At 46.3% G+C, this 71984-nt stretch overlaps 3 protein-coding genes and 1 long non-coding RNA gene across 4 annotated transcripts; 1 reads left to right on the top strand and 3 right to left on the bottom strand.

Annotated features, from left to right (window-relative positions):
• Nucleotides 1-35065: 35065 nt before the first annotated feature.
• LOC135390024 (uncharacterized) lies at nucleotides 35066-35574 on the bottom strand. Its single transcript, XR_010421665.1, has 3 exons — nucleotides 35453-35574; nucleotides 35183-35370; nucleotides 35066-35104 (listed from the first exon to the last, which is right to left on the bottom strand). It is a non-coding gene; the product is annotated as an uncharacterized LOC135390024 (long non-coding RNA).
• A 9091-nt stretch (nucleotides 35575-44665) lies between these two features.
• On the top strand, nucleotides 44666-58195 carry LOC135390023 (phospholipid scramblase 1-like). The gene is made up of 6 exons (XM_064620046.1): nucleotides 44666-44962; nucleotides 45462-45539; nucleotides 47184-47323; nucleotides 48080-48244; nucleotides 49535-49696; nucleotides 58088-58195. Exons 1-6 carry the CDS (start codon nucleotides 44755-44757, stop codon nucleotides 58145-58147), a joined length of 813 nt encoding a protein of 270 aa, XP_064476116.1. The 5' UTR covers nucleotides 44666-44754; the 3' UTR covers nucleotides 58148-58195.
• A 2335-nt stretch (nucleotides 58196-60530) lies between these two features.
• LOC135390022 (uncharacterized) lies at nucleotides 60531-69297 on the bottom strand. Its single transcript, XM_064620045.1, has 2 exons — nucleotides 68645-69297; nucleotides 60531-62433 (listed from the first exon to the last, which is right to left on the bottom strand). The coding sequence occupies exons 1-2, from the start codon at nucleotides 69233-69235 to the stop codon at nucleotides 62431-62433; spliced, it is 594 nt and encodes a 197-aa protein (XP_064476115.1). The 5' UTR covers nucleotides 69236-69297; the 3' UTR covers nucleotides 60531-62430.
• LOC135390021 (uncharacterized protein K02A2.6-like) lies at nucleotides 65034-66427 on the bottom strand. Its single transcript, XM_064620043.1, has one exon. The coding sequence runs from the start codon at nucleotides 66425-66427 to the stop codon at nucleotides 65183-65185; it is 1245 nt and encodes a 414-aa protein (XP_064476113.1). The 3' UTR covers nucleotides 65034-65182.
• Nucleotides 69298-71984: the final 2687 nt, after the last annotated feature.

The raw sequence follows: 71984 nt of genomic DNA, 5'->3' as shown, positions 1-71984 counted from the left end.
CGCTGGAGTGCCTTAGGATACGACGCCTATGCGAAAAGGTCCATTTCCATCCCCGCCACAGCTGCTGGCAGGCTTCCAACGCTGGACCTAGAGCGGAGAACGGGGGGGGGGGATATATTTATTAGACGAAAATAAAAAAAAACGGGGAAAGGTCAGCCAAACAGGACGTCGGCTTGCTATTCCAGAAATAAGAAATAATAATAAATAAATAAAAAGAAAAGATAAGAATTAAAGAAAGAAAGAAATAGGAAGGAATAAGAAAGAATTAAAGGTGAACTAAAGAATTAAAGAATTAAAGAAAAAGAATTTGGAAATAACGAAAGACTAACAGATGATCAAAGAAGGATGAGGTAGATTAATGACAAAGATGACAAAAAAATGATGACTAACAAACGGTGAAGGAATGATGAGATGAATCACAGAAGAAGAATGAGATTTCACGACTGAGTTCACAGGCTGTTCATCAGACCTGAATCTCTCAAGAAAGTCAAAACTGCTTTGGTCACAGACCGCTGTGTGTGATCTCGTACTGGGCCGAGCAGAGTGGCCAGAGAAAAGTCCGTGCACCGCAGCTCGAGTAGGCGTCGTCTCAACGTGGCTCGAGGGGTGTCGAATCTGTGACAGTCGAGAAGAAGGTGTGGCACATCAGCTACAACAGCGCAAGTGGGGCATTTGGGCGACTGGAGAAGACCCATTTTACAGAGGAGTAGAGGTGTCCTGGCGGCATTAAGGCGTAGTCGGTATAGAATGGGCGTTTCTTGACGCGAGCAGTGGTGTGTGGCAACGAAATCCATCGACGGGTCGATAGACCGGAGATGGTCGTTCAGTCGGACAGCGTCCTCTTGAAACTGCCGAGTGCCGTTATAACGGAGTCGCTGTGTCTGTAACCGACACGATGAGGCTGAAAGTGGTAGGAGACAGTTATTGGGGGTGCCGTCCGCATGTGCCCGACGTGCTAAGGCGTCTGCGCGGGTGTTTCCGTGCAGGCCGGTGTGACTGCGTACCCATTGGAAACACAGGCTATGACCAAAGGATAGAAGTCGGTTGTATATTGCGACTATCATGGTGTCTAGGCCGCCGATTGTTCTGGAACAATAATTTGCTAGAACTTCTAGCACCACCTTACTGTCCGTGAACACAACCCAAGCGCCAGGCGGTGATACCGCTATGTGGTTCAACGCGGTCAGTATGGCGAAGAGCTCGGACTCTGTAGATGAAGTTTCGTAGGGGAGCTTGTGCGCCACTTCAAGGTTTTCATTTGGCATATAAAAGGCTGCAGTAGATCCGCCTTGAGACACTGATCCGTCAGTGTACACAGGGAGTCGTTGAGAGTACGCTGAGTTAAGGTGCTCCAGTGTAAGTTGGTGAGCAACAACGGGAGGTACAGAGTTTTTCTTCAGAAGACCAGGAATGTGATTACATACAGGAGGCCTGCGAAGAGTCCACATCGGCGGGGCATAGGAAAGCACTCATGGCGTGGTGGGGAGGTGCACTTTCAGGCGGTCAACAGCAATACCAATGCTGGAGTCCGGACAGTCAATATCAATGAGCCGAAGATGATGGTAAGGATGCTGTGTGAGGTACCGCGCATATATCCGGAGTGTTTCCACGTCTCGTAGGACGCCTGCTGGAGTTTCGCGTGCCTCTGCCAGGACAGAATAGGTTTCTGTCGTTCTAGGAACTCCCAAACAGACGCGGAGGCTTCGGGCCTGAATATTGAGAAGCTCACGCTCTCCGGATACGCTGAGGCCGTGTAGAATATGCAGGCTGTACCGCAATGTGCCCAGAATCAACGCTGTGTGCACGTGACGGAGGTCAGCGCATGAAGGGCCCCACGACAATCCAGCAATGCAACGTAGAGCATTTACAAAACCGCTGGTCTTGGTGGCTATTGTTTTCACGTGCCGGGACCACGTCATGCCTCTGTCTAATGTCACGCCAAGGTATTTGCAATGAGTCACAAAGCCTAGCGGTGTCCCACTGACGAACAATGGATACCTTTGGAATGAGCGTCGGGTGAAAGCCATGGCAACGGTCTTAGCAGGAGAGACCGATAAGCCGCGGTCGGCAAGGTATTCTACAATAGAATCCAAGGCGCATTGTAACCGGCGTTGGACGGTGTCTCGACGGGTGGCAGAGGTCCATATGCAGATGTCGTCTGCGTACAAAGTGATGCGGGTATGATCGGGAGAGCGGGGAACGGGAAAGTGCGTGTGCTAGCCCTAGGAGACAAACACCCAAGCTGATGACGTCACTTGCTCTTGGAGAATCGGTTACATCCCATTTCGCCTATTCCCAGTTCGCCTAATCCGGATGATGATCCTAATGATCGGATTAAAGAGGCCGGAGGGGTGACAGGCGTTAGGCGAAATGGGACTACAATGGAATCTCATTAGACGAAACGGGACTGTCGGCAAGTGGGCGTTACGTACACGCCCCGCCCCGATATCTGTACAGGGAATATAAAAGGAAGAACACCACCTGACGTACACAAAGAAAGACCGCTTCCTGAGATATGAAGTACAATAAGACATTTCCGAAGTTTACCTACCCAGGGAATTTCCATTTCTTGCAGGTAGCTGTTGAAGCATACCTAGGGTTCTTCTAGGGCAGTCTTGTGGGGTATTTCAGACAGTTTCCGCTCATCTTTGTGTTCTTGCACTGTTTTAGATAACATCTGCAAAGTTACAGCAATACGCAAGAGAGGACAATACTATCTCGACGATAACGCTCTGCCAATTGCCAGGCTACAGATACTCGCATCTACAATCGGTGCACGTCGGTGAATTCTGTGACGACATGCTACAACAGTACATTTAAGCGTCGTTGGAGTGACCGTGCCTCGCAGTCTTGTGGGGCATTTCAGAGAGTTTCGACTCATCTTTGTGCCTAGCACTGCTTTAGGTGAGTCTGACGTTCCTCAGTGTATCTAGCAATTTAAGGTTTTTTTCCTCTACCACTCCCCACAAGACTGCTTGGGTGAAACATTCCAGAGTGTCTAAATATGTCTACGACAGAGAATGAACTGTGCTTCTCTTGTATGCAAAGTGTTACGGTGGATATGAATGGTATTCGTTGCTCTAGGTGCCACAGCCTGTATCACGGCGGGAAATGTTCAAATATGACCAAAACCTCCTTGAAAGCCATGAGAGATACAGAACGAAGTGAATGGGTCTGTGGTACATGTAACACATGCGATAAGCGGGGATCCAAGTCATTATCGGGAGAACCGTCCCTGTCCACCATATTACTTGAGGTTCGTCAGAATGGTGCGAAAATGAACCTGGCACTCGAGAAAATTGATGCTCTAGAAAAGAAAGTAGACGACTTAACATCAAAATACGAAGCCCTAACATCACTTGTTGTAAACAATGAAGTTCAGATAATGCACCTAAATGAACAGTTAGAAAAAAAAAACAGCTTCATTAAAAAGTACGGAAGATGAAACCAAAACGATAAGGTCTAGTTTGGGCGACCTTGAACAATACAGTCGCCGAAGCAATGTAGAAATTAGAGGACTTCCATGTGTACCAGGAGAAGATATCCTCAAAGAGATAAACAACATTGCATCGCAAATCGGCATTACACACTTGACCTTATCAGATGTTGAAGCAGCCCACCGCCTCCCAGCAAAGGCTGATATAGCACGAAACCACCAATATTGATCAAATCCAAGGAACGCCATGTGAGAGACACGTGAATAAAAAATTCCAAGAAACTTAGAAACGGTGTTGGTGCAAGCGAAGAGCCAGTGTTCATATGTGAGAACTTAACAGCTGCAAATAAACTGTTGCTCGTAGCGACAAGAACCTTTGCAAAGGAGAAAAAGTTCACTTGTGTATGGGTGAGAAATGGTCGAATCTTTGTAAGAAAACATGAAGGTGCGAAAGCATTTCGCATAACCCATGTAGATGACCTCGCATTGCTGTAGGCTTGATCACTTCCTTTAGTTTGCATGGTTTTGTTATTCCGTATAGGCTGTGCCTATAGTTTGTTGTATCTGTTATGAACTCTATAACATTGGCTGACTTGGCGGAAGTGATTAACCCTGACCTGTCAGTTGTACACTTACACGTGCGTAGTATGATAAAACACATTGATGAAGTTACTGTGTTAGTTTCACAAATCTTGAAACAAAATGCACTCTTTGTTGCGTTAACCGAAACGTGGTTAGAGACCACCAAAGGAAGCACTTTGTAAGCTTTATTGTTATGCCCACGAATTTGTTAATAGGAAAAATGATGTTCATGGAGGCGTAGCATTATATAAAGAATCGCGTTCCATATGTCTGTCGACATGACATTTCATTTAATACACCCCTTTGCGAAAGCCTGTTTATTGAGGTTCCTACTGACACCAGTCATGCGTTCAATCAATGTGGGGAACAAGCGTTATCCTTCATGTCCCGCCCTTTGCTAGTTGGAGTAGTGTACAGTGTTGCCCCAGAACTTAATTCCTCATTTTCTAGAGGAATTAGAGAGAATATTGCACTTTTGTCAATCACACAAGTACAATCTGGTTCTTCTGAGAGACTGTAACATTGATCTTTTGAGTAGCAACCCTTACTCGATAGCGTATAAGGAAATTTATTGTTCTTACGGTTTTCAGCAAGTTATAACTTCGCCGACAAGATTTAGCTCAACATCTTCCACATTGATAAACCATATTATTACCAACCTCAGGGAGGACCATTTGCTTTATGGTGTTGCTGCATATGACATCAGTGATCACGAACTCGTGTATGTGCAGCTCGAAGCATAAGGGAAATACATAGAGTAAGGCACCCGTTCGTCGATTACACCATTGCTGAAGCACAATTGTCCACACAGGTGTGGGAGTTCCCACACAACTTGAACGCTGAAGACAGGTTTAGATGTTTCCACAATGTTTTCCAAACTATTATCACAAAGTCGACTTTCTATGTTACGCGTACTAAGCGAAACAGGTCAAGGAAACCGTGGATCACGAGTGGCCTCCTGAGGTCAATCAAACATAAATACAATCTCTATAAAAAACATCGGTCTAATCCAGAAAACCATGCACTATACTTGAGGTATAAAAAATACAACAATGTTCTTTGAAAAAATACCGAGGGAGGCTAAGGTTCATTACTATTCGCGGTCCTTGAGTGAATGCCAGGGGAAACAAAACAAAAAGTGTGGAATCTGATAAAAGGTGCACTTCACAAGTCAAACGACAGCGTCGAAGTGTCTGCTGTGCGAAATTATGACGGCAACATTATAAAAAATGCGTCCGATATGTGTAACCTCTTTAACTAATACTTTTGTAGCATCACAGACCAAGTCGAGCATATACCTCAAGCGAGAAATGATTTAATTATGCTACCAGAAAGGGGGGGGGGGGGGGCGCTCACCAACGTTTTTCTTGGAACCAACGTGTGCAGAGGAAGTGGAAATTATCATGTTAAACATGAAAGTAAAAAAATCCACTGGGTACGACAACATTTCACCCAGGTTCTTGAAACATTTTCGACATTATCTTTCAGGGCCATTGTCTCGTATTATAAATGACATTTTCTTAGCAGGAGTGTTTCCGGCGGAACTGAAGGTCGCTAAAATCGTACCAGTACACAAAAAGGGGGATAGGCATCAGATTTTTAATTATAGGCCCATAGATGTGCTGAGTTCACTCAGTAAGGTGATCGAAACGCTTCTCCATCGTAGACTGTTAAAGTACCTTGACAAACATAGCTTCTTGTCGGAATGTCAGTTCGGGTTTCGTCCAGGTAAATCTACAGATTTGGCGCTGCTCAACACTGTTGAGAAAGTTAGAACAGCCATAGGTAGAAAAAGATGAATAATTTTCATATTTATAGATCTAACGAAGGCGTTTGACCTCATAGATCATGAGAGATTACTGCTGAAACTAGAACAGTACGGGATAAGAGGTACACCACTCCAACTTTTTAATAGCTACTTAACTGGCAGAACCCAGTACGTATCAATAGGCGATGATAAATCTATTAGCCTACAAAACAGAGTTGGGGTACCTCAGGGTTCAATCCTCTGCCCTCTGCTTTTTTTAATTTTTATCAAAGATCTGCCAGAGTTCTTGTCAGCAGAGTGTATCCTTTACGCGGACGACACCAGCGTGTTTGTGGATGCCGTAACCCTAGAAACACTTCACCACGAAGCTAGCCAAGCTCTTAACAGACTGTCAATCTGGCTGTCTTTAAATAAGTTAGTTCCTTATTTTTCAAAAACTATAGTTACGTAGTGTTTCGACCAGTACAGAGATCACTTGATCTTGAGAATTCAAGTGTGTATTTTAGTTGTCACAGGCTCTCTCGAGCAGAGTCGGTAAAGTTTTTGGGTATCACACTTAATGAGCACCTTAATTGGCAAGTACATGTTAGTTACATTAGAGGGAAAATGGGTTGCGGCCTACAGGCACTGTCGAAGGCCATAACCTTTTTTCCCGCACGCATACTGGTCAATATCTACAATGCTTTGATCTACTCACACTTAAACTATGCTCTCGTGGTATATGGACTAACCTATAACAGTGTACTTCAGCCTTTGCTAATAGTTCAGAAGCGTGCACTGAGAATCATACTGGCCAAGGGTCCCAGAGACTCGATCACACACGCCTTCTCCCTATTTTCGATTATGGATGTCTTTACACTTATCAAATATAAATTAATTTTACTAGTACATAGTTACATACTCCACTTGTGTACTTAGTTCTGTTTCTCTTACATATTACAACACAACTTATTCGGCGCGCAGAACATACATGCACCTTGGAATGCCCTTCTCAAGAACTAATTTTGGTATATATAGATTTAGTTATTGCGGACCAAAGGCATGGAATGAATTACCAAAAGAGCTTCGGCAATTAAATAACTTTTTCTTATTTAGACAGCGACTACGAGCACATTTAACTGGGCATTGATTTAACTGGGCTATCTTTGTCACTTTTTTTTAAATTCCGTGTTACCGCCGCGAAGCAACTGTGGCTATGGCGGCGTATAGACGTGAACAGATAAAGAGAGGACAGCAGGAAGGAGTGGGGGACGGGGGGTTCGAATGCGTCCTGGACCGACTTCAAGGGGAACTGTGCCGACATTCGTCTAGAAAGTCTTCGGAAAACCCAGGGAAAACCTCAGACAGCACAGCCGGTGACAGGAGTCGAACCCGTGTCACCTCCCAGTCTCGGCGTGGAAAGCGATCAATCTAACCACTATGCCACGGGAGCTGGTATATCTTTGTCACTGTTTTCCTGTATGATATTGTTGTCGTTAGTCATTTAGTATTACTAGGACTAGTCATTTCTCTTAAGGTGTAAGCGTTGTAGTTGAGATAACTATTGCTGATGCTGTTAATTTGTTGTACATCTGTTACATACCTATGGTTTCACTTTATTACACTTGTGGTGGCTGACCCCCAAGACATGTAACGCAATTTCCATATTGTTTGCCCACACGGGACTACATAACAGGCTGCGGCCTCGTAGTCCCACATTTCATCAGTGTACGAGCAATGTGTCAGTAAATAGAAGAAAAAAAATAAAAAAGTAAGAACACCACCTGACATACACAAAGTAAGACCGCTTCCTGAGATATGAAGTACAATAAGACATTTCCGAAGTTTACCTCCCCAGGGAATTTCCATCTCTTGCAGGTAGCTGTTGAAGCATACCTAGGGTTCTTCGTTTTCCGGTTTTATGATTTTTCAAATTTGGGGGGGGGGGGGTAAAAATCGGGTGATATTTACACACGAGAACTCGGGGAGAAATCGGGCGCGTCGATCTCTGTTTGATATGTCATCGGGGAATTTTCGTGTGAAACGAAAACAAGCCACTGCTGTGTCACTGGGACGAGAAACAATAATCTTTATATTCGCGCTCGGAGCTGACGCAGTGAATGGCCGTGGTATTCAAACACTTGTCCGAGCTCCACAAAAGTGTGTCTTTTTCCTCCTGCAGAAGGGGATTATAAAATGAGTACAAATAGGTTGACACTGATAGCTCTCTTTACTGACATTATGATTCACTTTTCCGACGGCTTACCTACGACCAGAAGTTGAAGGACCTCAAGGATTTCGGTTAGATATCGGGTTTTACTCGAATTCTTGAAAACTTGTTCGGGGAGGGAATTATTCTGAAAAATCGGGTTTAACCGAAAAACCAAGAACCCTAAGCATAAAAAAAAATCGTAGCTCCAAATTTTCACGACACGACCACAGGGATTATATGCGCTCCCAGTGCATTCGCAAAGTCAAGGTTGAAGTGTGTGGGCTAGTTTACTTAGCACTGAACCCGATATTACTCTCACATCATTTCGTAAAAGCAGCACTGATACGCATTATTTTTATTCGCTTTTGCACTTGTCAGGCACGCGAAATTTTCGCTAGTTAAATCAGTCTGTTTCACAACTGTTAAAGTTATTTTTGGAAGTAAATGAACGACCAGTAAATGCACTCGATAAACGAGCTTCCTTCATGCCTCCAGCCCCTCGACCAGCCTCTAAGGCCCCCTTTTGTCTTTGAGTGTTTTTTTTTTCCTTTCTATAGCAAGTTGGCCTACACCTAAATAACCTTTCCTACCTCTCGTCTTTCAATAAGCATATCCCCTCGATAAACACTCATTCTCCGCCTTTGCCGACATAGCGCACTGCCACGTGAGTCCTACATTCCTTGTGCACATTTATGAAATATTTTACTATTAAGGAGCTACACTAATGCGCGTGGTTGAAAACATGACGCAGAAATTTGGTGTTTCCCGGCTCCCACCAGCCATCCCGCCCCGCAAGCCACAACAAGGTATGCTCTGCTGTGACAAACATTTTTCTATTATATTGTTCCACCAAGCACGACACATAACTTACGGGGAAAAAAATGTACGTAGAAAAGCTTGGTAAGCATTTGTCCGCCTTGAGCAAATGTCTGGTGAGCAAATGTCCGGTGAGCAATTGTCCGACGAGTAAATGTCCGGTAATCAAAAGTCCTGGATCCGTATGCGATACCAATAATAATAAAATGAATAGATTATTATGGAGTAAAACGTTTTCGTTGATTCATGAATGGGTGGATGGATGGATGAATGTTTAACGTAAAAAACGGATAGGTTGCCCTACAGACTGGACACAGAAATGAACCTGCTACTATATGCAAAATCAATAGCGCGGACACAGGTCTTTCGTGCGGCTCAAGGAATTGGACTTGGAATAAAAAGGGGCAGATTTTTTCTCAGCTGAAAAAAATTAAAAAAAAAAAATAAGAAAACCCCACTCGTGAAAAGAGCGGAAGGAACACGAAGGCATGGCGAAGGGTACGCCGCAGCGTTGTATACGTAACAACAACAACAGATAAATTAATGATGATGAATGGGAAAATTCGCCGCATGAGGTGCGGCCTACTACCCCAAGGCACAATGGACAGGATGAGATATGTTCTGATGATGAGGTGATGAACGACGCTGAGTAGGGGTCGATAGGCAGTGGAGTCAGTGACAGGCATCAACAGAACGCTAGGCAAAAACGCACAAAAGCACACACACTGCACACAGGTACGCAGGCACATCATGGGGTAGAGAGGAGTCCAGTGTCCCGGAGAAAAATCAGAAAGCACCCAAGAGCTTGGCGATGGTCGATCTGGTTAGACCAAGGGCTGAAGATGGTTGTCAATGTGAATGGTGCGGCCGCGATCGATTGCAGGCGACACTGCAGAGCTGCTCTTTGGGAGGTGTAAAGATGGCAGTCGAGAAACACATGCTTGGTATCCGCCAAAACGGCACAGCGAGAGCAGAGGATATAGAGTCGGAGCGGCCGAACAGATGCTTGAAATGGGGTATGAGTGCAACCGCGAGACGAAGCCTGGGCACCAGCGATAAAAAATGGCGAGGCACACGAGGAGGCATGGTGAAGCAAAGGTCAGGGTCCACTTCACGCATAAGAACTCTTGATGGAACGTCACGGGACCACTGCGCATGTATACGTAACGCTGTTACAGTAATCGGTACTTTTTTCGGTATCGGAGTGCGGATCGCAATCTGTGTGGGGAAATGTATTTTCGTTACAAGTTAATCGTCCACGATTAGCACGAGCTTGAATAGTTGTTATGTGGATATGCGTAACTAAATTTTACTTCCCCATATGGAATAACGAATTTCTCACATTGAGTTTTAAGGAAGAACTAAAAAAATGCATCAACGCAGGGCTTGCTTGAATAAAACCAACAATGTTGTAAAGTTATGTGAAAGTGAGTTTTTGCAGTACGCCAGGGGACCACGTGCTTTCCTCACGTGGCACAGATTAGTAGGCGAAGTGGGACTGTCTGCAGCACACATTAGGCCAAATGGGACCCCCTGCAATTCGAGATCTGTGAAAATAATAAGGGATGGTGAGATAATCCGCTAAAAAGCATTAGGCGAAATGGGAAGACACGGGAGAATCAGAAACTTCCCGAGTTTTTTTCGAAAATTCCTGGAAGCGCGCGGCGTACACTGACGGCACTTAAAGGGGTTGAGACAGGTCATCCCACGTTATCCCAGATAAACATAACAGACGATTCTTTGCACCAATGTGAACCTGCATGGAAAGTTTCACGGCGAAAGGAGCAGTAGAAGCTGAGAAAATGGACACCGTGAATACCGAAACTCATGCGCTTGTGACATCACAGCGCACGCCGCTGCCAGTGAGGCAGTGCACGAGAAGTCACGTGTTTACGGCTGCCAATAGGAACGGACCTATACAGTGAATAGGAACGGACGCAACTCTGAGCTCTCTGTACGACACGTAGAAGAGTAATTCCTTTTTCTTCAGTACTCCTGCATGCAGTACAACGCGTCCATAATGTAATAAACCCCCCATCTATGAAAGTGTCCCAACCCCTTCAACCTTTGTCTACCGAATTTTTGAACTGGGTCGATTTATAATATGAAATATGAAATAAATAGCATCCTGGAAGCCCGGTATACACTTTAACGAACAAGAAGCGACTGACACGTTGAATTCGAACAATTCATCTCACACCATCGAAAAGCGCAATTCATCTAACCGACGCACTATCTCGATGCCCACCAGAATTACAGCTGAGTTACCTCCCCCTCCCCGACACAAATACGCGCAGAAGAAAAAAAATACTAAACCGAGCGCCATTTTTTAAGATATCTATCTCGACCAGAACGCTCGACTGCTGCAAAAAGGAAGAGCGACTAGGAAGGTAAATGCGGACATACCGTCCCGAGGTAGTCATTTCGCAAAAAAAAACATAATCGATGTTCGGATCAGCCTAATGAGCTCATTTATCAGATGGTGAGGTGAGGTATGGAGGACTAAATCACGTGCACTTGCGATACTATTTGCACGGTCCTATTTATTCAGCTTTTCTTTCCTTTTTTTTCTTTTTTGCTACAAAATATCACGTTTCAGCAGAAAAGAATGGAAGGCTATACGTCAGTCATGGTCACTGACGTCACTACACGTCACTAACGGGACGTGTCCAGACGTGAACAGATGTGGAGAGGACAGCAGGAAGGATTGGGGTACAGGGGGTGGGTGGGTTAGTACTTAGTATGCGTCCTGGGCCGACTTCTGGAGGACCCGTGCCGATATCCGTCTGGAAAGTCTACGTCATTAGTCTGTTTTGTGGTGGTTCACACGAATAAATAGTATTTATTTTATTTATTTATTTATTTATTTACCGCAACACCCGCAGGGCATTAGATGAGGGCACGAGAGTGTCGCAACGGCAGGACACTGCGGTATAGCTTGAAATAACAAACACAATAACAGACACGTATTTCGTCCACGACAATAAGAGAGCAAATAATGACGAAACTGCTGAAAATCAGAGATGGGCACAAGCGATGAAGGAAGATCATTTCAGTCACGTCCGCGTTTCACGAAGAATGACTATCAAAACTGTTTACCATAGTACGGCAGATAAATCAATTTCCTTTTTTTTTCGGATGAGTAGTCCAGCAAAAGTGTGAGTTACCGGAACAATACAAGAGGAACGCATTGAAGGGTTGTGGGACATCTTGTGACACAGACAAAGACGAAAAAAATTTAGGCAAGAAACAACAACAACAACTTTATTTTGGCTTTGGAGCAGGGTGTTGAACCGCAAAAAATACGGGTTCGGTTCGGGTTCGCGTTGTTTTGATTTCGTTCCGGTTCAGTTCCGGTTCGGCCAGGCCAGAAATCGAACCGGTTCGGAAACCGTTTCGCGAACCGGTTCAACGCTTCCGTTATATATGTTCCATAAAACTGCTTTTATCAGGAAATGCGTGGCTAATAGCTTACTGCTGTTGTCTGCATTGACGTCTCTAGCGGTGAGGTAGCCCTTTAGTGAGAGAAATGAGAAATGGATGAACACTTATTGCAACTAGAGTTCACGCTGTTGAAGCGGTGTAGTCCTGCTACTTTCTGTTCCCAAAATATCTTTTTTCACACGCACAGTGCCAGCAAGATACACTTAAAGGAAGCCTAATAAGATGGACAGCGTAACATAGACGACAGTACTTGCCGGCACACTGCCTTCGCAGCGTGAATCGATCTGAAACCGTACTGAAGCATGTCGAAAATAAGCCTGTAAGCCTTACTCTGTCCGAGCTCACAGCAGTGTACTTGTTAATCCACAACACAACGGCAATGTGTCACGACGACACAACTGCGCTACCAATAAGCAGAACCACATTTACTTTTCAAAGCACGACCAATCAAACAGGCACCGTTCTGTTTACGCTCCTTCTCCACTTGTCATGTTTCTGACTTGTTTAATTTGTACTGCTTACGTGTAAAGGGAAATCTTGGGCGTTTATTTGATCACATATTCGTCCTGTAGAGCTATATAACTGGCCTACTCCATTCGTGTTTCATTCGTCCGCGTGGCACCTGGTCTCTGAAGAGTAGACGCCGCACCCCGTGCGTGGGGCGCTAGCCGCGGCACTCACAAGGACAACTGCGCTTCAACATGTCAAAAGGACGCTGAAAGTATACTTACTATACGTCGTCGTCTGACTGCTAGGTGCACATTTCTGAAATTTATGATATAGGCGCGTGATGATGATACCAATGTGTCTTCGTTCGGGGATAGCGAGGAACTCCTATGCTGACTTCTTTTATGTCCGAACCGTTTTGTTGCGAACCGGTTACCGCTATTATTTTTTACGGTTCTGCTCCGGTTCGGGTTCAACAGTGTCATGAAAATTTCGGTTCGGGTTCGGGTTCGGTTCCGGCAACAATAACGGTTCGGGTACGGTTTTCGGTTCGGGTTCGGTTCGACACCCTGCTTTGGAGAGTGGGGAGGTTCTCCGCCACAGGCAATACCCTACCCCATTGCTGGTGGGAATATGGGGAATAAAATAACGAGCCGAACGTAAAGTACCGTACGTAAAGTAACAAATACGACAAAGGCTAGGAGGACTGAGAGGAGACCTTTAAATAGGCAACAGAAACGAGATTCATCGGTTGCATTGTTCGTGAGCTATGATGGATAGGAAAAAAAAAAACGCACTTTACGCTTTCCCGCTCCCTCTCCCGCCGCTCGTCCCTCTCCCGCTCCCTCTCCCACATAGCACGTTCCTAGGTGGTGGTAGTGTGGTATTTCCGAGCAGTCTGCCTGCCTGGCGGCATGTTGCTCGGGGAGATCGGGAATCCTGGGCCAACTTCACAGGGAACACTGTCGACACTTGTCTTGAAGCGTCTGAGGAAACCCAGGGAAAACACCCAGAAAGCACGGCCGGCGCCCGGATTCGAACCCGGGCACCTCCCAAGTCTCGGCGTGGCATGCCATCGCTGTATAGCCACTAAGCCACGGGTGCTGGTAGCACTCTTCTAGTCAATCACCACTGCGAATGACACCGTTCTTTCCCTCTCGATTGGTTCAAAGCGAGAGGCATACGCCCTTTAGTGACACGCGGGCAGTGACGGGAGGTACCCGTGTTCGAATCCCGGTGCCCACTGTGCTGTTTGGGGTTTTTCCTGGGTTTTCCTCAGACGCTTTCAGACATATGTCGGCACAGTTCCTTTAGAAGTCGCCCAGGACGCACATTCCCCGTGGGCGTCAGTCGTGACGTTGCCCACCTCTGTGAGGCCGACAACGGCGAGCCCTTTCACCACCACCACCACCACCTAGTGACACGCGGTTACACGAATTATCACAAAAACGCGTACGGCCCGAGCTTTCCACGAATCAGGAGTGACAGCGGTATCATTCCGTGCAACGGTTGGCCTCCAACGTGTTATGCAGTGACGTTCTCTTCGAGCCTAGGAGGTAACCCGAGTTCGAATCCGGGCTCCGACTGTGCCGTCTGGGTGTTCTCTGGATTTTCTTCAGAATCCATCCGACTTCACAGTTCCCTGTGAAGTCGACCCAGGACGCACGATCCCCCCTCCTTGCGATAGTCGTGATGTTGCCCGCATCAGCGTGGCCGACTACGGCAAGCAGTTCTACACCACAACCACCACCACCACCATTCGTCTTGAGAGTGTAACAAGGAAACAAGTAACTTGGAACCAATTACAGCGTCTATTACTCCCGCAAATCGCAACGCCACAATTTAGTCCCATCCAAATTTACTCCCTAGCTGTCCAAATAGTCCCTAAACTTCCGTGCATTCATAACTTCAATGCATCTAGTCCCTCAAAGGGCTAAACTTACTCCTCTTTTTATTCGAGCGCGTGTCGTTGAGAATATGGGTTGAAGGGCAACTGTTACGGGCTCCTTTCCACCCCGCATGCGTCAGATCTCTGGTCATTATTTCCCAAACAGACAACGCGTCCCTCAAAAACATCTTCCCCATTTTGCACTCGTTATATGCTTTTTCCAAGGAGTCCTCAACGTTACACAAGAAAACCTATCAAAACACACACACGTGCTGAATGTCAGACATGGCAGTATCTATATGATACGCCTACTTTCTGAAGCGGAACGGCTGAATACGGGTGATATCTGTGTTCAAATGGACGGCCGTGTCATTCAAAGAGACCGTGTATGTACCTTCTCTGCATTGAGATCCCCTCAGGCAGATAAGATGAGCGGAAAACCTGAAACCGGGCGCAGTGCTTTCAATGCACTCTCACACGTATGTCATTATAGAAACACGCGTTCCCGAAAGCCATGTTTTTGATGCCCCTGCCATGGGCATTAATGGATGGTGTAATTACATCCGATCCCATGGCAATACGTACGTACCCGTACATGTAAAAAAAAAAAAAGAAGAAGAAGACTAGCGCTTCATTCCGCGGTTTATGCTTTTGCAGGGTATTGGGAATCAGAAAAGCTGAATGAGTGACAGATATATACGGGCAAAATGGGAAGGAAAATGAGCGGCTTGTTCCAGGGGAAAAGGAAAACTGTGTTCGACATATTATGTGAATTTTTATTTGCTACGCGCATCAAAAGGAGAGATGAAAGAGATTGGGCGCGGGGGGGGGGGGGTGATGTACGCGGGGGGTAGATTCCGTGATTGGTGCTAGTGCGAATGTAACTGGAAAGAGCGCTGTGCCAGCAAACGTTGCGCACCAATGTAGTTCGACGCACCACGTATCTTTCGTGAGTTTCGTTGATCCGGAAGTTTTGCAAACCTCAATGTTTGGTTTAAACATGGGGGATGACAAAAACAAAACAGAAAAACATGTAACACTATGGTCGCGTATGAAAACCATGAAAACGAGTCAAGAACGACCAGATACAAGGTTGGCTTTGCCTTCAAACGTCGTTAACGCTTATCACCTTACACTGTTAAAAGAGGACTTGTCCACATTCGGTCCCCTTATTTGTTGGAAATGGCAGGAGGCGCCTACCTTGGACATGTTGAAACGATGACAGCACAAAGTTAATTTGTGGGCCGGTCATTGCTAATATTGGTAAGAAGTGCCGTGAAAAAATAAACTCTTAGTCCTAGGCTTTGGGCGAGTCCATTTTGCTGGAGGAGGCAGGCTAGGAATTTAGTGGTATCTTTACCTCACACTGTTAGCCAACCATCATCCCGAATGACAGCATGACGCATAAGCTTCTTTTGTGGCACACACGCAGTAAAGTCAGTTGTCACAAAATGGCGTAAGACGGGTGATTTCTAAAAATCAGGGTGATAACGGCATTATTCTGTGCGGTGGTTGGTCATCGGCGTGAGATGTGGTGAAGTTCGGTTTGGTGAAGTTCGGTCCTCAGATGCTTTCAGACATATGTCGGCATAGTTCCCTTAGAAGTCGGCCCAGGACGCACATTCCCCAGGGCGTTAGTCGTGACGTTGCCCACATCTGTGAGGCCGACAACGGCGAGCCCTTTCACCATCACCACCACCACCACCATCGGTTTTTAGCGTGTGATTGACCACTCACGGCTTTGAATTCCCAGGCAAATTTCCACAGCATATCTTGGAGATCTCCGTGGAACCAGAGCGGGACAAAACCAGCCCACTTAATGTTTGTTCCTTGGGCAGTACGGTAAGAGGAACTGTATGGCACACGGGTGGAGAACCGGGGTGACGTGCAACTCTACGGTCGACGGCGGGTGGAGAAATGCTTACCTGTCGGCTACAGCAGCTTGCAACCTCCCAGATGTAACAAAGCTCCTGACAAAGATGTGCAACCTCCCAGTGTGGGTAGCTGTTCACCTGATATTCCTGCTTGATGTGCTCAGGCGGTTGTGGAATCAACTGTGCCTGCCAGGAGGTAGGAGTCGCAGACAGTCCAAAGACGCAAGCATCTGGTGATCGTTCTTGCACCTTCCTTACCTCTACAGTGGAGAAGGTACTGTCAGTATAGCCCACGTTCGTGAGTATTGTAAATGCACCAAAGTGCAAAACTAACCATGTATTGGCATCGAAGCGAAAGTTCAGTCGCATGGACTGGCCCCTTTTCAACCTCCTCAACAAACTAGGACTAAAACTGGAACTAGTGCAATACCAACTCCTGCCTGCGAAATCACGTCACGTTAAGGATTACTCTTCATGCTTGTCGTCGCCATGCAACGGACCAAAACTGCGAAGAGTTAAGTACGGGATAACGGCAAGGAAAGTAATGCTTAGCAGTGGAAAACGTACCTTCCATGCTTTTCTTCGGAGAGCACAGACTAAGTTGGCCAGCGACTCCGCAGCACCAATAACTGCTCTCTCCCTGTCTAGAACTATATGCGAATACCCACTCGAACGAGGCTTAGAACGTGTGACGGCCCCGGACGCGACCGCTGTGCACCGCTATGCAACGCGCTATCCACACTTGTTTATACAGGGTGTTTGCTCTAACGTGTCCAGAAATTTTATTTAAAGCGAGCGATAAAAGAGAAACGAGCGCTACTTTTCAGCTACTTGACTAAGAAACAGGTACTGCTAGTGAAGCAGTACCTGTTTCTTACTCAAGTAGCAGAAAAGTACCACTTGCTTTTCTTTTATTGCTCGCTTTAAATATAATTTCTGGACATGTTACAGCAAGCACCCTGTATTGTTGACTGATTAGATGAGTCACATAATTAGTGAGGCCTTATTCCTTAAAGTTTTATTGCCAACGTTTTAGCCTACTACTTGTGTGTATTGTCATCAAGCAGGAGAGTTACCTAGTGGTTAGTCTGCCTTGAACAGACACTAACTTCACGTTACAATTCTACAAGCTTGACAACACTCTCTAGGAGAGTTTGCTTTTTGCGCTGACCATAGCAGGCGAACAATCCAAACATGGGAGGGTCGCTGCGGAGGGCCGTACAGTCTTAGCGAGCTGGCTAGAACATGTAGGAAGGGAGTTGCCTCAGGACAGAAGCCGCCGATATTTCGAACAGAGACTGTTCTTCTTCTGGGCACCGTCCTCATCATTGGCATGGTATTTAAAGGGTTAGGTGTGACGTGTTTAAAGGTTCATGCGAATTGTGGGTCAACAGCCCGGAGGGAAGAAAGGTCCGTACGGGTTTTTACGGCGGGAGTGAATGGCTGCTTTGTTAGAGTGTGGAGGGGATTATGTGAACGTAGTGATCTAGGCTACAGACCGGTTGCAGAAAAATGGAAGGTTCACGAACACGTGGACGAAACGGGACAACAGGCAAGAATTCGCAAGCATAGCGAAAGATAAGGAGGTTAGTGGTTACGTGGGGAAAATTCCAGAACGAGCAAAATGTTTTTTTTTTTTTTTTTTTTCTAATATATATTTGTAATACAAAGTTGTGGCATGCAATAAAGAGAGCAGAAAGCAGTGGCCATGCAGAACATAACAGATGATAATGGAGGTAGATGGGAAAAGCATATTTTATTTGTGAAGTGTTTCTAGGGTGCCTTGTGATTTGTTGATACCGGACGGGTGAAGAGCGTTGAACTTGTATATGAGATAAGACTCCCTATCACGTCTGTCACGTGTGGATCTAAACCCGGTTTCTAGAATATATAGTTTAATGTTGTCAAAATTGTGACCAGGAACGTTAAAGTGTTCGGCGACTGCTTTGGGGAGTTTGTTGGACGTGTCGGTTCTGTGTCCGGTAAGGCGGTTGTTCATTTGTTGGCCGGTTTCACCAATGTATTGCATAGAGCAGTCGCCGCATTCAATGCAGTATATAACATTGGAGCTTGTGCATGTGAATGCGTGGTTAACGGGGTGGGTGTAATTGCTCGCAGTGCTTTTGATGGAGTTAGCGTGTTGAACGTGCTTGCATGTTTTGCAGCGCGGGAGGTTGCAGGGTCGTGTTCCCGTGTACGGGGCGCTCGTTTTGCTGATTTTGGCATTGACCAAGGAGTCTGCCAGGTTTCTTGCGCGTCGGTATGTCACCTGTATGGGATTTGTGAATATGTTGTTAAGTCGGTCACTACTTTGGAGGAGGGGCTCGTGCTTCTGTAGAATGGCTTTGATGTTTGGAAGTGCGTTGGAATATCTTGTGATGAAGCTTATTTGGCACGCGTCGGGATTTTTTCGGTTTTCCAGAACCTCGTTTCGATCGAGTGTGAGTGCCTTGCGACGGAATTCGGTTAGGAGGGAGTCTGGATAGTCCCTTTGGGCAAGTGTACTGCAGAGTTCGTCAAGCTTCTCAGCGTAGTCTGTGTCGATTGAACAAATTCTGCGTAGTCTTACACTCTGCCCATTAGGAATTCCAACCTTACAGTGACGCGGGTGGTGACTCTTGAAGTGAAGGTATTGTTGTTTGTCAGTTGGCTTTTTGTACAGGGTTGTGACGAGGTTGCCGTTGTCTAGTGATATAGTGGTGTCGAGGAAGTTAATTAAGTGAGTTGACTGTTGTGATGTGAACTTTATGTTGCTATGCGCGGTGTTCAGTAGATCTACGAACTTTTGGAATTCATGTTCCCCGTGTTCCCATATTATCAGTATATCATCGATGTATCGAAGGTACACCGTGGGTTTTAATGAGAGGGCGCTGAGAACTTTGTTTTCTAGGAACCCCATGAAGATATTTGCGTATGTGGGTGCAACAGGTGTGCCCATACTTGTACCGTGTACTTGTAGGTAGTATTCACCATTGAACTCGAAGTAGTTCAGTTTAAGAACCAAGTCCATTAGAGCGAGTATGGTTTCCGTGTCTTTTCTGGTGTTTGTAGTAGAAAGGGTATTGCAGAGGGCTGTGATTCCGTCGTTGTGTGGGATGTTAGTATACAGTGATGTCACATCCAGCGTGGCTAGTATTGTGTCCCTACCAAATGTACGGGTGTTGTTTATATCTCTGATTATTCTGAGGAGGTGGGGTGTGTCTTGTACATGCGATGGCAGTGTTGTCGGAATATGGTTTAAATAGTGGTCCAGGAATTTCGAGAGTCTTTCTGTTGGTGTGTTGTTATTAGATACAATTGGCCTGCCGGGGATGTCAGCCGTATAGAGCTCGTTGGCGTGTACCTTGTGGATTTTGGGCAGTAAATAGAAACGACCTGTGTCTGTGTTTGATGGGGTGAGATATCTGAGGTCATCACGTGTGATGAGCTTTCGTTCGTGGAGGTTCTGTATGGTACTGGTTATTAGCGCCGTGTACTCCTTTGTTGGGTCATGGTCCAGTTTGAGGTAGTGTTGCGTATTGTTGAGTTGCCTATGTGCTTCAGAGATATATTTATCTGTGGGCCAGATGACGATACTCCCACCCTTATCTGCGGAACATGGTTTGCCGCTCACCCTGAACGTGGCGGAAAAGTCGAGTAGCCATCAGCCATCGGCGAGAGCACTCAACAAGACCGTACAGTGCTTCCTCACGGACAATGTGGCTACGACGTCCTGCCCTGTGGCTGCGTCTCCGAAGTCTGTGCCACCGAAAGCCAACCTGCAAGACGGATCTAAATTTGAATGTCTATCTCCCTAATTAATAAAGCCGATTGTTTACTCTGGGTGCGCAGAGTAGGAACGGTTCTAGGAACCTTACGGTGTCCCATGCGACAGTCGACAGCTGCAATATTTGCGATAATCTGCGCCACAGCAAAGAGGAACGTCGCATTGCCAATTGTAGGATGGGACATGCGAAAGCGAAAGGAACGTGACCAGTGAGGAAGGTACCTGGGATGTATTGTCATCGAGCAGGAGAGCTACCTATGGAGGTAGGCTCCTTTACACGAACAGGAACACTAGTATCGCACTATGCTGAAAGGCAGGATAACAACGCTCCTAAGGGAGATTGCTGTTTGTACGGGCTATACCATGCGAACAATCCATGATATACGGGAGAGTCGCGACGGAGGACAGTACAAGTCTAGCAAACTGCATGGCTAGAACAGAATGTGCCACTCACCCTGATCATAGCGGAAGATGCGAGTGGAGCAAAGCAAGCGACGGGAGCACTCGACTGGGCCGAGCACTGCGTGCTCCCTGGTGATCAGCGCCCGCAGTCCAGTACGAACTGCCTGAAACAGACCTAAACTCCCGCAGTCGGGGCCACCGAAGGCCAACCGGCACCGGCGTAGATAAATTTGGAAATTTATTTCCGCAATCAGACATGCCAAATGTTTCCGATCCCTTGCTGCAACCGCCAACGGTTCCATGAACCTTACTGTGGCCCATTCGACACTCGGAAGATCAAAAACAACCGCCACTCTGCTCCACAGGAGCAGCGGAATCTGGCACTGAAGGAAGCAGTGCTCTGGCGACTCCGAGATACCACAAGACGGGCAGTGATCCGTGCGACAAATATGGAATCGGTGTAAACGTTCACGGAGCGGCAGTACACCATGAGCCAGCTTCCACTGGAGACTCGCCCGACGAGCGTCCAACCAGCCAACCGTGATATGTCGCCAGGCGCTTCTGGAAGGACCACCCACAGCAACAGGCAGGGAGGGAACCAGCGGCGCCTCCATGAGTGCGGCGTAGAAATCTCTCGCTTCCCAAAGAGAGATGTCAGCGTCCGGGGATATCTCGCGCACGCGTCTGACGGCACCTATGCAAGCTGTGAAAATGGGGGAAGGAACTTCTGCTCTCGTGCGACTGTCAGGGATATCGGTGAACCACAGGACGGCATGACCGAGGAAATAGTGCACCAAAGCGCACGCTGGATGATCAGGACTGTGAAGCGTCTCAAAAAGAGCACAGATCTGCAGTGCTAGACATTGCTCCGTGATAGCTGGCACGCCCAAACCGCCCTGATCACGTGTGAGATACAGCTGTGACCTCCTGACCCATTCAACTGAACCAGCCCACAGGAAACGGAATGTGTTGGGAGTTACCGTAATCGTCGAAAGCCTTCAGCACAGGTTCAAGGCAAGCTTCCCCTGGTAGCATGATAGAAATATCATCTGCATACGCGAAAACAGGAGGGGGCAACCACCGGGCAAACTAAGAAGAACAGGGAGGGAGCTTAAACGAACCAGGAGCGGGTTGATTGCAACAGCGTACAACACAGGAGAAAGGGGGCAGCCCTGCCGTACACCGCGCGTAATCCCAATCGGCCGCGATAGACCACCAGCAACGGAGACCAGGCTTTTCACACCAAGGTACAACACTTCCACAAAGCGTACCCACGCTTCATGGAAACCGTAAGCTGTAAGCATGGAAAACAGATACGAATGACGCACTCTGTCAAAAGCTTTTGCCTGGTCGAACGAGGCCGACACCGCTGTTAGCTGTCTCAGGTTTAACCACTGGATGGCGTCACGGATCGCCATCCTGTGGAGGACTGAGGACCTGCCAGGGACCGAACAGGCTTGACATTGGTGCAAGACCTTCTCCAACTGCGGCGAAACACGTAGGAGAAGCGCCTTGGCTAGAATTTTGTAGTCTCAAATCAAAAGTGTTATGGGACGATAGGAATCCGGGTCCTGCTTTCTTGACGCGTCCTTGCAGAGAAGGACAATTACGCCACTCTGCATCGTGGAGCAGAGCGCGCCTCCCAACAAGCATTGATTACATATGCGAGTTAAAGCACCGCCAATTACCCTCCAAAAACGTTTGTGGAACTCGACTGGGAGGCCATCGATGCCGGGACACTTCCGGTTCGGTATTGACGAAACAGCGGCAAAAAGTTCATTTTGCGTGAGCGGCCCTGAGTGTGCAAACTCCATTTGTTTCACCGGGAGTGGGCACTCTGGGCTAACCACCGGCTCGTTGGATGATGACTCTTGATAAAGGGCCGCGCAATGTTCACGCATTGCAGCTCGAATGTCATCAGGTGGTGTGAGAAGTGAGCCGTCAGCTGAACGGACAACGGCGATATCCGAGGCTGGGTTTCCCGCGACATAGCGCCGGAGGAGTAAGCGGGAGCAGTATGCTTCCCGACACCCGCGTTCGACGTTTCGCTGAGCTGCGAAATTGCGCCAGGAGCGCATTCTCATGGCCATCAGGCGCCTCTGCACATCCGCAATATCAGATGCAGTGTCATGGCTGAGAGAGCCAGGGTGGCGTAGAATAGCTAAGACCTGCCTGAGTGCGTCTCTACACTCCCGCTGTTCACGCGCGCGCCGTCTACCCCAACATCGAAAGCGATCAGCGGGTCCCGGCTTCAAAGCCTCCCAGTGATCGGGCCCAAAATCGAGTACGGAACATTGTTCCGACAGCCAATGCTTATCCTCTTTAATTTTGTGGTCTTCTAGCAAAGGGGGGGGGGGGGGACGTGTTCAATCGCCAAAGGCAGCGACCGGAGCGAAAATTCTTCAGCCCTGACAAAGATAAAACGACTCCATGATGATCAGTGAGGTCCTCGGCCGGTTTCGTGTTGCACCCAGAGACAGAATTCAGCATTCCCGGAGACCTATAGAAGCGATCCAGCCGACTGTGGTGGCCACGGGAGTTAACCCAAGTGAATTCGTATCTGTCGCCATGACCGTGAGACCAACCGTCAGTTAAGGCAATGGCGCTTACAAGGTGCTCCAATTCTCTGCTGGCCTGCCTACCGTGTGGCGGTCGATCGTGCAATTAAAACCACCAGCAAGTACCAAGTTTTGGCTGCCAAAAAGAAAAGTGTATAGTTGACGGAAGAAGTCCGATCGCTCACTACGACGTACAGGCGCATAAACATTTACAATTCGAAATGATTTGCCGTCAAGCTGAAGCTCCAAAGATACCACCCTCCCATCCGTATCGATTTCAAACCACCGGACGGAGCCCTGACAAGATGGAAAAATTAAAATACCGGTGCCAGCAAGCTGAGGCGAGCCACAGCTGAAGAATGCCTTGACCCCGTGTGAGGTTTCTAGAATTTGAATAGACCTTCCGGATAATGACGTAGTTTCTTGCAGCAGTAGAATATCGACGTGGGTCAATTTCGCCCAGCTGACAACTTCCATCTGTTTGGTATGTGTGCAAAACCCACGCACATTTAAGGTGGCGATACGAAGCTGGGACATAAAAAAGAGGGATAATAAGAACGGAAACATAAAATTGACAGATAATCGCTCAAGGGACGTCGGGATCGGCGGGCTTGCGCTTGGAATCAGGAGACGACATTTCGCAGCAACGATGGCGGCGTCTCCACTACTTCAGGAGACTAGTCCGAGGAGTCATGCCTCCATTTACAGCGAGGCGTGCCAGGCATCACAGCACCCGCCTCCAGGTCGATTACCAACCTATCGGACTCGGAAGACGCGACACTTACGCTGGTATCATCCACATTGCTTGTCTCCTCAACAACAGGAGCGAAGGAATCACCCACGGGAGCGGTATCACAGTTGCCGCACTCCGTACCCCGAACAGATGCAAGAGCAACTGCTGCGGAACAACCACTGGTTCCCTCTTGAACTGCCACACCGACGGTTACTGCGTCTGCTCCATTAGCTACGGCGGGTGCGGTAGGGGTACACTCCAACTCTACGGAGCGCACAGGTTCCCCCACAACCGCCGGAACAGGCACCACGGGAGTGTCCAGCGACACACTATCACCGACAACACGTGAAGCCCATGTCTTGACTGTGCAAGAAGCTATGGCGTGGTCACCGCCGCAGCGCTTGCACAGAGCATCACACAACTCGTGACCAATCACGGAACAACGGGAGCACACTGATGCAACACAATCTTTCTTAACGTGCCCTTCGCAATTGCAGCGTAGGCACACGCACTTGAGGCCATCGTAACAGCACGCAACCCGCCTTCCGCGGAGGTAGATGAAATTGGGGACGGGGCTTTTCATTTCCATCAAAACTCGACGGTTGCCCTTTCAATGCCCTCTCACTCTTTCTGCGGGAAGGTTTCCCTTGTGACCTTCGTCACAGGCCCAAAACCAGTATGCGCCGCCTCCACAACCTGATCCGGGGCGGGGACTACCATCACTTTGATTTAGTTAGAGTCCATGGAAACCATCTCAATCTGTGTGTATTGGCATCGAAGCGGAAGACCAGTCACAACGACTGGCTCCCATATAACTACCTCAACAAGCTAGGTCTAAAACTAGAACTCTGTAACGTCTCTGTCAATCTGTATCGCCAACTGTAGGATGGGACAAGCGTCAGCTTGCCAACATCACGCTTCAAAAACAGACCACAAAATAGCAACCGTCTGTCAATCTGTAACGTCTTCTAATGTATATGGCATCACCTTGCTGACGAGGGTATTATGAAGGTGCTGACGTAATGAATCTATCACCATTAAGGTTTGATGGTGTGCATGATGGGGAATTGCATGGGTTTCCTTCTCTCTTCTAACACTGCATGCTAGGGAAGACGTGGCACTTGCAGATGGGGCAACTTCGCTCAGTAACCCTGCGTCTACCATGCGCACACCGGGATCTTCGCAATGAAGAATACCGAAGGAAGACCGCAGGCTGTCTGGGCTGCGTCGTTCAGTGGGACTTCCCATGCTGGCAGAACAAGAGGAACTAGATACTCACCCTCTCAGCATCTCCTTTCTCTCTCTTGTACTCCTTCCTTTTCCCATATTCTCGATGCACCTACCCACCAATTCAGAACATCCTGTGCGCACCTTACCCAAGCGTTATCCTCTCGTATGCACTATAGGCACTAAAGACGGCGAGGTACGTTGTGAGGTGTTGTCCTGCGGAAGGCGATGTCAACGTGCTCCGCTGTAGAGGCGCTGTGCATCAAACCGATGAGAAAGGACGAAGGGAAACGGGTGGTAAGAGAAGGGGGATTCATTTTATATCGTGTTTGCGCCGCGAAGCAACTGGGGCTATGAGCAACGTACAGAGGTGGAGATATGAAGAGAGGACAGCAGGAGAGAGCGGGGTACAGGAGGTTTTACTGCGCGTCCTGGGTCAACTTCAGGAGGAACTGTGCCGACGTTCGTCTGGAACGACTGTCGGAAAACCCCGGGGCAGCATAGCCGGTGACTGCCACTAACGAGCGGTTGCTTTTACCCGGTGGTGGTGGTGCTACTAATGAAAGAGCTCTCCGACCTTCGCCAGATCATGAGCGACGCCACACGTGGTCCGTCCGTGAATTCACTTTCACATCTGAAGATGAAATTATCAACACAGGGAAGGAACGTGTGTCCCCTTTTTGTGCAGCTTGTGCTGTTCAGCAGAACTGCAAAACTGGCTATCTTCGTTCAGCGGCCTTTATTGGGAAGCCCATGTAACACAGTAGCTACGGGGATGTTTCGCGGAGTCACTGCATCGAAAACCGCCCTTACTGATCCACAGTGTGCTCACTACGAATGTCTCGATCAGTGTTATGTTCGCCGCTGAACGCCAACTCAACCTCCTACTGGGAGAGACATATACACTGGAAGCGTTGAGCAGCGGCTCGACAGAGCGCGCTCCGTCCACTCTAGCCCTCTCGCTCCGGAACATCTGCTCAACGGGTTTTTAAGTCAAGAGAACGTTGCGTGTGGAAAGCGCCTTTACGGCCCTCGGTGTCACTGAATGTTATTTTCCGGTAGAGTCGTCTTCCGATCCAGCTGTCTGTAGCCTTGAAAGGATTAATTAAGGTGCAGGTGAGTCCAACCGGAGATAAGGGTGGAGAGCGCGAAGAGCATTCTGTCGTGCGGGTAGGAGCGCGGGAGCGCCACGCTCCGCAAAGTAAGATGTAGCGTTTAGTAAAAAGGAGCGCTCTCCATGCACTCCGCTACTTAACGCGCTCATTGAGTTACCATTAGTCTAGTGCACTCCTAAACAGAGCCGTAGCGGGGGAGTTCTCACCCAGGGCAGGGTAAACGTGAAGCCCCCCCCCCCTTCTCGCTCATAGCCGTCAGAAGCTCTGTAAACCAGGAAAAGAAAACGCTTATTTCCACTGCCGAGACTGTAAATCAAAATTATCTTCATTCTCGCTTTATACTGTCTAACGCCTGCCCCACTCTAAAAACAGAACTTCACCGCATAGCACATTCTCCGCCAACCGCTGCTCCGAATGGTAGCGTTATTCTGATTCGAAGTGAGAGGAAGGCGTAAGCCTTTTTGCCTCGATTTGGGTATATGATAATTGACACAAAAAGGCGTACGCTCCCGTCCCTCTTCGAATCAAAAGGGATAACCCTATAATTCGTGGCAATTTTTGGCGCAGAGCGCGCTATGCGGTGAAGTTCCGTTTTTAGAGTACAGGGCCTGGCGTTCGGTCCCCTCTCCTGCGAGTGTGCCCGGAGCGCGGCTGACCTCCCCCCCCCCCCCCCCCCCGCCATCGCTGCGGCTCTGTTCCTAAAACAGGACATTTTTCTCTTCCATTTATTCGTTGATAACGGGACGCGTACGCCTTTTCGTGACATTCACGCAGTTATAATTTTCACAAAAAAGCACTTCTCGCACCTCTCCTCAAATCACAATCCAGAACTCTATCACGCGGTCCGAGTGTTCTCCTCGGCGTAGTCTTCTTGCTGTCTCAATATACGGCTAGGGAGTGACTTTTTCGGGTTAAATGCCTTTTTCAGATTTGGGGGGGGGGGGCGGAATCAAGCTTAACCCGAAAACGTCATTCTATAGATATACCTCACCAGAAAACACAACTCCCCAATTGAACCCATAACGCCGCCACAGACCCCCAACAGTGAATTTTTCTCCGCTTTCCAATTCACCCTGGAGCGCCGACTATCGATCCCTCATCATTTTAAGCGAATATATGGGAAGCGAACCTGAAAAGTGTTCGCTACAACGTCTCCCCTTCTTTCCGCCTCCATCACATACAAAGACGCGACCCAATGCAACTTCCTCCCACTCCAAATCGGAAGCAGATCGTAACACAACACGCATTTTCCCTTTCTTCCCTTTTTTCCCCCTCGATCCTCCCCTTCAGGTCCACCGGGCCGGAATAACTAACCGCGTTCCTCTGCCGCGTTCCCCTCACATTTGTACGCCACTCCATCGCACAATACGCAAAGAAACGCCCAGGGTACACGGATATAAATCGTTAACAAAGGAGCCCAGCCTCTCGAATATATAAAGCTTGATCCATATTTAAGCAGTGCCCTCCCTCTCTCTCTTCCCTTATACCTTGATACATTAGCTGTAGAGACTCAAATTCCCTGCAACAGTTGATGTATCCTAGCAACACCACTCGGCGCACTCCCCTCCTGTTGCAACCTGTTGCCATGGTAACTATCCTGTCGTTCTCTCAAGAGAAGGTAGCGATGGTGGTTCCAACGCTCAGGTGCAGAGGGCGCCACGTACCGAAGTGGTTATTCTGGTTTTCAAAAATCTCTCTAATCACTCCAAAAACCGGACATCACATGCTCAGAACCGCCCTTCCCTTTCCTGATTTCTTTGAAATAGAAAGCCTACGCCTTTTTGTATAAATTTGGATACACGTTAATTGATAGAAAAAACATAACCTTGTTATGTTAAACAACAGGGACAAAGCGGGGTAGTTGCTACAAGTTCATATCCGCTCACTGCAGCAATAGACGCGGACAAAGAGTTAGAACATAGAAGAGACAAACCACCTGCAGTTGGTGTGTATCTTCTATGTTCTAACTCTTTGTCCGCGTCTGCTGCAGTGAGCCGATATGAATATGTTAAACAAATCAGGAAAATGATTTCATCCTGCTTTAAAGCACACGGCGTGGAAAGCCACAGTGAATGTTCTGGACCCTTGACGTGTGACGTCCGTCTGAGGAAGTCAGCGTATTTTTTAACCTTCTAATTTCTACATCACAGAAACTGGATGTATTGCATACAGGGTGTCCCAGAAAACGTGCCATTGAATTATAATAAACAATCAACGCCACCTCGAATCATGCGGTCAACGGCATTCAACGGCACGGGTCAACTGCACTCCGAAATTTGCCAAGTAAGCGTCACTTTTCTACCCCACCAATATGAAGAGCGTGCAGAATTTACTCAAATTCATGATATTTGACACTGAGATTCAGGATCGGAAAAAATAGCCGAACCATATGCTTTTCGGAGCACCCGAGCATAACGCGGGACGACTTTTTGAGTGCAATCGCTTTCAGTCCGACGAAAGCAGTCGCAAACCCAGCCCACAGAATGATAGTAGAAAAAGTGACGGTTCCAGAAATTGCAGGAGGGAAGGCATGATCCCAGCTGAAGCCGGACGCGATAAGGCATGCCTGTGTTATCTCTTTCTATGCTGTGGTGTGGCTGCGTTTCCAACCTCCTTTCGTCGGACTGACAACGATTGCGCTGAAAAATGCGTCGCGCGCTATCCTCTGGGAGCTCCGTAGAGCATGATGTCGGCTTTCTTCTCCGATGGTATTGCTCCGCAATATCCCTGTCAATTATCATAAATTTGAGTAAATTCACCTCAGTATTTTTCTCCAGGACACTGGTCTCCTCTCTACCCTATGATGTGCCTGTGTACCTGTGTGTTGTGTGTATGTGTGTGTGTTTTTGTGGGTTATGTTTTTGCCTGTCGTTCTGTTGATGTCTCACTGACTCCACTGACTATCGACTCCTATTAAGCATCGTTCATCACCTCATCACCATGGCACATCTCATCCTGCCCATTGCGCCTTGGGGTGGTGGGCCGCACCTCATTTGGCAAATTTCCCCATTCATTACCATTAATTTATCTGTTGTTGAGTAAATTCGGCACGCCCTTCACACTGGTGGGGTAAAAAAGTGACCTTTACTTGGCAAATTTCCGAGTTCAGTTCGCCAAAATTTACATAATGAAGCTTATGTTACATGACATTCACATCAGGAGGTGGCAAAAGCCTAGCAAGAACAAACGTCGTTGACCGCATGATACTAGGTGGTGTAGTTTTGTTTACTACAATTCAATGACGCGTTTTCTGGGACACCCTGTATATGAAGCTATAGTCGCATTCAACCTAAGAACGGCACGCCGGGAGTTGTAGCAGCACTCTTTAAATTACATTATTTGAAGTGACAATGGAAGTAACACTTGACAAGGGCAAGTATGATATAAAGAAATGGTGAGTACAATGTCGGGCTTTAGATACGATGTCTTTTATGGGATAAATACAGGTTCGTGCGGCTGTGTCGGGGATCCCGTACTTATATAGGTTTCAACACCACTATAGTATGATGAGAACTTTAGTTAAGGTTAAAAAATGTTACGGCGTCATTTAAATTTCTAGAATGGCACGAACGGCCTCTTCATTTCATACTAGGAAGGTGCAGCGACAGAAAAATGATTGGCCATCTGTGAGGCCAAGAAAAGCGCGAAACGTATTTAATTTCATGGTTACTCGAACTGCGTTACAGAAAAGCGTTCTTGTAATCCAAGAGAATCGGAAGCACGTTTTGCACACGTAGACGTTTTCGATACGCTGTTAAGACTGAACTTTAGCACATGACACGCACCTAGGTAGCCATCATTATCACAACAACAACAACCACAATAAATGATGATGATGAGATGGGGTGTTTCAACGCGGTGGTGCGGTACCCTACCCCATCGTTACCCCATGATTAGGAATTGCATCGCTCTGTTTCCAGATTTGTTGAAAACAGGAGGACGCTGCTATCGTGGACATCTATAAGGTGTCCAAGACAGGCGCCTCCTCCCATTTTCACAGTGATGGGCAAAGTACCAGGAAAAGTACTTCAAGTAAAGTATTAAGTACTTGAAAAAATATGCACTTTAAATAAGTCAAAAGTCCTACTGGTGCTGCACCCTTTAAGTAAAATATAAAGTAGTGAGAAATACACTTGAAGTACTTATTAGATATCCTGAAATACAACATACCGGCTTCATGCCACGCGTTTTAGATTTTTACAGAGACTAATATACACATACGTGCGTTCAAATGCAACCTCTCAGACAAACCACACACAGCCGCTATATGCATGAGCATACAACGTTGAAGAGCACGTTGAGGTGTGCCAGCTTATCGTCTAGGAGAGGATTGCGAACTGGCTAAAATAGACAGAGGAGAGTGCTGTGAACACCACAATACACGACCTGCGCCTAGTGATGCAAAACTATCGATAGTACTATCGATACCATCCATAGTCGTATGAGAGTCGAACTATCGATAGTAAGAAAACTATCGATGGCACTATCGACAGTATCGACAGTCGACTATCCCAAAACTATCGGGGAGCAGATAAAAACAGAAAAAGAAAATGCCTCTCTCCTACAAGTTTTGCTTCTTCTGCCGCTCAACCCAACCACAAGGTCACATGAAACTCCCTGAATTGGGTGGATTGCAGTATTGAAGTCTCATGAGTGCGATGATTATGATGAGCATCTTCTTTGGCTGCTTGCAGTGCATTATTCGTACATTACAGCTAAACCGAAAGATCATGTGTCTCCCGTGATTCTGTTTTCGTTGTCATTCTGCCAGTGCGAAAACGGAGAGGGGAACGAAACCATCGATAGTGAGAACCAAATCAAGGTATCGAGAGTAAACAAAGACAAAAGGCAGTGCTATCGATAGTTTTTGAACACTATCGATAGTGCGCAATCGATAGTCAACAATCAATAATTTTTCCACTATCGATAACACTATCGATAGTACCGATAGTTGACTATCGATAGTTTTTCGACAGTATCCATTGTTTTGAAAAAAAAATCTATCGATAGCTGATCCACAGTCGATTTATCGATAGTTTTGCATCACTACCTGCGCCCCTACTTCATTGATTACGTAACACCGTCGCGCAAAGCATGCTGGTGGGCACTATCAGCTTTATCAGCCTATGGACCACCCCCTGTTTACAAACATGTGACGTCACGAGAAGACCGGTTCGAGGTTATATTTGGCTCTCGTGGACAAGAAGGGGAAAAGCGCGTCGGCTGATAGGCTGATCAAACTGATAGTGCCCACCAGCATGCTTTGCGCGGCAGCGTTACGTAACCAATGACGTAGGAGCTCTGGTCGTCCATTAGCCGACGCGTTTTTCCCGCTTCTTGCCCACCACAGCAAAATATAACCTCGAACCGGTTTTCTCGTGACGTCATCTATGAACACCGCAGTGGTGGACCGGATGCGGTGCCGGCCGCCGTACAGTGGTCTACCAAGGCTCGCAGGATACTTCAAGTACCCATAATATTGAAAGTGAGCAGGAGAATACAGACGAAGGTACAACACACACAGAAGCTCACTGGGTGTGTTGTACCTTCCTCCGAATCCGCCCGCTCACTTTCAATATTATGGATAGTTATCAAGTAGCCCGCGTACAGCAAAATGCGTTTCAAGTGAAGTAGAAAGCATTATTCAGCAGAATAACTTTAGGTCCTACTAGAGTGCCGAGTACTTCAAGTACTGTCCGTCACTGAATTTTCGACAAATCAGGAGATAGAATGATATAATGAAATTAGTTACAATCACTTTCGAATTTCCCTAATGTCTGTGTCGCACCTTCGTTAACTACCTATCGCCGATTGCTGTTCACCATGAAAGTAGGAATAAGCGTAATAAGAATTGATGGCGCCATAATACTGTTTGTAGTTGACATTACAGTACGCGCAGCACGTAGTAGCTATTGTCTTGGCAGAAAATATAAAGATATACACACTTACTAAGCGCTGAGAAAATTTATTTACCTCGAGACTGGAAAAATTAAGACCGGAGACCCTACCATGGCAGGGCCTTCTCCCTTCACAACCGATGCAGGGAAATCATGTGATAGGATGCTTTACGAGTTCTTTAAATTGCCTGTGCGACATGCACGGTGGAAACGTTCTAGTCGCCGAACTTATTGCCATTCTACCGCTCTTTATTCCAGAGCTGACATAACGAATTGTGCTTGAGCTATTGTTTCATACACCTTCAAATTACGCACTGTGCCTTTTGTGCTGAAGCGTACAACGCTATACTTTTCTTTTGCGAAAGAAACTTACAGAATAGACTCATTTTGCTGGCCGGTATTTGTTCAAAATGTCCCCGAGCTGCAGAAGAACACGAAACAGGAAAATTGCATTCCCAAAGAATGCGCGACGTGTAATAAAATTCCTAATCCCGGAAGGCTTATAAGATTACACGACCGTGACGACTGCACTGCTTCGCGACGCATCGAGGGATGATAACTCCCCCCGCTCTCTCTCTCTCTCCCTGACTCCTTCTCGCAGAAAATAATTACGTTCCCCCCAGTTTAAATAAAATACCGCGAAAAAAATAGTACCGTAGAGAAAACTAAAACTGCGTTACGAAATACGAGTACATATAGGAGTCGTATGAGCGCTGCTTAATGCTGACCGGTTTGTTGCTGTTTTGGGTGTTCAAGAAGGGTTGGGACAAATTCGTGAGTTGTTGTGAAACCTTTATTGTTATCGCAGGTAATACAAATCATAATATACAGACGGGGGTCCCTAGCAAGCTAGTATGGGACCCCGTGTTAGTTACAATGTGAATTTAGCAGCTCTATATACATTGATATAAAAGGTTATACAAAAAATGCAATAAATTATGTATAATATACGAGAAGGTGGACTATATGGCAGTTCAGAGGTTATAAGAAATGCATCAACATGGGATGACAAACAATGGGACGACAAAAAGAAAAAAAAAAGGCAAAAAAAATATATATATATATGTATATTCGTCAAGGAGTATATTCATAGATGCGGAGCAATTTATTGGTGTTGGTGCATGGAGAGCAAATGTGGTAAACAAATGTGTTGGGATGAAGAACATGCTGCTGTACAAGGGAAATATCTGTTGCTGTTACTGGTGCGCTTTGTATAGGAGGTGGTTCTTTAACTTTTTTTTTAAACATCCAAACGTACTTACCAACCGAATATCAGATGGTAGTGAGTTCCAAAGACGGGAAGTGTTGTAGGCAAAGGAGAAGCATCCATAATTGGTACGTATAGGGGGAACGTGTAACGTTTGTGTTGATGTGCTTCTTGTACGTACAATTGGTTGCAGAGGTGTTAGTGTTATGGAGTCTATTGCAACTAGGTTATTTATAATTTTATATGCTAATTGAAGTGATCTGAACACAATATATTTGTCCATAGTTAATATTTGAAGAGTATCATAGGCGAATGCTATGGGGTGATGTCTGTTAAGAAGCAGTATGATTCGCAAGGCATTATCTACGATGGTTTCTACAGGCCGTATAGATGTTTTATATGTTAGTCCATAAATTGTTATGCCGTATGATATGTGAGAGTGTACAAATGAGTTATAGATCATTAGTAACGTCTTAGTGTTAAATATGTATCTCAAACGATATAGAATGGGGATGTATGCCCTGATCTTCTGACAGATAGAGTTAATATGCTTTTTCCATGAGAGGTCATGTTCAAATATGATGCCGAGAAATTTGGAATCGTTAACTTTCTGTAGTGCTTTGTTGAATATCTTCAGATTGAATGTTGTGTGTAGTGGTTTGTTTTTTGGTTTCAAAATAATGTAATTAGATTTTTTTAAGTTAATGACTAGTCGATTGGTCGAAATCCAGTGTGATAATTTTTGGAGAGCTGTGTTACCTAGTTCATATAAGTGTGTTATATCTTTGCTTGTCAAGAACAAGTTGATGTCATCTGCGTAGAGGATGGCTTTACATCCAAGAAAGTTAGGTAGATCATTGATGTAAACTGGGAAGAGGAATGGACCTAAAATGGATCCCTGAGGGACGCCACAGTTAATCTCGCTTGGTTCTGATTTTCCTTTACCTAGTGTAACGTATTGTTTGCGATTGGATAGGTAACTTTTTAGACGATTAAGGGGTGTGCCTCTCACGCCGTATTTGGACAGTTTCTGAAGTAAGATGGAGTGGTCAAGCAGATCAAAGGCTTTGGTGAGGTCAATGAATATTCCTAAGGAAAGGCAGTTAATTTCTATATTTCGTTTTATATTTTCACTGACGTTAGGTAAGGCTAGTTCTGTGGATTTTCCCTTAGTAAAACCATATTGTGTTTTTGATAATAGATTTCTTGATGTAAAGAATTTTTCCAGTCGGTTGAGAATTAGTTTTTCGAATACCTTGGATATCGCTGGCAGGATGACGATAGGCCTGTAGTTTTCAGGTTTTGTTCTGTCTCCTTTCTTATAAATGGGGTTTATTTTGGCTATTTTGAGTTGGTCTGGAAATATCCCGGCTTCAAATGAATAGTTAATACCCTATTGAAAAATACTTCAGAAAATCTTACAAAAGAAATCTCTCAGACTGCTGAAGGAATTTCTATGAGGTTATGAGACTAAATCTTACAAAATTTCTCTCAGAGTTTCTTACAGGGATCCTGTAGGATTTCAGGGAGGATTTCTTACAGGCAGGGGCAATGCAGCTTTCTTACAGGGCTTCTTACAGGGTGGCCTGTGAGGCTTTCTCACAGGATTTCTTACAGGCCTCGAGAGGCCCCGCAAGAAAGCCTGTGAGAAAGTGCAATAGGCCACCCTGCAAGAAACATCCTAAGGCTGCACTGCCACGAGGATTTCATACTTACTTGCTGAGAAGTATTGAGAGTAAGTCGCATGCCGTCACTGTAAGGAATGTTGCAGAACATTTGTGGCCTAGCCAATACGTTCAGAAAGGCATGACCCAACGCATTGTACACGTACTTGAAATGTCCAATGCGACGACCAAGAAATTTCTTCATGTGATTATGACAACTTTTTGTTTCGCACATTGGGAACGCGTAGGCTTTCTTCCGTAAAAGCATCATCCAACTTTCTCGAGACGAGAATGGGTTACGACCACGTACGAATCCAATTAATTTCCGCTCGCTGCCGCTTCTTCCGAGTTTAACCTAGAAGAAACAGCATTTTAAAAAGCACGGTTAAAACAACATGTGTGTGCGTGAGAGATAGGCATAGAAATATGTAACATACCGTTTGCCCAAAGCACAGTTGCTATAACCATCTCACTGCATTCTACCTTCCATTCCTCAGAATACGTGCGAACAGGGGTAAAGACGCATAAAGAATGAGAATGCGTAGTACGGACGATTATATACCACGCACACACACGTGCTATATACCTCAAAAGCGACGAAAATCCTGAATTCCTGGCGATATTTGCATGAGATGCGTAGCTGCGTCCATGCGCTTCAACGTTTCAAAGCAGACTAACGAACTTGCTGGCAGTTGGAATAAACGCTGTTTCTGAATCACGCTGTTTTCTCATAGAAATCACAAGGCCAGACCCTGAATTATCCCACAGGATATTTTCACATTGGTGTGCCTGTGATGATAGGTATTCGAATCTGCATCCTTTGTGGGAAATTCTGAGAGACGAAGACGCTTCTGTAAGAAATTCTGAAGGAATGCTATGTTTCTATGAGATTTTCTGAAGTATTTTTCAATAGGGTAATGTTAGCAAGCGTTGGAGCTATAATGTAACCTATTTGTTTAAGAGTGTTTATGGAAAGGTTGTCATGTCCTAGGATGTGGTGTTACGTAATGATTGTATGATGCTGAGAACTTCTTGGGGATCGGTAGGATTTAGAAAAAAGGAATCTTCGTTATTAGGTACATCGGGCTGCTGAGTGCTGGCTTCTATACCTTATGTACATACTTTATGCTTTAGTGCCAGAAGTAAGTGTTTCCTTCCTTCGCTTTCTCACTTTGTCGGCTTCTTCTTCGCTTCGTAATAATGATAAATTATCTCTGTTCCGTTCTCGGTTTTCTTTAACGCGACTAGAGAGTTTTAGTGCATCGTACGCTATCGCCATTGCGTACGTAAGGGATAGCGTTGGTGGTTCTGCGCATGCGCAAACAAGAAAGAGAGCTTCGCGCAGTGCGCAGAACCACCACGCTATCCCTTACGTACGCAAAGGCGATAGCGTACGATGCGCTAACACTCACTACCATCGCATCCGTCACGGTCGATTCTGCAAGTATAGTGCCGTTTTACTCTGCGTTCATCACTGATAATAACGCCGAAAATCCAGCGCGAACTGGTGGCGTTGTTCCTATGCAGTTTGATGCAACGCATGGCAAGAGCAGACGATGTATATTGAGAGTATCCTGGGATTCCCTGTCTGGAAACGTCAACCAGAGAAGGCCAATCAGGGAGCGCCCTGTGGAGGGAGCGGCTGGAGGGACACTGGTAGCCTTGGCGACCGAACGACCGACAGGCGGGTGGACGAGCCGGAATACTAGGAGACGGCGTCTGCTCTGTGATCGGCTTGCGGAGTGTTGTTTCTGGTGAGTGTCTGACGTGTTCGTACAGCCAAGAGCGTAACACTGTGTTTCACGCATCATGGTCACGTCAGAACTCACGCTGGAAAGCGAAAGTCGGCGTATTTACATAGGACCATTTACTTATTATATTGCGATGCGAACGCCAAGTAGACAACCTCAGAAACAATCGCCTGCGCTGCACTGCAATTCGTGTGCCTGCTTACGTCGTCATTGGGTGCGTTAAGTAGGCGCCCCGGAGCCCGAGTGTTTCAGACTCCATTCACTTAACTCGTCAGAAGCGCCACTCCCGCACCCGGGAGTTTGAGATTCCTAACCGCTTTTCGCGCTCCCGTTTCATTTGGGTACATGGAAGCCGACGAGAAGCGCAAAGGTTCTTGCGATTTTTCGTGACGTACTTCCTGTTGAGCGCCAGCAGACGATCTTCGAAGTGTGGGCTCGGAAGCAGATACGGACTTACTATGTTACCCAATGCTTCCATTTCGGGAAACTGCAATATTTTTATAGCTGTGATCGTGCTTTTCTTTTAGTGGACAACTATGACACGAATACTGCTGGTTATTCTCGGGAAATGCAGTGCATTAGTGGGGACATCTTCGCGCCATACAGTCATCTTCACGGTGAACAGCTCCTATATGGCGTCTGTGAGAAATTCTAATATTTTCTATATCATACGCTATTTCAAAGAAAGAGTCTTCACAGCCGCTGTCGTCTCTTCCAACGTATAGGTTGAAACTAAGCCAACGTGTCCTCCGACTGTGCACTGCATGAGCAGACAACAGGAAGTGCATGGCATCAGCGAGCGAGCAGTTTAGCGCTCCAAAGTTACTTTTCCCTGTTTAGTGGCCGCTCGGGGTGTCTCATACTCTCGATTTGAGTGCGCGACAAGAGGGGCGCCTACTCAACTCACCCATTGTGTTAGCTGCAGAGGGAGTGCGAAACTTGAAAAATCGTTTATTGAACACGTAAGCTGTTTTCGGAAGAGAAACTTGGCGAAGTTGACTGTGAAGCGGTGACGAACATTACCGTATCAGTCAGTCTCATACATACGTTCCCGGATGCCATAGTCCCTTTAAAGGACAGTCTGCAGCTATGTCTTCACGCTTTTTTGTGACAATAAACGAAAGTACATAAGCGATAGTGTGTGTGTGTGTGTGGGGGGGGGGGGTAACGTGGGTATTCGGGCGGTCGAGCGTCACAAAAATGTGTTCACCTCCCATTTTCAAGAAATCAGGTGAGAGAACGATGTATACCTTCTCTCTGTTGGCGCACTCCCCAAGTTATCGCTAAATCAAGAGACAAAGAGATCTCATTACGGATGTTGATCGGCTCTGAGCGCGTCATGCACTGAATTTCTATTTCCACCAGCGGACCAGCTAACATCCTCAGCACACCTTATAGCTGCAGCCCATCCTTACCAGTTCGGGCCCACACCGACAAGCACATGGCCGTCAAACAGCTAGTTGAACTGCGTCATCCTGGCATACAGGACATCATGCAGAATCATCGACCCTCCCCATCGGTTGCGCACGGGATCTGCGTTCACGTGTCTCAACTGTTTAAGACCGGCTCAAGGGAAGATTCCAGTTGCAGTCACAGTCATCACCCGGAGAATATCGAGCATATCCTGTCAGAATGCAGCGCATACCATACTACGCGGGAAACTCACCTTCCCCACTCCAGGCCTGGCATACTGACGGACGTCCTCTTCCCCGAAAGTTTTTATGCACAACGCCTTACAAAAATTCGCAACCTCGTGTGTTTTCTTCAAGAAACGGGCCTCGCGGAAAGACCACTCTCGTACGCCTCTCATCTGCAGTGCACCTCCGTCCCAGCAGTATCGTTCTTCCTGCCTGTGCCTCACATTGAAATCGTCAACTCCCTTCCCCTTTTTTCTTCTTTTTTTTTTTTTTTGCTATAGTCGTGACGATGCCCACACTGTTAAAACAGCACTTCACCACATAGCACGGTCATAGCCAACCATCATTTCGAATGATATCATTCTGTGTATTGATTTGTTGAAAATGGGAGGAGGCGCCTATCTGGGACACATTATCTTGTCCCAGATAGGCGCCTCCTCCCTGTTTTGAACAAATCAGGACACAGAATGATATTATTCGGAATGATGGTTGGCTAGGAGCGTGGTCTGTGGTGAAGTTCTGTTTTAACAGTGCACTTGAGTGCGGCCAACAACGGCAAGCTGCTTCGACCCCCCCCACCTCCATTTTCAGAAATTACCAGAAACAGCTACAGGTAGAAATTTTCAGTAATTTCCGGGTGTTAGTCGTACTACGAGTTCTTTCACGAGCACCACCACAATCTATTTTCAGAGTGCAACAAAGAGTTACATATTGATTTGCCAAGTGTCCTGAGCTGCATGTTCGGAGACGTGGATGGATGGTGGATTTTCAAGCTTTCATTATACGAGACCAGTGGCGTAGCCAGAGAAAAATATTTCGGGAAGGGTTCTATGGGGACTTTCCATGAGAGAGGAGGATTTCCCCCTCGTTTTCCCCGCACTACAAAAGGTACGATTTTGGAAGGGGCTTCAATCCTTTAAAGGAGTACAGAGGGCCATCCAAAAAAATTTCAGATTAAGACATCTGATGAAAGTGTGTGTGTCATTATACCGAATAGCGCGAAAGGTTTTGATGTGTGCAATTTGTTTCCCAGAAAAAAACTCACATAAACGTAGTCCGCGCCTTCACCCTTAACTCGCCACTCCAGCTAAAACGAGGATGAGGAGGTATGATGGCACGTCACCGATGACGGCATAAGGAAACTCGTTCTGGCTTGCCGATCAGTGGGGGTCAGCGCATTGTCCCTTTGCCGCCGTAAACCTGTTTTGCCAGTTTTCCCGGAGAATTGGGGATAGATGGAGCGGCCGAAGCATTACCGAGCAAGGAGAAAGGCTTTATCAGGACCCCGAACAGCCGAGTAGCAGACGACAGCGGAGTAGCAGACAACATTTTTCTAGGCCAATCAGCGAGCGTTGTCCTTATAGCGTCAGCGCGAGGTTCCAGGCAGATCACAGGCTGGTACTGCTCTTCACCACCGTTGCGCACGGTCGCTTTTTGCGGCGTATTTTAAATTCAATCTCTGCGGTAATTATGACTCTGTGGTGTAAATTACTTCGCATGGTGCATCTTACTGGCAAACTTAACAGTTTTATAAGACGAAAACTGGGTGTTAAAAATGACTTCTGTGCTACTTTAAGCCTCCCCTCTGGCCATGCCAGCGGACGATACCATTTGCGTCGTAATTGTTCAGACCGCAGCTTGCCGTTTCTCGTTTTCGTCATAGTGTGTTCGTCCATTTATCTATTGCTGGTGTTGTTGTTTTCGTTACGTACCTGTAGTCACCTTGTTGTTTATCATGCTGATTTTTTTCTCTTTTTCTTCTTGCAATTTTGGCCCAACCGCAGGCGAATGCTCGTATGAAGTCCACACGTGTACCTGTATCACATGGAGTCCGTATAACTTCCTTGCAGATGAACACTACCCCTACAGGCTTTCACACAAAAACTCTCTACGTCCGCCTTTCTTTTCTTCACGCCCCGAGCTTCCATGGTCGTTCAAAGAGCCATCCTTACGACAACTCAGCTAATCTCAATATCTCCCCGCACGGCGCGTCCATCAATGATTTTTAATTAGCCGTAGACGTCGGATCGACAGAAATGAATGTTCCCCCCGTAACCCCGAAATCCTCTCAGGGCTTTGTATAAGAACTCTGGTGATTATCATCTCAACGCCCTGCGAGAATAAGGAACTCTACCTCCTCATTTCTCCCAAATTTCCCGCGAGACGTCGCTAGTTGAAGCCCGACGCCCACAAGGGCTTTGTTCGCCGTATCAGCCGGCGCGGAGGCATTTGAGGCTTTTCAAATCGCTGGTTTACCAACCGCTTTTCAAGGCATTGTTCGAGGATGGATTTCCTGCGATGCAGTCACGGTCGAAGTTTACGTCGGTGAAGACATCAAGTTCACAAGTTATGTCGGCGGTTTTGTGAAAGAACTTCTCATGAACCAAATACGGGAGCGCGTCATCTCAGGAACAATGCCAGGGCCAGGTTGGAAGTGGTCTCCGTGTGTGACTGTTGGATGGTTTACTAAGTTCCTTTTTCAGTGGCAACGTTAGCCTACTCTATTTGGCTAAACAGCTTCTTGTTATATTAATGTAGGAACGTATGAGGATGCCAGAAAAATGCCCCCGCTGCCCAGTGCTGAAGACACGTCAGACTTGGCCAGCGAGATCGAGCTTGGCAGGGGAATGTGATTCGGATCACGTTGAGAGTGTTGCGCACGCCCCAACTCCCCGGTTGCCGACACCTCCTTTGATGATACCAGACGGGGGTATACGTGTGCCTGGAGGTTTTCTGCATGCTATGTGTTCATTAATTGACCTTAACTGTGATACTTATTGATGGCAACGCTGTACTGTTGTTATTGTGTTCAAATTGCGAGCATGACCCCGCATTTTATGGAGTTGTATTTGTTAATATACGGATACTGTTCCCGGAACATGAGTGCAGGCTTCTAACCTCCTGCTTACCATCACCATCCGCAAAGGCGTGGCCAGAAAATGTATGTTTGCGCAATGTTATTTTCTTTTTACTGATATAGCCTTCTTTAGGCATGTGCTGTAAAGTTAATGTGCAAAAATGTTACGTTCCATTTCAAATTTTTCAAGTTCAGTTAGCAATACTAGCTTAATTAGCCGCCGACAACCATGCAAGCTACTAGTGGGTGGCAAAAGCCTTCACATGTATTGTCACATGTTTCAAGTATCTATCTTGTGCTGCATTTGTTAAAGATGTTGTACTCAGTCTCCTGTGCAATGTCATATACATATTCTGTGCTTAAGGAACTGCACTCAGTAAATGAGCTTTCTGCCTTGCGGACTTTCTGCTTTTTTTTCTTCTTTGAAATTATTCATCTGACTACAAATTGGGAGCTTGAGACCACCGATATCATAATTACTCTGGTGATGTATCTATATACAGTAAGCAGTAATTTCAAATCATGAAGTGCGCAGTGGTGAGTCAAGTTTGGTTGAAATTCCTTCTTCTTAGATGCCTGACTCACAAAGTTCACTGTACACTCTAAAAGCGGAGCTTCACCGCATAGCACGATGTGCGCCAACCATTGCAACGAATGATATGGTTATCGCTTCGTATTCGAGGAGAGAGTGGGGCGTACGCCTTGTTGTGGCAATTTGGATATATGGTAATTGCCACAAAATAGGCGTACGCCTCCCCGTCTCCTCGAATCAAAATCGATAACCCCATCGTTCGCGATAATGATTGGCGCACTACGTGCTATGCGGCGAAGTTCTGTTTTGTGTACTGGTGCAGGGGACCTGAGAAGAACGACATCACAGGAGAAGTAACAAGGAAGGACCACATCGCAGAGCAGCTGAAGCTTTGGAAACGAGGCCATGAAGTGGTACTTATTCTCTTGGCCTGTCACAGAGTGGTATGTAGGTGGGATATTATTATTATTGCGGTGGGATTATGTAGGTGGGCCTTATACGCGACAAAATAGGTGCCTGTGGGTGCCACAAGTAACTAGAGGGCCCAATAAAAATTGCATGCTTCACACAGGAAGCATCCCGTGAATAGCCAGAGCTTTCGGCTTTGGCCAGTCAGTCCCCTTCAGTTTCCGTTCTGCCGCATGTAACCAAGTTAACTTAGTGAAACTAAAACCATGAGTACCTTGCCCTGTCCAAGCCTTGTTCTGAGCATGCTTTCCCAGTGTTGAAGCATATAAAGGGAACAAACACCCTTTTGTTTTATGCTTAGACCCTGAAATTTTGGGGTTGAACCTATTTTTTTCCGAATTTGCACCCCAAATCGAGGTTCACCTGTTTAATGTGAAACCCAATTTCTACCCGTAAAAATGCATCTAAGCGTGGCACATCACGGCAGTTACATACTAATTTCTCACGAAATACACAGTCGACCTCTCCTTCTGATACTCCTGACATCTGGATAAATGGTACAATGATTGTTTATTCTCTAATGAAGGCCAATTTCTCCCCGAAATCAGTCTGCTGGTAATTTTTACGCTCGAATTTGCATGAATTTTTGACATCAAGTTATTGACAAGATTTTTACCCCCAATTTGGAAAAAAAAATAAGCCTCCAAAACTTCAGGGTCTATTTATGCTCCAATGCTTCTTTCTTCTCTCTATTTGTAACACTAGTGTACTCAGGTCCTAGCACTATGAACTTTAAAAGTTATAAAATTGTATTATGCTTTCAGGCTTTTCCTCTCCCGCATCAGATAGGCTGACAGGCTCTACTCTCAGCAGCTCATGGGATCCCAGTGTCTCCATTCCAAGGCGAAGTAGGCTATTGAGTAAGTGTTAACGACCTATGGTATACTAACCATCGTTCGGTTGATAGTGTGTTTGTGCTGGCCGCAAACATGATTTTCATTATTCATTTTATAATATGATAGCTCTACACCAGTAGTTCTGAACCGGGGTTTTGTGAGCCTTGTCATGAAGCCATGATACTCATGATTGCATGGGTCTGAGTTCATCAGGCAAATACTTTTTTTCCTCTGCCGGCGTATTACGCCTCCCCCCCCCCCCCCCCCAGTAGACCCTCGTTTGTTCACACTTCAGGGGACCAGAGGTGGGCACCCTCACGAGGGGTGATTGTTTCCTCAGCCTCACCTCACAATATTTGAGGTGAGGTGAGGAAAATTTTCAAACATTTTTTGAGGTGAGGTGAGGCGAGGAAAATATTTTTTAAAAAATTTTGAGGTGAGATGAGGAAATTTTCAATTTTTTAGGTGAGGTGAGGAAAACTATTGGAAAATTTTTTGAGGTGAGGCGAGGAAAACATGAACGCACACTTGATGAAAAGTTTTCCGGCGCGTACACGGGATACCCTTCCTTCTTTCCGCAGCTTCTGTCTCTCATCTGGGCGGGGAGTGCCCTCCTCTCTCGCCGCTGATCGGACGCCCGACTTTGCGCGCCATTTGCATACCCGCAATTGAACCTCAATTTCTGCGCAACTTTTATCGATATAACAATCGTTCCACGAAGCGTTTTCTGTGATTGACTAGGCCAAATCCTCCAGCAAGAAGACAAAAAAAAAGAAAGGAACGTTACATTGAATAAGCAATTTAATGAGTTCAATTTCGAAAATGTCCAGAAGAAAGTTGTTTACCCCATATTTTTCCGTTAAGCCGTTTTCTTATAATGGTCAACTGACACGTTTCGTGCAGCTCCCTGTATGCACTCACGCTTGAAGTATATGCATTTACATTGGTAGTCACTCAAAGCCAACGCGCATCGAATACACAATCTTCACATCGAATACACAAATAGCTTAAAAAATTCAGGTGAGATAATGCGAGGAAAATTTCAAAAAATTTGAGCTGTGGTGACCTGACTCAGGCGCCACAAACGGGGGCAGAGAATTGCACGGACGAAATAGCTACGCTCTGACGAAGTAAAAGGAAAGTGCACCGCGGACAAAATGGTGGCTTTGACCGACGAAATAACGCGTTCCCAATCTGGAAGGAGGAACGCCACTTTTGGCAAACAGCACGCCAAGGGTTCACTAAGCGGTACATAGTGAAAGCAAAGCCAGGAGGCAGGAGGAACAATCACGCAGGCAAGAATTTGCTCTTCGAAACATTCAGCTGAGCACCAGAGATAGAAGAGTATCGCTGAAAGATCTCACATACATATCGTAAGGATACCTCGTCCCTCAAAAACAAAGTGATGTCGTCCGCATACACAGTAACCTTAACACTAGTTGTGCCCGGTATTGGGGTGCCCTGGATGCCCAGATGTGCAATAACGCGTCATCTCGATGCTCAAGGACTGTGCAAGGAGGTAAAATGAAGAAGAAGAAGAAAGACGTCTAAATGACGGAACAGCCAGCCTCTTTGGCAACAAACATCATACGGCAGACATACGCTCGCTGGAAGGAACTCCGTATTTTGTCTGATTGTTGCAGTTGAGGATCGCAAGCATGGAGCAAATTGTGGGTACACCGAAGCGTCCATCCTCGCAGGAACCAAACAACTCTGCTGGGTCTCGAGAAGACTTAAGACAAGTCGTCAAGATGAAACCCTACACAGTGCCAGCCTTTGTTGCTGAGCATTGCGTGCCACCGGGACTTGAGTACTTGGCTCTGGTGGATCAGATAATCGTCTCTCAGCAGCTTCAAATCGTAGAGCGTAAGACTTATCACGTTGCTACATGTATAGGGCCATAACATTGTTTGCGCTGCACATAGCGAGACATTCGCGTTTATAAATAATCATCAAGTGTGGCACGCTACAGTGGTGATTTAACTGTGACACATAACGCCACGCGTATAATTGGAACGAAACAAGTTCAAGGTTAAGTACAGTTATTCCTTCGCGGCGATCCACGGAGACGACGTTGTCCTTTTGTTGACGACAGCCATCTTGCACCATGCAACTTTGTAGACATCGTTCGTTGTTAAGGTTCTGACGAAGAGTTGTGTCATGTATATTGATTGAATTCTTGAGGTTACCGCTAGATGCTAGACTAAGAGCAGCAAATACAAACCACAAACCAAACCAGGAGGGCCACAGGTTTTCCTTTCCACTGCCGGGCAAAAGGCCGCAAAACGCTATAAAGAAGGTTGAACGTGAAGCACAATGGAAGTTCCATTTCAGTAAGCTAATACTTTCGTTTTATTTGTTGCAGTGTTAGTAGGCATGGAACAGGCGAATAAGTACGTGGTACGGAACAACATGGGTCAGTTTATGTACTTCGCCCTTGAAGGTATGCTAAGGAAGAACTGGAAATTCTTACTTATTTTACACTTCTCTTGTCGGTCTAACACTTATTTCCTTACTTACGCTTTTGAGAATCTCTCCCCTAGTCCGCAGTTTACAAAATTCATTTACGCTGTTCAATGCATGGGATGGAATCTACACATCAAATAGCCGCAAACGTCATTGCTTCAATAGCGTGACTAAGCAGCACAAGGACGCGGACAAAGAACGAAGACAGGCCGACTGCGAACTCTCAACTGACAGTCTTTACTAATCGAAACATGTTTATATACACGAAAAAAAAAAAGAGGGGGAAGCCTGTTCCTAACAAACTGACATCGTTGGATTGGACTGCAACGTGTTCCCGAGATAACTTATCTCCGCGGGGGGTGAGGGAGTAAGCCACTCAGACCTATAATGTCACAACTTCCCTCCCAATCATATTCATACATTTGTAGAAAATCAAAATTGAAAAATGTGGGCAACACTGTGTCGAAGTCGACATCGATTTTTGCGTGTCAAGTACGGCGGCAAGACTACATTACATGTGCATAACACTTGGTCTAGCGCAGCCACGCCTGCGGCACGCTGCGTGGAGACAAAAATCGCAACAACAATAAGTAGATACCTTGAGCGGCAATGTTGCCCGCCACAATGAAGATTCTCTGACACCAGGGATCACCCCAGCTGACATTATCGCAGTTTTGACACCAAATTAAAACTCTCCTATCACGTGTGTGCTATGTTGCGATTTATTTATCAGGAGCGGGCTCTTGCTTGTTGCATGTTGCTGCCTTTTGAGTGGACAGACACGTGGTCACGTGGTTTAACCGAAGTTTACCCTCTCCCCTGCGAAGACAAACTGCCATAGCGCAGGACGATGGTGCGTCGGTCTTATACAGAGCTGAATACGCGAGTTCTCGTCCGATATCTGTATTTTTTTCCGAAATAGTGACTTCACAGTAGAGGGCAAGAGCCGTATTCAGACACTCGCCTCAGGGCCGATGGATGTGTGCAGTAGCGGGCCGTCCTCCTTGTCAGTTCAAATAATACATCTCAGTGTGGACTGCATCGGGCACAGGGCTTGAACACAGAAGGCGAAACTCTTGATAAAGTAAAAAAAGGAGCACTGAAAGAAAAAAGGGTGGAGCAGTTACACCTTTTAGGAGCTAATAGTTGTCACTTGCCTAAAAGGTTGCAAAGTTCTACCTGCATCACTCTGAAAATAGAACTTCACCGCATAGCACGCTGTTCGCCAAACGTTGTCACGAATGATTCGGTGAGCGAGGGGGGAGTACTCCTTTTTGTAGCAATTTGGATATATGATAATTGCTTTCACCTCCCCTTTTGCGCCCCTTATCAGACGCTATGTTGACCTATAGGTGGTAAATATAGAGATCACCACCTTTCACAACCTTATTTCTTAGAATGAGCAATAACGACGTGAGACCAGTGAAACACTGTGTTTCTCTCCTCTCCCTACTAGTAGTAATTCTACTCCGCAAAAGATATGCATCATTCCTGGACGCAGAGTCCCACTACGCCTCCGAAAAGAGGAGTGAACATTGCCGTATATAGCAGTGATCTTAGTCACGAGAATTTTCCCTCTCTGTAAACAATTGGGTGGGCTAATATATTTCTCATATCGCAGAATCCGACTTCTGTACTCGGTGCATTCTTGGCGACATTCGGCCATTCGAAATGAAGCTCATGGATTACCGTGGAGAGGAAGTGATGCGAATGTGTCGGCCACTTCGCTGTAACAGTTGGATCTGCTTCTGTTGTCTGCAGGTAAAGCTGGCAGCAGAGTTAACATGAACGCCGTTCAAGCTTGCGGTCCCTGCTGGTGCTTCGAAGAAATAACTGTGGGAGGTGCTTGGGTCATCTCATTCCAGTTAGAGGGATATGGCCATCGTTATGAAGACGTTATTTTCTGCTAGGCGAGCCAGGGTGGCTCTCTTTCCGCGTTCAAGATAACTTTGATGCGGGCCTTACATATCTGCGTGCATGCAAATTATTCCCAGATGAATTTATTAGTGCAGAGCATATACATGACATTCTCGGGCAAACATAAACGAGACCCAGCCACAACTTCCGTTGTCACAAAGACTTCCGGTCCTTCCGCGACAAAGCCTACTCGGAACCAGCCACCGTGCAGACTTAAATCTTTCGCTTTCCTGGTTTTGTTGAAATCGGGAGGCGTACGCCTTTTGTGGAAATTTGAATTGCCACAAGAAGGCGTATGCTCGCCTCAAATCAGAAGCGATAAATGTATCGATCGGCACACTGGTTGGCGCAGTGTGTGTTTGCTGTGAAACCGGATGTCGTTTTGGCACCAAACCGGAAGCGGTGCAAAATGTCTAACGATTTGAGCGTGGCCACCCTCCCCGCATCAAGCGCATGCAATGCCTTCTCTCATGTCTCAGGCGTTCCCACACTGACTTTACTCTCTGCTTGTTTTTATTTTATTGTTATCACTTTTCTTTCTATTCCGCATGTTCTGTCCTGAACGTGTCCGTACTCCACACGTACACTGACACCACACAGGAGATTCGTGTGGAGGCTCCGCCTGGAAGGAGTATAGGACACATAAAACAGGACTGTACGGTCGTCTATCCTTCCTTCTCCATATTGAACGCTGTCCACCAGGAAGTCCTGAAGATCACAGGGCCTCTTTGCACAAGCAGCTGCATGGGAGATGTCCCATTTGAGGTGAATGGTCTGGCCTAGTGTTCCACTAGGAACAGCACATGGAAACTGTAGGAACAGTTAATAATTTTATGCGATAGCTTTAAGAGGGTATTACACGTTGTAGACCCGTCCACTCTATAGTGTCACGTGACACCACATGAAAGTGCACCCATCGCGTGATCGCCATACTGTGTTTGTGCTACGCTGGCCGCAGGAAAAAAAAAACGCAAAACAATGGAATACTTCCAAGAAAAATTTCACAGCAAAAGTTTACCGCAGACGATGTCCCCATAAAAGACACATCGCTTTGCCCCTCACCTTTTTCTCTCTCTCTCTCTCTCTCTCTCTTATAGTCATCAAAACTACACATAAAGACTTGTACAAATGCTGTCCACCGTGTTACGTTGAAGGCGTCTTTCAGTGGTTGACTATACAGGGCGCAATAAGATAATGATGCTACTATGCCGTTGAGTAACTACATACGTACACAAGCCTGCTGTAAGCTTCGATTAAACTGGATTGCTGATTGGTTTGGAAATGACAGTCGTACGAGTTTTACTCTCGTATGGGAATCTGAAGAGAATGTCAGAGGCAAGCCCAGCTTCGGCTAGTGCAAAGGTATTGTCCTCGATAACATTGAACCGTAATAGTAGCAGACAGCTGACCTTCTTTCATAGGGTATTACGAGATAATTTACGATTTACGGTTCTACCATGCCGTCCTAAAGAGCAAAGTGACAGAATCTCAGCCGGAAATGCTTTTGTCGGCTGCTATGGCTCCGCTTAAAGCGTAAAGCACTACCGTCACCCCTCTACCAATCGAAGTAGCGGATATAGTAACGGCTCCACTAGTAGAAGCACTACATACAACACTGGTGTTGTGTGTATCGGTAACCAGAGCCGTCCCGAGGCGAGTCTGTATCCGGGGCAGGGTAAACATCAAGAGCCCCACCCCCTCCTCCTCCCTCGGTGGCGTCAGTATTTCTGTGAACAAAGAACAAAAAAAACGCTCATGTGCACTGCAGCGATCGTAAATTCCAATTCTCTTCATTCACGCTTGATACTGTCCAACAAACCTAATAGGGCCTGTTGTTCGGCGCCCCCTCTAGTGAGGGCGCCCGGGGCGGCTGCCCTTCTCGCACCCCCATCGGAACGGCTCTGTCGGTAACTATTGCTTATCAGAGCTTTCCCACGTGAATATCCTTTCTTTTATTTATACTGCGTCTCTTGTGTCTTAGCTAGGCTTTATTTCGAGTACGTTATCGCAACACGTTACACTCATACGTTGTTCATTACATGTATTTGATCTCAGATATATACTTCGGATAGAAAGCAGAAGATTGGAAGAATAAGCAAAAACTGGTCGGGCCTCGTCAAGGAAGCATTCACAAATGCCGACAACTACGCTCTCGCTTTCCCCATTGACTTGAGCACGGATATCAAAGCCGTGCTTCTGGGATGCCTCTTCCTCATAGTAAGAACGAAACTTGCTCGAAATATACTCGTGCGGACGTTATCACACTCAATAATGAACTTCTCCACATAGCGCGCTTCTATCCAATCATCATCCTGAATGATATCGTTCTTTCCCCTGATTTGTTGAAAATGGGAGGCGTATGCCATTATTGTGGCATTGTGCAGTTTATAATTGCCACAAGAATGGCGTATCATCCCTGATTCCATTAATCAAGGGAGAGAACGTTGCCATTCGGGATCATGATTGGCTACACTCTTAAAAATGAACTTCACCGCATAGCACGCTCCTAGCCAACCACCATCTCGAATGATATCGTTATCTGCCCTGATTTGTTGAAAACGGGAGGCGTATGCTTGTTTTGTGGCACTTATGCTGTTCATAATTGTCACAAAAAAGGCGTACGCCTCCCGTTTTCAACAAATCAGGGCAGATAACGATATCATTCGAGATTATGGTTGGCTAGGAGCGTGCGATGCGATGAAGTTCATTTCTAGGAGTGTAGGAGCGTGCTATGCGGTGATGCTCTGCTTTTAGGGTGTAACCGCACCCGCGCACAGAGTTATGTCTTTGCTCTCTCAAAATAGAACTTCACAGTATGGTGTGCTCTCATGCAGCCACATTACTACGAATGATAGGGTTAGCGCTTCTGATTGGAAGAGAGAGGGGCGTACGCGTTTTTGTGTCAGTTTAGATATACGTATGATGAATTACAGAAAAAGCCGTACGCCCCACTCTCTCTCTGAATCAGAAGCGATAACCCTATCATTCCTTGCAATGGTTGGCGCATAGAGTGCTGTGCAGTGAAGTTCTATTTTTACAGTATAGGGTGCGAAGTCAACTTCATGGCCTTACTCTACACCCTTTAAAAAAAGGGTGTACTTTAAGTCGTTTTCCTTACCACATATATTACTCCCTTTTGGAGAGTGCACTCTCAGAAAAAAGGGTATGAAAAGGTTGTAACTTCTATAGTTACCACCTACAGCAACATAGCGTCTGATAAAGGGCGTAAAATGGTCGTAAAAAAATTATCATATATCTAAGTTGCTGCAAAAATGCGTACGCCCCCCTCGCTCACCGAATCAGAAGTGGTAACCCTATCATTCGTGGCAGAGAGTGAGGTAAGCAGGTAGAACTTTGCAACCTTTTAGGCACAACATATGCGACAAATACAACCTCCGGAAAGGTATAACTGCTCCACCCTTTTTTGTGAGAGTGTGCAATTACTCTCAAAAAGGAGCCTCCTCCCTGGGCCCTGAGCCTCCTCTCAAAAGGAGCTCACTCCCTGACGGGAGTGACGAGGCTCCTCTTTTGAGAGTAATTGCACTCCCTGGGGAAGGGAGTGAGGAGGCCTAGAGAGCAAGGAGGCCTCCCTATTGGAAAGTAATTGTACACTCCAAAGGGAGTGATATATGTGGCAAGGGTGTAGTCCCCTAAATGGAACTACTACTATACACCTCTTTTTTTTTCCTTAAGTGTGTAGGACAAAATAGAAAAATAGAGCAAATGCCATCGCTATCTTTGCCACTTCAATTTTTAGCAGCAAAGGTTACTTCGCACCACGCCTCACCTCAATGTTCCTTGTGAAAATTTTCCTCACCAGACCTCAACGTCTGTGAGGTGAGAGTGAGAACGTGCACACTTCACCTGCACTTGCGAGGTACGCGCCTATCTAGTGTAACATTCACTATAATGTGACGCATGGGGATGTCCTGATTTGATATGCGCATGCGTCGCTATCCAATTTCATTTTCACAAGCACGAGAAAGATGGCATCATATGTCGAGCACCGTTCGGTTAACTAACCAACGCGACACCTTCAGACACACGCCGTGAATGACAGGGACACCCCGCCTTCAGCGCACAGTGCCACTTTGTGACGGGCTGAAAAAGAGCTTACCCATTGAAAAGCAGGAATGCGTAAAGGTTATGAAAGGCGTACCGTACTCTCTATACAAGGCATTTTCATGGGAAGTAATTGCCGGTGACTTTATTTAAACAATATACAAAAACAATGATACGCGTTTATCACGTGTGATAACATTCTTAATGCACGTGGATCGAACCACGTTAAGCAGAGAGGAATGGAAGGAGCCGGCCGATGGAAATAGAACACATCAAAGCAAGTATGCTCCTTTGCCACGCCCTTACACTTATAAATTAACTTCACGTACACTCTTAGAAATAAACTTCACCACATAGCACGCTCCAAGCCAAACATAATATCGAATGATATCGTTGTCTGTCCTGATTTGTTGGAAACGGGAGGCGTATGCCTTTTTTGTGACAATTGTGAACAGCATAAGTGTCACAAAAAAAGGCGTACCCACCCGTTTTCAACAAATCAGGACAGATAACGATATCACTCGAGATTATGGTTGGCTCAGAACGTGCTATGTGGTGAAGTTCATTTTTAAGAGTGTAACACACCCCTAGCCCACCACCATCCCGAATGACATCCTTCGTTTCTTTGATTTGCTAAAAACGGGGGCGTACGCCCTTTTTCTGGCATGATGCAGTTAATAATTGCCAGAATATAAACGGCGTACGCCGCTCGTCTTCGCTAATTTAAGGGAGAGAACGTTAGCATCCCGGATGATGGTTGGCTAAGAGCGTGCTATACGTTGAAGCTCTGTTTTTAGAGCGTACGACAGTTGACGTGTGTGACACACAAGACATTTCATATAATGTCTTGGCGTTGTGGAGAGTGTCCGAGAGCATAGAGCCAGAAAATCTGCAGAGCGACATTCGCCCTATACGACTCTTCCTTCTTCAATATCGTTCCAACGCGCTTTCAAACATGCTCGGTCAGCGTGTAACGGCCGTGAACACCGTCTGCGTGAGGTTCTTAAGCTGTCATCATGTGAAAAGTGAGAGTGGGCACAACAATAAGGACACAACAAACCAGCAGAAATTTATTTTTCACAATGCAAGTTACACATACAGGGAGTTTCAGTTAAATCCCCGAGCTAAGTAATTCGCGAACGGGTGCTCCAATAGAAGAACCTACTTTTTTTACAAGTATCTGTGCGATGTACCACCTAAAACTAGTGCGCCGTGTGAATGGGCGGGAGGGTCTCATTATTGATATAAAAATTCAAGTGAGTTTCATGAAAATCATAACTTCTAAAGCAGGGCGCAGTCGGCACTAAAACGTGTACTACCCCTTTTGGGACCTTCAGTGGGCACCTTTTAGAGAAAAATCTGCCACCGAAGCGGGTCGTTTGTTGCAGTAATTAATTGGTTTTAGTTTACATATTTTTGTCGCGGCTGGTCGAAGGGAAGCGCAAAAGGACCTGTTCCGGCCACTCCCTTATCCACCAATGAATTACGTGTTCTTGAGCTTACTTCGCAACGGCGAGTGCTAAAGAAACAGTAACAGCCCCAGACAGGCTTCACCAGTCCTTCGCCTTGCATACTGATACGCTGACTTATACTAGATGGTCTGCGCCGGCCCTCCAGAAAGAGGGAAAAGAAGCGCGCGTATAGGCGGGGTGCGGCGGTCCACCAGAAAGGGGGAAAAAGCACTGGTAAAGCTATGGTGTGACGTCACGTGCAAGCCATGTATACGCGTTTTTTTTATTACGTCCTTTGACGAGATAACGCATTTTTCTCACCATGCGCTCGCGTCGATTGTTACTTTTTCTTCAGCACTCCCCGTTCTGAAGTCAACTCAATGACACGTCGTTCACTGGTGGATACGGGAGTGGAACAGCGTCCGGTTACGCTTCACCGCGACCAGCCGCGACCAGCCGCCACAAACGTATGTAAACCGAAACAAATTAATTAATGCAGAAAATGACTCGTTTCGGTGGCAGATTTTTAATGCAAAGCATTCTTTAGCTAACAACGCCGAAAAAATGGAACATGTTCTGGCCTCGTAACAAAACTAGGAAGATATCCACGCCGCGCGTAGACTGAGCGGTAGTACGCACTCGTTCACATTCGCACCCGTCCAATGCAAAACCGATTTCTAAGTGGCGCGCTGCAGTGGCGCTGACGTCAATGATTGCGTCGTAAACCGTTTATAATAAACCGTTTATAAAACGGTTTATTATAAACGGTTTATAAAACCCAATCATGAAGCACTGGTTGACACGTCAGATGAGATGGGACCCCGCAAGCGTCCACCACCCACAGAAGCGGAGCTCCTCGACCGGAAACTGCGCACGGCGACGGGACAAGACCAAGTATGTGTGTTGCTTCAATGCACCGTTCTGTCCCATGAGAGAAACTCGTATCCTCAACCCAATACTGAGACACGACGGTAACAAGGCCAGCAATAATGAAGAGACGTCCAAGAGCGTCGCATCGGTGGTGCCGGCGCAATTGCGTCCTTGTATTCATAGTGAGCTTCATCGCGAGTTGCGATATGGCTATCTGGCATCGTAACATAATCTGGCCTATTCTTGTACGTGACGTCGTGAGTCTTCATACACGATGTTTCGCACATCGTAGACAACCAGCGAAGTGGTTTCTGCAACATTTTTCTCTAAAAGGTGTCCACTGAAGGTCTCAAAAGTGGTAGTACCCATTTTAATGCGGACGGCGCCCTGTTTTAGAAGTTGCGTTTTTTCACGAAACTCATTTGAATTTTTATTTAAATAATGAGCACCTCCCACTCATTCAAACGGTGCGCAGCTTGCAGGCGGTATCGGACAGATACTTGCAAAAACAAAGTTCTTCGATTGCTTCACCCATTCGTGAATTATTTAGCCCAGGAATTTAACTGAAACACCCTGTATATAAGCGTGGATAGTGAGAAAACTTGCCTTGTAAAAATTACACTTTTGCTGGTTTAAGTCGTGTGCTTGTCCTGTACTTCTAGTTACGTCGCGTGATAGAGTTCGTCCAGCTGCATCTATATGCCATACTCGCAGTTCCTGAGCTGTTTCAGAACTGTCAACCAGTGGCCCAACCATAGGGGTGAAAGGGCAGAAGGACGTCGCTCGGAGGTCTCATGCGCTCATTGCAGAAGAAAGCAGGAAGCTCATGGAAGTTTCGCTTTCCTACACATACTTGACACGCCGATGTCAAAGACGATGACTTCTCCTTAGTTCCATTGCACGGGCTTCCACTGAGGAATAAGTATATGAAGAACTGGAATATGTCTACACTCTAAAAACAGAGCTTCACCGCATAGCATGCTGTGCGCCAACCATTGCCACGCATTATACGGTTATCGCTTCTGATTCGTGGAGACAGGGAGGCTTTCGCCTTTATTGTGGCAATTTGAATATATGGTAATAGCTACGAAAAGGCGTACGCCTCCCATTCTCCTCGAATCAAAAGCGATAACCCTATCGTTCGCGACAATGATTGGCGCACTACGTGCTATGCGGTGAAGTTCTGCTTTTAGAGTGTAGGGCCTGACTTTTGGGGGTTAAACCCGATTCCCTCCGATAATTCTCCCTTTCTGTCTTTTAAATACTTGCACATTTCCTGACTGATCGTGCAGTTATCGAAATTTGGCACGTTCTGTCTGGTACATTGTTTTGTTCTTTTTACAGTGACGCTTGCCAAGTACTTGGGAGCTGTCAACATTGCCTAGCTGCATACAGCTCTTTTTCCAGTGCAATTGAAAATCGAATTGAATTGAATTCCCTCCCGAGTCAGGTTCGAACCAATGCGGGTTAAACACGATTTCTCCCCGAATTCCAATCACGCATCATGTTTTACCACGTGTCACGTGCGCTATTTACTGTACGAATGTGTGATGTAGATATTATTTGAGTGCAACAATAAATATGCGAAGACACATTTAACGTTACAACATGTGGTGCTGGTCTCTCTACAAAAAAGCAAGGTATGTATGTTTGACCAATATATGCACTTTAATCGCGAGCCACTCGCTGGACAGAAAGCAAAACATATTAACCCGATAACACCCGAACGTATCCGTCGCATCCAATTTCACCCTGAATTACAGGTTTAAAAATAGCACCCGATTTTTTCCCCTCCCAAATCCCTCCCAAGTCAGACTTTGTGGGGTGTGTTTCACTACGTCCCGTGACTGGCACACCTGAAAGGGTGTGAGTTGTATGGCACGCCTCACTTACACTGGAAAGGGTGTAGAAAGTTTTCATTTTGGATGGGTGTTTGGGTAAAGCACAGCAAACGTACGTATATTGCGGAATGAATACCGTGGCTGCGGCAGCTGCAAAAGCGCCTCTACGTGAAGCCGTTGAGATCAAACTGACTGCATTTCCTCTTTTCTCTTTTATTTATTTTTCTTGTATATCTATGCTGCTGACGCACATGGTGTATTTCGTGTCCGTAAGTCCCGTCTGTGACACACAGCCCGCGACCAGTCGTCTTGCTCCCTCGCCGTAGCAGACGATTCTCGGGACCCAATAAAAATGCTCGGATGACCTGACCTCACAACACGCCGCAAAAAGCCGAGAGAGGTCGCCGTCGCTGCGCGCGCTCTTGTAAACTAAATATCTCGGGAAATGCGCGCTTCGCAATGGAAACATTTTGCGTGACAGTTCCTGAGGGCCACGTGGTTAAAAATATTTATATATGTGCGAGGGTGCCTTCCATGCTGCTAGCCAATCATCATTCCGAATTACAGCGTTCTCTCTCCTGGTGATTCGTTGAAAATGGGTTGACTTCCCTTATTTTCAACTAACGAGGAGACAGAATGGTACCATTCTGAACGACGGTTGGATCCCAGCAGTGTCATGTGGTAAAGTTCCGTTTTACCAGTGTGGTGTCCACAGACACTCCATCAAGAGCATCATGAACCCTGTACACTCTACAAACAGAACTTCATCGCATAGCACACTCTGCACCAGCCATTGCCACAAATGATTCGAAGAGAGAGGGAGTGTACGCCTTTTTGTGTCAGGAGCGATAACCCAGTCAATGAGGTAGGCGCACAGCGTGCTGTGGTTTGAAGTTCTGTTTATAGAGTGTATAGGGTTATGTTGGTTAAAGGAACGTGCGTGCCTTTACAATCCCTCGGATGTAACGGACTTCACATGAGGTGCAACCCCATGACGTCATTATGCCTTGTCATGATTTCGATGATTTTGAATTCTATGGCTCCAAGGTTAACTACGCATATGTCAGGATGCTGCATTAATCCACCGCATGCGCCTCGATATGGCCTTTACAGCTCAGTGGCGTTACCGCTTGAGACAAATTGATTCTCCCACCTGTTGCCACTGTGGTGCTCTTGAGGATCTGGAGCACATTCTTCTTCATTGCCCTCACTACGAACCTTCCCGAACCACACTCTCCGAGTCTCTTCGTCAGCTGGACTCTCGCCCTTTCTTCCTACCGAAATTGCTTGGTCCCTGGCCCAATCCAGCCCAGCAACGCTCTGCGCTCAAAGCTCTTCTGACATTTCTGGACACCATCGGACTTCGATCGTTATTGTAAAGGGGCTCGTTATTTTATTCCCCCCATTCCACCAAGCACTGGGGTAGAGTATCGCCTGTTGCGATGAAACTCCCCACTCTCCAGGGCCGAAAATAAAGTTGTTGTTGTTGTTACGCATATGTTGCAAATGCAATGATGCAAACACATTTACTGGAAACAACAGCTTGTATGCAGCTTTAAAACTGGGAATATCTTCTGCGATCACTGGCACTGCTTCTGTGTTTCCACGGAGTATAGTTCCATGACCACAGAACAGACACGCGAAGAAAGTCGCCATAACCTCATTTCATGATGGGGATCTACCTGACTTTCTTAATATGCTAAGCGCGTTCCCTTCTTTGATCTCGATCATACACGCTTCGAAATGAACTTCACTACATAGCACGCTCCTAGACAACCATCATCCCGAATGACAACGTTCTCGCCCCTGATTTGTTGAAAACGGGAGGCGGAGCTTATTCTGTGCCGTGCATAATAGCTAACAAAATAGGCTCCGCCTCCTGTTTTCAACAAATCACGGGCGAGAACGTTGTCATTCGGTATGATGGTTGGCTAGGAGCGTGCTATGTGGTGAAGTTCATTTTTAAAAGTGTACACAGTTAAAACAGCACTTCACCAGATAGTAGACTCCTAGCCAACCATCATTCCGGATAAGATAATTCTGTGTATTGGGGGAGCTAGGGGGGGGGGGACGTTGGGTAGACGAGCGGTCTGCCTGCTTGCCTTCTGTATATTGATTTGTTGAAAATGGGAGGAGGCGCCTATCTAGGACACATTATCTTGTCCCAGATAGGTGCCTGCCCTCTGTTTTGAACAAATCTGGACACAGAGTGATATTATACGGAATGATGGTTGGCTAGGAGCGTGCTGTGTGGTGAAGTTCTGTTTCAATAGTGTACTTAATGTCTTTAGCGCGCGGGAGGAATCTGGAAACCCACATTTTATTTCCCTCATTGGTAGTGAGTGTAACAAACATGCCAACCGAGTCTCTCCATTTTTTTGCAGGAGTTCATTTTCTTCGAAGCAGGCAGGGCCCCGGATCTACCTACGAATATCTTCAATTGAATGCGTATGGACTAATCGTCGCGAATAATTAAAACCACAATTTTACAACTTCTGTGTTGCTCACAGTATATTTAGTGCTCACGTGACGCAGCTATACAACAGCAATCGTCCCTATAACGTTGCATTCTCACGAACACAGCGGAGGGTTTTAAAAAAGGATGCGTGAGAGAATAGGGGTCGCAAAACACGCCATAGCACGCAGCGGTGCGGATTATAGTTTTAGCGGTACCCTTGCGTTCATCGCTTGCGGCAACGCTATATATACGGCAATAAAAAGCAACAAAATTCGATTAGTTTTTTCCGAAGAACGAACGTTCATCGTGAAACGCAAACTTCGTTGTCTATGCCATTCCTTATGTCATGCGTTAAACGTCCACATCAATGCCTCAAAGGAAGGAGTAGTGGACAGGGAGGTTAGTATGCGTTCTACTGGGCCATGAAGTCGGCCCAGGACGCATACATACTTCCCTGTCCCCCACTCCTTCCTGCTGTTCTTTCTTCATCTGTCCACGCGTAGCCGCAGTTGCTTCGCGGAGCTAGCGCGGAATTAAAAACAAAAACAAAAAAAATGCCCTCAAAGTCGTCGGCCTCACAGGGCTGCAGGTATACTTTGTTACGACCAAAACGTGTCGCTGTGCGTCGTAGGCGTTTCCGTTCCCTCTACTGTGACGTGCAATGTCGGAAAGCTCCTCCTCATTTATTCAGCACACAGAAAACTGAAAAGTTCGCCTAAATTCCGCATGAGCATGGCCTGTCTCGCTCTGTACCCTCTTTGTACATCGGTGAAAACTTCATGAAGTCCCACCGAATCCATTTTTTTAAATATTCGAATTGGTGCATAGTTACATATTCCACGGGCGTCGTTAAACTCCCGTGGAGTTTACTCACTCTCACTCGCTCACCGGAGCTCTCTGCGCCTCCTATTATCCCAGATTACCATGAAATACTCCCGCTATGCGAAGGGGAAGATCAACTGTACGCGCTGTCACAGAACGTTTCATAAGCGGATTCCGACTTCTGCTTTTTTCTTTCTTTTTCATCTATTCCAATCATTGGTCACAGACGGGCGTCGAGTGAAATGTGAATATGGATTAGATGATGAGAATTGTATATGAAAACGCTGAAGTGGAACGGCTGCTAAGGTAAGAGGATTGGTTGAGTGGGCTCTTCGTTTCTTTTTTTTTATTCATAAATGCAGCGTGCAGATAGCTGTCATGTCGATTGCGTGCGTTTAAAGCCACGATAAGTACTAAGGCTATTAAAGAGGATCGGCAAAGCAGTGTATCCCGGTGTTTTCATATGGATGTGTTTAATTTTTGTTTTATTCAAACAGACACGTGCACACATTAGAATTGAAAAGGTCGAGAGGCTACGAATTAGCGCAGGTATGAAATAAGCCGAATCCGAATACCAAAAGTAGAGAAAGTGAGAAAAAGAAGGTAAGAAACTCATTTGTTAAGTCACCAACTATTTAAAAAAAGTGATATCACACAAAACTTTTCAGTGTGAGTTGGGTGTGTTATAACTAGCACCCTTCTGAGTGTAACAGCTACACCCTCAATGAGGGAGTATCCACTAAACTTTTTCACACAACTCTGGGTGTAAATAGGGTGTGTTATAGCTACACACTAAACTTCTACACCCATTTGAGTGTAAAGTGAGTGCGTCATAACTGACACCTTCCTGACTATAACAGCTACACCGTCAAGGCTGGGTGTAATAAAATACACCTTCAGAGAAGAGTGTATACGCTAAACCTTTCACAGTCCTTTCACTGTAAATTGGGTTTGTCATAAGTGACACCCTTCCGAGTGTAAAACTACGCCGTCAAAGTTTCGTGAAATGAAATCCACCCCCAAAGACGTAATGAGTCCTATACACTTGTTCTTGCATATGGCATATGTCTTTAATTCTGAAGAAGCGTCGCAAAGGTACTTCCAGATATGTCTATATCTCTCTGCGCCCATTCATTGGTTATACAACGCTATGCTCGGGACACAAGAAAAGAAGCCGCGAAACCTAAGGAAATCGCATGAAAACGTGGTAACTATCTGGATGGACAGGTGGTTTGAAAGAGGCGCGAACATGCCACAGATAATTGCTGTGGAACGAGCGCTGGACCAGACAAAACCTACCAGCGGTCAGTTGTAGCGGTTACCAGAACTTCCTGCCGCATGCGGCGGACTCGAGGTTCATGCTTCGACTCTTGACAATATGAACGTCCCAACATTATGCGTTTATGCAACACATGACATATATGATGCAGTGATTCATCGAAATGGCTCAAAAGCGATATTTGCATTGTTGGTTCTACCGTGTAACACCCTGTTTACACCCTCATAACTGCAGTCACACACTGAACTCTTTTACACACTTTTCAGTGTAAGGTGGGTGCACCGTAACTCACACCCTTATGAGTGTAAACCCTTGTAAGTATAATGAAATACACCTACCTCTCAGTGTGTATTTCACAACACACACGCACTTCTGAAAGGACGTAAAAATAACAGCTTTATTTTGAGAGGAATCTATTTCATCTATTCCAACAGTTGGTCTACAGACGGGCGTGGAGTGAAATGTGAATATGGATTAGATGATGAGAAGTGTCGTGAGAAGGACATAACATCTACTTAGCGGGTGTGCGGCTTGTTGGTCTACACTGGTAATTGGACGATACCCTATATCTGAAATTGATTCAATTTTTGGTGTGGTGTAACGTGTGCAGCTTTGGTTCCATAGTGAGTGTATCATGCATATCAGCCAAAGTAAATGCATAACATGAACATGCAATGCATTGTGTTCTGCCAATATAGCAACTATGAACTGGTGGCATACTGGACCAATATGCGGTCTGATATACGGATAAGGATATAAGCGCTTGAATTTAGAGAAAAAAATTGAAACACCACATAAATGGGATGACGAACCAAAAGCTCACTTAGAATGGCATTTCCTTTCTAAGAGCAAAACAGATACTATATACATTGCCTGTGTTGCGAGCGTCTGCAAATTCGATATAGCCTTGCTCGCATTCCAGTCAAAACCAAAGGTGAGATGTCTAAGTTCAATTTGATTATCAAAAAAAAGAAAAAGAAAAAAATGAATTGACGAATTGCTTGGTGCATGAACTCACCATCGAGATAACGTTTCTGTTTCTTACTTGTTTTGGTATGAGGGAAAATTAAGGCTCAGTATACCCGCGATTCATATTCTATGACAATGTTAAACATTTTACAATAAGGCAAAACACCCTTAAACCATTGCACCCTTATTACACCCTTAGCACACCCTTCCCCCCAATGTAGATGTAAACACCGAATTCCCACCCATCTATGAGAGGATCAGCTTCGAAGGGGTGTAATATGAGCATGATCTATAGGTGTATATTGCAAAATACACCCCTCTTACACTAAGGGTGTTAGGTATGACGAATCCGATTTACACTTAAACTGGTGTAAAAAGTTTAGTGTGTACACCCAACATTGAGGGTGCAACTGTTACACTCAGTAATACACTCAGAAGGGTGCTACTTGTAACACACCCAAAGAGCACTCGAAAGGGTGTCAAAAATTGTGCTTGTTTGTTTGCTTAAGTGTCCCGCAAAAGGGGATCAGCCCACAAAGCGGACACGTCCTTCTGTGAGGGTGTATTCTATTGTCGGCGACTTTACGTGAGTACATGTTACACTCAGAAGGGTGCTAGTTTTGACTACTAGTTATGGGTGTAAAAAAAATTACCGTATACGGCAAAATTAACAAGAGTGTTGACATTTCAGCGGTGTATTGTCATCAAGCAGGAGAGCTACCTATGGTGGTAGACTCCTTTGCACAAAGAGGAATACTGAAAGCGCGCTATTCTGAATGTCAGGATGACAACGCTCCTAATGGAGCTGTTTGTATTACAGCGTGTATATTCTATTGTATTGTATTGTGTGCATTGTCATCAAGCAGGAGAGCTACCTTGTATCGCCAACTGTAGGATGGGACAGGCGTTAGCTTGCCCACATCACGGTTCAAAAATAGACCACGAAACACCAGCCGCCTGAGATTCCTCAGAGGGCTACCTATTGAGGTACTGTGTATGTTTTTTAGCGAAGGCTCCACTTTCTTCCAAGTGAAGACGACATGTTGATTTCCGATGAGGTTCAAATGTTGTCATCATGACATCACGATGCGGTTTTTAGGGTGAGTCTGTGTCTGGCGGTCAGGTGCAGCGCCTGAAGTACAGGAGGGATGTCCTCGAATTTTCGCTAGCTGATTCCATGCAGTAGGCTGTTGCGGGGATCACTTGAACATAGAAAGAAGAAAGAGGAAATATACTACGATCTCATACACTCATTTCTTGACGTCGGTATGCGTGCTCTTGTGTCTTCAGAGCCTTACGGAACTGATGCCATTGCAATCCATTTGTCTCACATTGTCGCAAACTCCCAAAATACCATTGTTGTATGTGACGCTGAAGTATCAGATAATCATGCCCAGCAATTCGGGACAAAACGTAAAGCAGGCTTCAGCTGATACTGCTCCCATAGAAGCCATGTATTAGGAATAGAAAAGCGCGTGTAGCACGTTCCTTTGTTACCGCTTTGCATTCGTTCTCTAGTGGGACGTTCTCTGTGTCATAGCGAAACATATGGTGCAAGTTTCGTTAACGAATATTGGGGTCTTCGAGGTTCCATTTTGGTTCCAAATTTCTGACCTGTAAAGTAGGCTTCACCAGATGCACTGAAGCGCTGGTTGAAGCCCTCTACCTGGTGAGTTAGCGCAAATACTCCATGTACTTTGCAAGAAACGCGTGAGCAATTGAATGCTCTGTACGGCATCTCAAACACTCTGCAAGACAGACAAGTTCGCATAATTTGTTGCGCATGCAAACAAGAAAAAAAAATCTCTTGCTCTCACGAGGCTCTTGCTTCGATGCACGGAGCTTGTGAGGAGGTCTTAGGCCAGTGGCGCGCGCAGGCAAAGAATATCGTGGTATGAGCAGTGGTAAACAAGCACAGAGGCTGATATTAGAGCAACTTTTGCGGTGCGCTCGCACCTTCTGTGGTGCGATCGTACCGTTTCTTTTGTTGTGGGGTAGCAGAATTCGCTTGCGCGAATTCAACCTACCCTTGTTATTTAACCAACCAACAACAACAAGTTGATTCCTTTCGCATGGTAATAAGCAGGCATCATCTACCTACCGCCGCGGGATGCGCGTATTGAAAATCAAAGAGCGCGTGTAGTGTTGTTTTTGTTATGGTGATGCTTGTAAATGCATACTTGTGGGTGAATATGGTCAGGCTCTTTTGGGGTCTCTCCTGCGTCGACTCCTTCTCAATGTGGCTTTCACCCCACAATTCAAGTGCATGATCAAGTGCTGGCACACAAGCCTCTGCTTAACGTGCGGTGTCGTTGTGAACTCTCAGCACATTCTTATGGAATGTGCACTCTACTGCCCGCAAAGAACATACTGTGTGATGAGGTAGCCCCTATCAACAAGAGACCACTCAATTTAGCTGCATTCATTGTCCCCATGAAGATCCTGTGCTCCACTCCATCTCGGGTTCTTCACCTGGTCATGGACTTCCCGTCTTCCATTGAATGGACGCTCTCATTCTTTCTCGTATTTTCATCCTTCCTTCGTCAGCTTCATATAATGTTCCTCGTGCAATGGGTTAGGGTACTAAACCACCGCGGTGAAACACCCCATCTCATCGTCATCATCTATTGTTGGTTTGTTGAGGGAGCTTCACTTGGGAGCCCCAATGTGTGTGTGTGTGGGGGGAGGGAGGATTTTCTCTGCATACTTCCGCATATACTTCGCGTGCTCAACATTCCGCTTGCATGGATTCGAAATAAGGAACAGATCCAATGCTCCTACAACCCGAAGTCCTGAATAGACTGTGAAAAGAAGAATGAAAATCAGGTGAGAAGATGGTGATATTCAGAGAGCGAGTGTAACATCCCCTTTCTTTTTCTTTTTTTCTGCCAATAAATCCCCCCCCCCCCCCCCCCCGCAACGAATATCTGTTTTCAAAGTCCCGAACGTACACACTCATCCTGGCCTCCTTTAATGTTCTCTATGATTAGTCCTCCAAGGAGCCATATTTGCGTATGAATGTCTTTATGTTTGCGCTACTTGGCTACATTCTCCCGTCTAATTTTGTTCAAGCCAGACATTCTGCTGCTGCACGAAAAAGAAAAGAAACGGAAGAAGCAAAGCTTTTCAGACATAGTATGCGGAAGCAGAATTGGCACAAGCGGAAGACCAGCTGTCCAGCACCGGATCAGAATCCGTAAAAGTGAAGCACAATTCACTTTGTTGAGTATGAGGTCATCGTAGTGCAGCGCACAGTTCAAGCAATTCCAAACAGTTCTAGCAATTCGTCGAAACATTTATCTACATAGAGGTGACATCACGGGCTTTTACAGCACCCTGCTGTGTGTGATCAAGAAACTCCAAGAGCGTATACAACGTGTTGCGATAGAACCGTGTCACCTTTGGTTCACCAGTAAAATATCAATGAGAAAACATACAACGCCCTCGTACATTTATCGCTTATCGGTGCTTCAGAGAGATGTAAGAGGGAAGCAACGCTGCCTCTGAGACACCCAAAGCGCATAATGTCTTCTCTTTTTATCTTCAGATTGATCGAATCACAGTTAAAGCACACGGGTATCAAGCAATGGAAGCTATGTGAGCACCTGCTGTACAATGCCTGCGATCTGTTTATCAGCATCGTGATAATACCATGTAAAGGTTTTGTTATGTCCGCCCAAGGAAAGCACAACGACTGCCTCCGATGCCGAACAAGAACGAAGTGTGTGTGTTTATTATCAGCTGAACACTTAAGTACAAGACGGGATACGCCCCCTTGTTCCTTATCAGTGGAACCAACAAGGGTTTAGACAACCTTGCCTGACAACAAACGCGCGGTACAACATTCCTCCCGCACAAGTTTTCAATTACAAAAACACAATATACTATCGAGTACAGAAATGAAACATGCATACAAAGCACCAGAAACAGTTGGAAGGTTCGCATGCAAGCTTACATACGTTCTCCAAGCGCTTCGTACGTAAGCCTGTCAGGTGGCCTTGCCACTCTTTTACTTCGCCTAAGTTCCTCGTCGGGAACACTTTCGACACTAGAACTGTCCCCACTGGGTATTGGCGAAGTCTCTGGCACGTCAAAGTATTCGTTGTCGGAAGATTCTGAAGTCTCCGCCGATTGCTGCTGGGAACTGTCGTCCGAACCTGCAACAGCTCCAGTCCTTGACCTGAGATGGTCACTGTGCACGAAGCGAACCTTTCCGAGAACACGTACCAAGAAAGTTACCTCACTGATCACTTTGATCACTTTTCCTGGTGACCAATTAACATCCTCTCCCCTGACATTCTTAACCCAGATGAGACTTCCAACCTGGAACGTTCGTGGGTGAGAGCGTCGTTTATCTGCGTACATTTTCATCCGGTTTTGCTTTGCACGACGTGCATGGTCGTAGCCAGGCTTCAGTAGAGAGAGACGGGTCCTGGGCAGCCGTCCCAAGAAGAGTTCAGCAGGCGTCTTCTCGGTCGTTGCATGAGGTGTCGTGCGATACTGAAACAGAAAATTCGAAAGTTTAAGCTGCATGCTTCTTTTCTTGTTATCGCTTTTGTCTTCTTCCAGCTGCTTTAGAAGAGATTTCTTCAGTGTTTGGACCGCGCGCTCCGCAAGTCCGTTCGAAGCAGCGTGATATGGCGGTGTTGTGGTGTGGATGACGCCATTCTCTTCCATGAAGTTACGAAATTCTTCGGACACGAATTGGGGACCATTGTCCGTTACAGCTTCTTCTGGCAATCCGAATTGGGCAAAAATGGTTCGCAGTTCTTCGACTGTCCTCTGGGCTGTTGTCGTGGGCATCATGATCACCTCCATCCATTTGGAATAGTCATCAACGACAATCAAGAAATTCGTCCCATCTTTTTGAGCGAAGTCTAGATGCACTCTCTGAAATACTCGGGTCGAAGACGGCCACGGCTGTAATGGTGGAAGGGGCGCACTGTTCTGAACGCACTGGCACACGTGACAGTTACGAACAACATTTTCAACGTCGGTATCCAAACAAGGCCACCATACGTTTTGTCTACTCAACATCTTCATTTTCACCATTCCCGGATGGCTTTCGTGCAGAAGCCCAACGACTACTTCACGCAGGCTCTGTGGTATTACCACCCTGGCTCCCCACACCAGACAAGTCGTGGTCTGTAGAAAGGGAGTCCCGTCTTTGAAAGTAGGGTTGCAGCGCTGGATCATCCACCTTCTTTGGCCATCCCCTTTTTGTAATTTCGATGACTCTTGGCAATACAGGATCCTTCCTGGTTCCTTGCTGTACTGTCCAATTATTGAGAGGGACTTGTTGCAACGGCGAGAAATACTTCAAGGTGTCTTCTTCCTCCGGTATTGTAGGAAGTGGGAGTCTTGATAACGCGTCGGCGTCTTCGATGTGACTTCCTTTCTTGTACACAATATCATAGTTATATTCCGCAAGTAGAAGTCGCCAACGTTCAATCCGCGCGGCAGCCACGCCGGTTGACTTGTGTCCCAATTTTAGAAGCGATGTTAGCGGGTAGTGATCTGTTACGAGGGAAAACTTTTTCCCGAAGAGGTACTTGTGAAACTTTTTCACAGCAATCACTATCGTGAGTGCCTCTCTTTCGATTTGTGAGTAGTTTTGTTCCGTGCTTGTCAAAGTCCTTGAAGCAAGCTCTATTGGTCGCCACACTCCTTTAGTTACTTCCTGCGATATCACTGCGCCCAGCCCGTACTGTGAAGCGTCACAGGTCACCTGAACAGGCTTACTCGAACAATACAAAGCAAGTACACTTGCACTGCATAACAAACTTTTTGCTTTCTGAAAACTGGACACACAGTCTTTACTCCAAATCCAAGAAGCATCTTTCTCAAGCAGCTTATACAATGGTTTCAAATGGGTAGCTAGGTTCGGAAGAAATCGTGCATACATATTTAGCATACCCAAAAAACTGCGTAGTTCAGTAACATTAGAAGGTGCAGGAGCCTCTGTAATCGCTTTCACATTATCTGGCGAAGGGCGCAACCCATCTTTATCAAGAACAAAACCTAGATACTTAACTTCTTCCACAAAGAACTTGCTCTTATCAACATTAAGTTGCACAGAATGTTTAGCAAGTCTGTCCAATACTAGTTTCACATTTTGAAAGCACTCGTCATAGTCTACACCTCCAATTAACAAATCATCGATGTAGCACGCAACCTTAGGTAGCCCGTGCAAGATTTTATCCATTGTGGCCTGAAAAATTGCAGGCGCACTGGACACCCCGTAAGGTAGACACGTGAATTCAAACAAACCCAAGTGGGTATTCACTGTGAGAACTTTCCTAGCCTGCTCAATTAGCTTAAGCTGTAAATACGCAGAGCGCAAGTCAAGAACAGTGAAAACACAACATCCCGTGAAAGTAGCGAAAAGTTCGTCTGTACGTGGAAGCGGGTACTGCTCAGTGCGAAGATTCGGGTTAACAGAAACACTGTAGTCCCCACAAATTCTTATCTTGCCTCCTGGCTTTGGTACAACAACAAGCGGGGTTGCCCAGTCACTTGTTTTGACTGGTGTCAGTACCCCTTCTTCCACCATGTGCGTCAGTTCTTTTTCTACTGCCTCACGAAAAGCAAATGGGACATTGCGATGTTTACAAAATACCGGCAACACGTTATCTTTAAAAACAAGACTTGCAGTGAAACCCTCTATTGCACTTTTCCCTTTGTTGAACACAGCAGGGAACATAGCCTTAAGTGCCTGCAACGTCTTGCCTTGTGACGAATTGTAAAACACTGATTGCCAGTCAAGTTTCAACTGCTTGAGCCAATTCCTGCCCAACAAAGCTGGAAGCTTTACAGTGCATTGTTTCACCACAACCAGAGGCAATACTTCCGTGCCTCGCTTACTTTCAACAGATACGTCAGTCACTCCGACGATAGGAACCTTATCTCCCGTGAACGTTTGTAACACAAGGTCACAGTGTTTCATCGTACCAGCCCAAGCAGCAAAATGTACTGAAAGTCGAGTGCAATAGGGGTGGACGGGTAGGTGGATGGCCTTGAACAGGCTCGAGAAACTAAAGAACATTGATAAGACACATACCGTCCACCCCTATTGCACTCGACTTTCAGTACATTGTGCTGCTTGGGAGAAGGCTGCAACTGCCAGTACATTTGCTCCGGCATAAGCGTTACCGCTGAACCCGTATCAATCTCAAACTCCACTTCTTTACTTTCGACTTTCAGCATTGATTTTACTGGTGGTATGCCAGTCACCGAATTACAACGAACAATGCTAACATCTTGTTTTCTCCTTTGTGGTCTACCAGAAGCTTGCCCCGTAACACATTTCCTTTTAACTTGGCCTTTTTTTCCACACTTAAAACACTTTGCACCTATAAACGGACATTTCTGAGGCGTGTGAGCCGAAGAACCACATCGAAAACAGGGGCCTACCGTTTGTTTTCGCGGCGCAAAGTCCTGTCGTGAGCTGCGTAGACGGTGCACGTCCTCTGTCGTAGACGCCGACGAATGTTGAAGCACTTTCGATTGCTGCCCTGCCAGTTCCTTGGCTAGGGCCACTCTGTAGACGTCCTCAAATTTGGTCGTTCCGTCCAGCTCCAGGAGAGATTGCTGAATATCGTGTAGACGGCATCCGGCCACGAACCTGTCGCGTAGAGATTCGTCGAGAAACGACCCGAATTCGCAGATGTGGGCTAATCTCTTCAGGGCAACTGCGAAGTCGGCCAAGCTTTCTCCCTCCTGTTGGTACCTCCTGTGGAACCGGGTGCGTTCAGCGATGAGAGACCTCGACGGCAAGTAGTGTTTCTTAAGAGCTGCCGTCAACTGGTCGAACGTCCTAGTTGCGGGAAGGTCCGGCACCAGCAAATTCTTCAGGGTCTTGTAGGCAGTCGTGCCAAGATAATTTAAAAACGTCGCCGCTTTGTTTTCCGCTTTGACATCGTTAACACTGGCATAAATCTGGAATCGTTCCAGATATTCCTCAAAGGATTCTTCCTGGGGCCTGAACTCATGAAACCTCGGCATTGTGATCCCATCCGTCGTCGCCAATGTTATGTCCGCCCAAGGAAAGCACAACGACTGCCTCCGATGCCGAACAAGAACGAAGTGTGTGTGTTTATTATCAGCTGAACACTTAAGTACAAGACGGGATACGCCCCCTTGTTCCTTATCAGTGGAACCAACAAGTGTTTAGACAACCTTGCCTGACAACAAACGCGCGGTACAACAGGTTTATTTTAAGCTCTGTACAAAGAGCGGCTGGAACTTCCGAGCATATTGCATGATAAGCCAATCGCCCTGTTTCTTTGAAGCGGGTGGCATCACACTGCTAAGCTTGGATATGAGAATTTATTTATCGTATCGTTTTCGTAGAGTTCTTCCGATGTACTAAAACTCGCTATTAGCGAGGTTTAGCGAGAATTCTTCCGGTGTACTAAAACACACGATAACACGCGTTTTAGTGCATCGTACGCTATCGCCTTTGCATACGTAAGGGATAGTGTGGTGGTCCTGCGCAGCTCTCTAATGCGCGAAGCTCTGTTTTCCTCATGCGCAGAACCAACAACGCTATCCTTTACGTGCGCAAAGGAGATACCGTACGATGCACTAAAGCTCACTATCGGATAGTTTTAGTGCACCGTACGCTATCGCCTTTGCGTATGTAACTGATAGCGTTGTTGGTTCTGTGCACGCGTAAAACATAAAGCGAGCTACAGAATATACGCAGCCAGAGTCAAGGGACGACAAACCCGCAACAACTGCATGCTTACTAACAACTGACATAATTTCATGCAACAGAAAACAAGGAAAACACAAGCGGAAGTGATAGGAAAAACTGGCTTGTTAGTCACTATCTTCCTCTTCGGTGGTCTAACAGCACCTGTCGTACAGGTAGCTAATCTCTTGTGGCGATTAGTCAATTGACCACCGAACAGGAAGGTAATGACTAAGAAGACAACTTTTCTTGTCACTTCTCTTTGGGTTTTACTCGTTTTCTGTTGCATTAAATTCGGTTAGTAAGCAGTTCTTGCGTGAAGTCTGTCGTCCCTTGTCTCTAGCTGCGTATCTTCTACAGCGTTATGTTCCAGCAAAAGAGAGCTTCGCGCAGTGCGCATAACCACCACGCTATCCCTTTGCACTAAAACTAGCTATTGGGGACTCCGGTAAATAAGGTATTTTTTACATTGACGCTTGAATGAATGATAACGAAAAGTAAAGTCAGCAAAAGGAAAAAAAGAGCATATAGTGCTGTTTTTGACACCCGGAGAAGTTGGCTAATTCGATTACGAACAGCTGAAGAAATATGTCTTCCACATAACACGAACCGCAATTTACCTGCCGAAGCGTGATGTAGAGTACGATCATGGCTTTTCGCTTTTATTTCTTTTTTTTACGTGCGAGTGATCTGAAGCAGTCAGCACCGCATTATTGAGACTCCTCAGTTTGCACTTTGGTTTGATTAGGTAGGAAAACACAGAAATTTCAGTATGCAGAAGGCCACTAAGACAGAAAATTACAAAAAGTTTCAACAAGAAATGCAGCGGCGGCTCAAGGGCTGTTGCTCAACACACATCGTAATATTTGCCTGAGCTTCCTGATGTCCTTCGAGGTGTCACTATGACACCTCGCCTGATTTGCGTCGAGCTCCGCGCGCAGTTCAGCGTACGTCATTGAACCTACGGATATGTGGTTCCATCAACCTGAAGATAAGAAAAAAAAAACGAAATAAGAAAAACGATATTGTGCGATTTGGGGGCGTCAGAGGCAGCGTTGCTTCCCAAGCAGCACAATGTACTGAAAGGCGAGTGCAATAGGGGTGGACAGTATGTGTCTTATCAATGTTCTGTAGTTTCATGGATCTGTTCAAGGCCTTTCACCTACCCATCCACCCCTATTGCACTCGACTTTCAGTGCATTTTGCTGCTTGGGTTCCCTCTTAGGTGTCTCTGAAGTAGCGATAAGCGATAATTCTACCAGGGCGTTGTATGTTTTCTGATTGATATTTTACTGGTGAAGTAAAGATAACGTGGTTCGCTCACAACACGTTGCATACACTCGTGGAGCTTCTTCATCGCATACAGCAGGATGCTGTAAAAGCGTCATGATGTTACCTTTATGTGCGGAAATGTTTAAACGAAAATTGCTGGAACTGTGCGCTGCAGTGCGATACTCAGCAAAGCGAATTGACGTTCATTTTTACGAATTGTGCTCCGCTGCTGGACAGTTAGTTGGTTTTCCGCTTGATGTGCAGCTTAGGACACCAGTTCACGGCACACCGTGGTGTTGCATTTCTCCATTGGAGCGACAGCCCAGCAACAAACCAGAGCGGACGCACACACACACTCAGAGAATAGCTGGTCACCCGTTTCTTATTCGATCTCTTCCTGATAGTTAGCAGAGCGCCGCTCCGATGAAGAAATACGTCAGCGCCGTGTTCCGTAAACGTTTATCCCAAGCTGTACCACTAGACCTCCCGCAGCGGCACGTCATACCAAGATATCATGAAACTGGGAAAGAGTGGATCTTTGGCAAAGCAAGCACACGTGGTTGTCGCCGTCGTTTAACGTCGTGGTTTTCGCGTTTTGGTGAGGTGAGGTCAGGGTAGTTCTGCCTCGCACATGAAGTTTTCCTTGGTATCTCCTTCTTGCAATGCCATCCATTATCGGAAACAACTCATGTGGTCGGCAGCTGCCAACCCACGTCGCTTTATTTTGCCAACGACGGTCGCGACATTTGGCAGTGTGACGTAGACTGTTCGCAAACAGCGGGTAGT

Source organism: Ornithodoros turicata, chromosome 3 (genome assembly GCF_037126465.1).
Source record: "Ornithodoros turicata isolate Travis chromosome 3, ASM3712646v1, whole genome shotgun sequence".
Taxonomy (NCBI): domain Eukaryota; kingdom Metazoa; phylum Arthropoda; class Arachnida; order Ixodida; family Argasidae; genus Ornithodoros; species Ornithodoros turicata.
The sequence above is the reverse complement of the archived record's forward strand: the minus strand, read 5'-3'. Positions and strand labels throughout refer to the sequence as shown.

Bases quoted from the DNA above. Each gene is read 5' to 3' on its own strand.
- LOC135390023 (XM_064620046.1), top strand. From the start codon at position 44,755: ATGGAGCAAATTGTGGGTACACCGAAGCGTCCATCCTCGCAGGAACCA. The intron at 45,540-47,183 runs GTATGCTAAGGA...CTCATATCGCAG, and splicing joins TATGTACTTCGCCCTTGAAG to AATCCGACTTCTGTACTCGG. The intron at 49,697-58,087 runs GTAAGAACGAAA...ATTTTTTTGCAG, and splicing joins TGGGATGCCTCTTCCTCATA to GAGTTCATTTTCTTCGAAGC.
- LOC135390021 (XM_064620043.1), bottom strand. From the start codon at position 66,427: ATGATCCAGCGCTGCAACCCTACTTTCAAAGACGGGACTCCCTTTCTA.
- LOC135390022 (XM_064620045.1), bottom strand. From the start codon at position 69,235: ATGCCGAGGTTTCATGAGTTCAGGCCCCAGGAAGAATCCTTTGAGGAA.